Source organism: Lactuca serriola, chromosome 9, assembly GCF_051521515.1.
Source record: "Lactuca serriola cultivar US96UC23 chromosome 9, Lser_US96UC23_V15, whole genome shotgun sequence".
Classification (NCBI taxonomy): domain Eukaryota; kingdom Viridiplantae; phylum Streptophyta; class Magnoliopsida; order Asterales; family Asteraceae; genus Lactuca; species Lactuca serriola.
Window position 1 is genome coordinate 61,668,018 of NC_136416.1, and position 72,089 is coordinate 61,740,106.

General features: G+C 35.2%; 5 protein-coding genes across 7 annotated transcripts in view; 4 read left to right on the top strand and 1 right to left on the bottom strand.

Moving 5' to 3' along the window:
* Positions 1 to 3,522, top strand: part of LOC145072565 (putative disease resistance protein At4g27220) — a 5,188-nt gene extending 1,666 nt beyond the window's left edge. The window contains exons 1-4 of one of the 2 annotated variants that reach the window (XM_079019013.1): positions 1 to 2,046; positions 2,124 to 2,807; positions 2,886 to 3,282; positions 3,370 to 3,522. The exon at positions 1 to 2,046 is cut by the window's left edge and continues 1,662 nt beyond it. In XM_079019013.1, coding sequence (XP_078875139.1) covers positions 1 to 2,046; positions 2,124 to 2,807; positions 2,886 to 2,945 — 2,790 coding nt within the window. In that variant the 3' untranslated portion in view covers positions 2,946 to 3,282; positions 3,370 to 3,522. Of the gene's footprint in view, positions 2,047 to 2,123; positions 2,808 to 2,885; positions 3,283 to 3,369 lie in introns of those variants that run through there. The other variant, XM_079019014.1, reaches the window with a different exon arrangement.
* A 20,838-nt stretch (positions 3,523 to 24,360) lies between these two features.
* LOC145073401 (thioredoxin F-type, chloroplastic-like) lies at positions 24,361 to 26,279 on the top strand. The gene is made up of 3 exons (XM_079019948.1): positions 24,361 to 24,729; positions 25,715 to 25,814; positions 26,063 to 26,279. The coding sequence occupies exons 1-3, from the start codon at positions 24,422 to 24,424 to the stop codon at positions 26,195 to 26,197; spliced, it is 543 nt and encodes a 180-aa protein (XP_078876074.1). The 5' UTR covers positions 24,361 to 24,421; the 3' UTR covers positions 26,198 to 26,279.
* A 193-nt stretch (positions 26,280 to 26,472) lies between these two features.
* On the bottom strand, positions 26,473 to 27,467 carry LOC145075754 (protein MOTHER of FT and TFL1 homolog 1-like). The gene is made up of 3 exons (XM_079021880.1): positions 27,211 to 27,467; positions 27,056 to 27,096; positions 26,473 to 26,699 (listed from the first exon to the last, which is right to left on the bottom strand). The coding sequence occupies exons 1-3, from the start codon at positions 27,465 to 27,467 to the stop codon at positions 26,473 to 26,475; spliced, it is 525 nt and encodes a 174-aa protein (XP_078878006.1).
* Positions 27,468 to 40,111: 12,644 nt separating this feature from the next.
* Positions 40,112 to 42,877, top strand: LOC145073456 (protein PSK SIMULATOR 1-like). The gene is made up of 2 exons (XM_079020005.1): positions 40,112 to 40,222; positions 40,989 to 42,877. The coding sequence occupies exon 2, from the start codon at positions 41,044 to 41,046 to the stop codon at positions 42,610 to 42,612; it is 1,569 nt and encodes a 522-aa protein (XP_078876131.1). The 5' UTR covers positions 40,112 to 40,222; positions 40,989 to 41,043; the 3' UTR covers positions 42,613 to 42,877.
* A 4,075-nt stretch (positions 42,878 to 46,952) lies between these two features.
* On the top strand, positions 46,953 to 49,367 carry LOC145074636 (uncharacterized). Of its 2 annotated transcripts, none has more exons than XM_079020981.1 (7): positions 46,953 to 47,624; positions 48,012 to 48,138; positions 48,226 to 48,279; positions 48,362 to 48,453; positions 48,532 to 48,767; positions 48,858 to 49,016; positions 49,101 to 49,367. In XM_079020981.1, the coding sequence occupies exons 1-7, from the start codon at positions 47,020 to 47,022 to the stop codon at positions 49,181 to 49,183; spliced, it is 1,356 nt and encodes a 451-aa protein (XP_078877107.1). In that variant the 5' UTR covers positions 46,953 to 47,019; the 3' UTR covers positions 49,184 to 49,367. The 2 variants fall into 2 exon arrangements, with proteins under 2 accessions (XP_078877107.1, XP_078877108.1); XM_079020982.1 differs by having other exon boundaries at positions 48,027 to 48,138.
* Positions 49,368 to 72,089: the final 22,722 nt, after the last annotated feature.

The window sequence follows — 72,089 nt, forward strand, 5'->3', positions numbered from 1 at the left end:
CTAGATTCACCTAATGAAAACAAGTTCAGTAATTCTTATGCGATATCAATGGTATTGAATGATCTTGAAGAATTTCCCATTGGCATAGACTTTCCAAAGCTTCAATTATGGCGAGTGGAAGGTTCTATGGGGTTAATGCAGTTTTCAGGTAATTTCTTTGATGGGATGAAAGAGCTCAAGGTTGTACTCATGCATCATGTGTCTATCCCATCTATACCATCATCATTTCTAGCTTTAAAAAAACTCCTAGCATTGTGCCTTGAGCATTGCAAGTTAGGAGATGTGTCACAAATTAAAGAGCTGAAGAACCTAGAAATCCTTAGCTTTGTGCATTCAGATGTCGAAAAATTACCAAAGGAAATTGGAGAACTCTCGCGCTTGAGGCTTTTAGATTTGACAGATTGTAAGAATCTGACATCAATTCCATTTGGTGTGTTCTCAAATTTGTCCAACTTGGAATGCTTGTACATGATGAATAGCTTTGTCCAATGGGGGGTTGACTCTGAAGGTCAAAGTCAAGCAACCCTTGGTGAGCTGAAGCACTTGTTTCACTTGACCACTTTAGAAATGCATGTCCCAGATGTCAATCTTTTCCCTAAAGATCTACTGTTTGGAAACTTGGTAAGATTCAAAATCTTTGTAGGTATGGTTAGCCAGGTGATCAGTTACTCATACCCTAAAACCTTGACACTTGCACTCTATCATGGTCTTAATTTACATAATGGGATCTATAAGTTGCTGAAAGGAGCTCAACATCTAATCTTGGATTACTCAATTGTGAACTATCTAGAAGACTTGAATAGCATTGTCTATGACTTGAGAAAAGGTTTCAGACACTTGAAATGTTTGGAGGTGTATGGTTACACTGGGGTTGAGTCTTTGATTGACACAAACATCTTCCCAGTTTTGGAAAAGCTGAAGGTTGTTTCTGCAGCTGATCTTAGAACAATATGTTATGATCATCTCCCTGATCAATCCTTCTGTGAGTTACGTGAATTAATGTTGAGCATCTTACCAGAATTAACTTGTTTGTGGATGGATCCTCTGGGAAACGTATGCTTGCGAAATCTAAGGACTCTATACGTATCTGATTGTCACAAACTCAAACACCTTCTTTCACAATCCACAGCTGGAGATCTTTCAGAGCTTCAAAAACTATATGTTTCCTCCTGTGAAGATTTGAAAGTAATACTATCAAAAGATCAAGTTGTTTCAGTTTCATCCAGCCGAATTGCCCTATCGAAGTTAAAGTCAATAAAGCTCGAGTTTTTGCCAAGTCTTGAGAGTTTCTGCCCTGAAGGAGATGCTAATTTAGCTTCACTACAAGAACCCCTTTTCAATTCAAAGGTTGACTTTCCTTCCCTTGAAGAGTTGACTCTTCGTGAATTGCATTCTGTCAATGAGATTTGGTCTTGCCAACTTTCTGCTTCAAACTTTTGCAGCCTGAGGATCCTAATTGTATTCGGATGCGACAACCTACAGCTTGTTTTCCCTTCATATATGCAACACATGTTGCAAAATCTTGAAATCCTCTCCATAGAGTGGTGTGATTTGGTAGAAGAGGTCTGTGAACTTAACAATAACCTCCAAAATGATGATGCAAAATTAGCAACTTTGCCATCTGTTAGAGACCTCAACTTAGGAAAGTTACCATTACTGAAGCATCTATGGTGGAACATCGACCCTTATGTATATACAAGCTTAAGGAACTTGAATTCTCTACACATCTATGAATGTGATGGTTTGATCCATCTTTTCTCTGTTCATGCAATGAAGAATCTTGTTCAACTTCAACAACTGAAGGTACGTTCATGTAAGACAATGAAAACAATATTTGCCAATGAAGGAGAAGATGATGTTATTGTGATGTCTGAATTATGTTCTGTTGACCTTGAAGATCTACCAGAACTCTCAAGTTTTTCCCAAGGGAGTAGTAGTTTCTTGTTCCCATTGTTGGAGATGATTGAAATCAAGAGTTGCCCCAAAATGAAAGCATTTGTTGTTTCTCAGGTGCATCAGGAGGAGAAATCCCTCTTCACTGAAAAGGTATGTGTTAGTTCTATTTTTGGGTTTCCTTTGTTGAAAAAAGATCTAAATCCATATTTTGTAATCGGATTGTATAGGTTTCATTGCCTAATTTGCAAACATTAAACTTGGATGGATTAAACAGCTTAAATGGCATATGGGAAACCCACCTTCAAGAAAAGAGCTTTACCAAACTTCAAATCCTGGAAGTCATCAACTGTGATCAACTACAAAACCTTTTTCCAATCAATCTGCTTCCAAGATTACAGATGTTGGAAGAAATTCATGTAACAAACTGCATTTCACTTGAAGAAATCTTTACCCTTAAAAACCCAAAACCCCACCAAAATCTTTCTTCTGTTTCACTAACCAGATTGGTTAGCTTAGTTTTAGAAAATCTACCAAATTTGAGACAACTATGGTGTCCAAACATGCCTCATAGGTTTCAAAGACTTACTTCCATTGAAGTTTCTAGATGTGATCTCGTAGATTGCATCTTCACATCATCAGTAGCTAGAGGTGTACCCAGGCTCCAGAAACTGAAAGTAGATTCATGTATCTCAGTGGAAGTGATTATTGGAAATAATGAACGTGAATCAGAAGCAGATGATTTAATTCTCCCTCAGATATGTCACATCGAGCTTGAAAATCTACCAAATTTGGTTAGTTTTTGTGCCAAGGCTTCTGCGTTAAAGTGGCTCTCTTTGAAAGAACTACGGATACTCAACTGTTCTGAAATGGTTGCAACTTCAAACTCCATTGAAGCGTTCTTTGGTGAAAAGGTAACGTGCGGTGTTTTTTTTTTTTTTTTTTGGTGCATAGTCTATCGAACTATGAAGTAAACGAATTGTGCAAAACAGGTTGTTTTTCCAAGCTTGGAGAACGTGCGGATAGACAGTGTTGGAAATTATATATACTGACAATAACCAAAGGATTAATAGTGCCCTGGTTTCTTTTATCCCAATCCGAGGAAGTTAAGTTTGTGAAGCTAACAGGAGATGCCAGTTATTGGAACAATTTTGAATGCGATGGCAAGTTTGATTAAATGTTGAAAAGTTTGCCCAGCTGTTTGTTAAAAGTCCTCAATGAACTTTTTAAAGCTTATATGTTCTATCATCTATTGGTTTCTGACTGAAAGTGAAACTGGAATTGGGACTTGGTTTCTCTTCGGGATGATGGCAGATAGGAAGATGAAAGCTTGCAAGTATTGATAGTGGTATAACTTGGTTTGATACGGTTGAGGTTTATGGATCAAGGGTGAGTATAAATAAATTGCATATTATGATCGTACTTCTCTTGAAAAACTCTTTATCTAATTAAAGCCTCAATTTTATCTGTTTTCAGTTCTCATTTGGTGCCATAAATTCTGAAACACTGCTGGGAAGGTAGTCTACAACCAAGTGGTAGTTCACTTTATTTCCATTTAAAGTGATGTAAATGTTGTATACACAAAATCTGTTTCTTTTTTGATCTAATGAATTGTCTAACTTGAGTAAAGTACCACTTTACCCTTCTTTATGGTGTAGAAGTGAATGGCCATTTTACCACCACCCTTCTTTCTGATGTAGAAGTAAATGGCCATATTTTACTCCAAGTCTATTTATTATAGTTTTCATAACCAGAAGTAAAAAACAAAATGAAATCATAGTATGAATGCTAATCATATCAAATAAACAAATCAAATGAAGACCTAACGATTTTACTCTCGATCCTTCAAATCCTTGCTCCAAATCTTCTCTCCAGCATTGACATCGCCTTTCTAGTGCTTCTGGTCCTCAAAAGAGCCTAGGAACGGCTGCTCTCATTAGGTAAAAAATACGGATTTATTTATAGTTTTCATAACCGACATAAAAACGTGTTGCGTATGACATATGGACGTGTTGCGTTCTTCAACACTCTGCGATTTCTTATCCCTTAGTATCTTATCTTGGCACGTCCCGTTCTGCATTCCTCATCATTATATTTCTACTTCTTTTGTTCCAGCAAAGTCTTTTAACTACAAAATTGAATTCAAACTTAATTAGTACCATTTATCTTATTTTTAACCAAAACAAAGCTCAAAACACCCGGATATCACGTGCAATACATATATAACAATAGTAAAAGCAATACTCGTTACGGTAATGCTCACAAAGCACTCAAATCACTTTTCCAAGAAGATTGTGGCGAGGATTACATCTCTAAGTTTGAAGACTTTCATCCCTCATATCCCGAATAAAATTGAAGAACATTAAATCGAATGGTTCTTAAGAGGATTGAAAACTGAGATCCATAATTAGGTTCACACCCTTAATCTATCAACCTCTGATAAAGCAATTGAGTTTTCACAAAACGTCAAAGCCGCCATAAGGCTCTACAACCCACAAAATTTTCACGTACCGTCAAAGCCGTTATAAGGCTCTACAACAGGAAGTAGGCCGCCAATCCTCGCTTTGGTCACACAATATTGTAACCCAAAACCATGATTAATACCTGCGTCTACTAAAAGTGGGACCAGCTCATCGTAGTGATTAGAGGACACCTCTGATTGTTCACCTCTAATGTGACATGTTCCCTCCCAGTTTGATCAACGAGATCAGTCAGCTAGAGAGCGGGGCTATTCTTCTTCCGAGGAGACAAAGTAGTCTCTTGTACTGACCGAACCCTCAGTTCGGAGGTCTTCGTCAACATGTTACGAAGCTCCGGTCTGGCGGTCAACTTGATGCGGGAGAGGCATGAGTGCAGTTTGATCTTGTGGTGTATTCCTTTGTAGTGAGTAGGGCCTTTTTCTCGTTGATCAGTTCGCCTCCGCTCTATTGAAAGGTCTCCATTTCATCACATACTTTGTCACTAGTCAATTACAAATGTTAAAGCCTATCAATCCTTTCAGGCCTCCGACCTGAACCCAACCCTCAGAAAAACTTAACGTGCGTTAAGTTGCGGAAAATGAGCCGTTTTACGGAAAAAATTTCCAAGAAAAATGAGAATTTTGAAAACGCGTTTAACTCGTCTATTTTTCTAAATTTTTCACGGAAAATGAAAATTTTCCATTTTCTAAAATTACAAAGAAGTTGGAAATTTTTGGAAAACCGATAATCATTGTTTTCCATATTTTTCTAATTCCAATTTTTTTCTAAAATATAAACACTCACACCCACTCCCACCCCATTCCACCTCTACCTACCCTCACCTTAATACCCTCAACCCACCACACCCCTACCTACTTACACTCACTCCTAAGCCACCCCACCCCCACAAACAAACACACACACACACACCCCAACCCCCACAAACTAACACACACACACAAACACACACACCAATCCCCATAAACACACATACACAAACACACACATACACATACAAACACACACACACACATGAACCCCCACAAACACACACACCCACCAACAAACAAACAAACACACACACACACGAACCCCCACAAACACACACACACACACCCACCCCCACCCCACCCACACCCCCACATACACACACACCCACACCCACACCCACCCCACAAACACACACACACACCCCCCCACAAACACACATACACACATAAACTAACACCCACACCCCCCACACACACCCAACACCACTACCACAATCACCGACCTACCATCACCATCACCATCACCACCACCACTACCCCATCACCACCACCACCACCGCCACCCTATTGCCACCACCACCACCATCATCGTTGCCATCATCGACACCACCACTGCCCTCCGTCGCTGCTCCCACCACCGCCCCCGTCCCGGCGCCCACCCTTCCAATGCTACCGTTTTCTAAAAATGAAAACCAATAGAAAAATACATATCTAAACACGTTTTCTAATTTTCTAAAACTGAAAATGAAAAATAAATAAGTTTTAACTAAACGCGTTTTCTAAATTTTTCAATGAAAACCGAAAACGAAAAATAAAAAATGAAAAGGGAAAACGAAAAATAGAAAATGAAAATTGTTTTTCCATAACTAAACACAACCTTAGGATGCGTTTAGTTGCGGAAAAATGGGTCATTTCCCATAAAATTTTTCCAAGAAAAATAAGAATTTTGAAAACGCGTTTAGTCCGTCTATTTTTCTAAGTTTTTCACGAAAAATGAAAATTTTCCGTTTTCTAAAATTACAAAGAAGTTGGAAATTTTTGGAAAACCAATAATTATTGTTTTCCACATTTTTCTAATTCCAAAGTTTTTCTAAAATATAAACACACACTCACTCCCACCCAAGGTTCTAAATGGCGTGAGGCGTGACGTGGCAGTAAGGCCAAGCCTCAAGTTTAACGAGCCATGACGTTTTTCAAGGCGCGATGTAAGGAGACGATTTTGTATTAATTTAAAATTATATTAACACATAAATATAAATTTATATTAAATATAACTACTTTTTAGAAGTGTTAGATCAATAACTAATAACAAAAGGTTAACAAAAACCACAATACTTATATCTCCGATTTGAAAAGACATAACAAAGAGCAAAAAACTGTGTCTCAAACGAAACCGGTTCCTATATACCGGTCCGGTTTCCGGCTCTACAAAATCCCGTTAACCAGTTCCGACTCCATCCGGTCCGGGTTTGGACCCACTTTCATCCCTACCTACTATCATCACTACCCCATCACCAACATCACCACCGCCGTCGCAATCACCACCACCGCCGCCGCCACCACCAATGCCTGTCATCACCATCACCGCCGCCACCACCATCACCATTGCATCGACACCACCAATGCCCCACGCCGCTGCCCCCACCCCCACCCTACCACCGCTATCATTTTCTAAATATGAAACCGATAGAAATATACACAATACTAAACGTGTTTTCTAATTTTCTAAAACTAAAAATGAAAAATGAATAAGTTTTAACTAAACGCGTTTTCTAAAATTTCCAATGAAAACTAAAAATGGAAAACAAAAATTGAAAAGGGAAAACGTAAAACGAAAAATGAAAATTGTTTTAGCGTAACTAAACACAACCTTAATTCTCCAATTCAGATGGCCTTGTAGTCTTGAGTGCTAAGTTGGATGCATTGTGGAGAGATATGAAGAAGGTGAATCAAATAATCAATACAATTCAAATTGGGTTTTATAGTTGTAATGGTCCTCATTTTGCAAAATATTGCATTTTAGATGAAAATAGGAACAAAAAGGCTAAAGTGTGTTACATATATAGAGATATGTATGATGATTGGAAGCCTCAGTAACAACAATTGGAAGCCTTACAATGAATATAAAAAAGAGATGTTGGTAAAGTACAAGCAAGGAAGACAAGAGTTATACCAAAACGAGCCAATGTTGGAGCAAGTTGTGTCAGTTCCATTGTTAAGGCTTCTTCAATTTTCGGGTAAGAACCGGACCTAACTGATATCCAAAGGTCAAAAGCATTATTTTAAAAATAAATATGGCATACTTGCATTAGGCCACATGCATGATCATCCTGTTCCTTCCATACATAACAAATAAAAAAAGATCTTCTTTTCTCTTGCTTGGTGATCAACGACATGATCAAAAGCAATAGCGAAAAAAACTTCTTTGGTGATCGAGAGTAGCCACAAGAAAAAACCCTATGTTCCTTTTTCTTCCGTTATCGTTTTCTCTTCTCCTTTATATAGCCACTCACAGTGATATCTACCGACTAGGTATACGTATGGGATGGAACCGGTACTGACCGTTCTTGATTTCTCGAAAACCAAATTTTGATCGAAAGTCAATCCCGAGTACCGAATCAGATTAACCTTGACTGATATCGGTACCGGGAATACTACTGGTATTTAGTAGTAGTACCGGCACAAATGGTACCGAATCCCGAATTTTGTGATTTTGGAGTATCGAGTACCGTCCTATGTTTTTAAATTCTGTACGGTTCCATACCGGTTCCGGTATAGTACCGGTACGGGATCGGAATTTGGTACAAAGTGCTCATCCCTAATAAACCCTCTAAAGTCTCAACTCTCAAGTTCGTTTTTGTAGTGCTTCATCAACGACAAACGAAAATTGGGTTGACTATTGATGGAAGATACTCAAGCTCAAGTAAGGCCAATTATTTTATGTTTTGATGTTGTAAATGTTGATTATTCAATGTTAATCAATAATCATGATTCTTGAACCATTCATGTTGTAAGTTTTATTGTTAGATGTCTATTGTTGAATGACATTCATATTGTAAGTTTGATTATTGAATGCCTTATGTTGAAAAGAGAATTATATGATTATAATGAGACAATTAAGAGATGATAATTAGGTAATGCATAAAAATATTCTATACTTTAGACCCATAAATAGTCATGTGGGGGAAAACATTGGTCGTTTAATATTGAATTGCATAAATAGGTGTGGGATAAAGAAATATGATGACCATGACTTTCGACAATGCCTCTTGAAATGATAAATCATCAGAATTTTTCATCAAAATCATGCCCACCATGTATAAAATGTATAAAGGTGGAAAACATTTCCACGTTAGGTGAATGTGTAACACCCCATTTATATCTTTGTTGTAGATTGTAATATAAGTCGTTTATTATATAATTTGAAGTAGAAATATATTAATTTTAGCCTAAATAACAACATAAACATGTAGTAGATGTTAATACTATTTCTGTAGATATACAAAACGCTTGAATCTGACTTCGTATGAAGAAGTTATAATTCTTCGAAGTTTGCGTTCAGCCCTATACAACAAAGTGTGTCGTAAAAAATAAATCGGATATATGTTGCTTATTAGCCTTAGTTTGAGTCTAGATTCACATGAATGTTCATCCAATTCTTTCAAACTAGGGCTCTGATACCAACTTGTAACATCCCAAAAATCAGAGTAAAATTTTCATTTTTCAAGACAATCCAACGACCATAATTGTGTAAAAAACATTGTTCCAAAAGTAATAATCATAAATCAAAGTATCCCAAATCTAATATCATAAAATCAGAAGGATGTACACGATTACGCCTTTGCTTTCCCCCAAACATCTGAAGTACCTGAAACAATAAACAATAAACCGAAACTTATAAACCAAAGCTTAGTGAGTTTCCCCAAAGTACCATACACAACTATACAGATAACAACATGCATACATTAGCCTTAAGCCTGACTGGACGGCCTCTCAAGGCATGCAGCCTATTTGGACCGCTCTCGGAGCCTTCAGCATGACTGGACCGCCTCATCGGGCCTACAGTCTATCTGGACCGCTCTTCGCGCCTTCAGCCTGACTAGACCGCCTTGCAGGCCTTCCGTCTATCCGAACCGCCCTGGGTGTCTTGGCCTTCAGCACAAGCTGGACCTCCTCAACCCAACAAACCATAACATGTTGACATCTACAATAACAATCAATAATAATCAAATACAGGTAGTCCTACATGTTAAATTGCATTATTAATTTTTATACATTGTATAGTGTAGTGTCCTCTTTGTAACTTTTGAACCTATATATAGAGATGGAATATACATAAACCCTAACGGGTATTTTCACTAATTATCATGGTATCACAACTGTTAATATCTCTATCATTGTTCTTGGTCGTCGACTTCATCAAAGCCTCCTACCTTCTCTAATTTATTCAAGTTTTTTTTTTTTGCCAGTAATCATATCGTCGGTGTTTTCTAAAAGATAACCATCATCTTTATTGGTGGTCAACTTTGGTGGCTTTAAGGCTTTAGTGATACATGATCCTGCTTATTTTTAAGCATCTCCGTTGCTCTCTACAAGTCCTAGAATTACACTAGTTTTGATGCTACAATCCCTCTACCAAAGGTTAGTATCTTGACTTTTGTTTTGATCTTTTTTCAAGTATTTTTTTTCTCCGGAATCATGTCGTCCCCCGCTCAAACCTACAACTCCATGCCGGCTGCCCATCAATTGGTTTATGCCGTCACCAACGTCTACCAATAGTTTAGCTTCAAACTTACCGTGATGGCTCGAAGTACAAATTATGGCGTCACATTTTTTTGGATATTTTCAAAGGTGCTAAGGTTAGTGGCCGCATTACAGGCAAATCTAAACCAAGCCGTGATGACGATGAAGATTGGGAGATCATTGACTCACGGGTGAAATCTTGGTTCTACTCCACATGTGAACCGAACCTCCTTCAAATTGTCTCAAGTGATAATTGTATGACAAAGGATTTATGGGACAAATTAGATGAGTTTTTCTTGAATAACAAGATGCCTTGTATGTTGCAACTACAAGATGAATTTCGCAATACCAAAAAAGGTGATTCTTCCATCACTGAATATTGTCATGCTCTAAAAAATATTGCCGATGTCGACTCCACAATTAATGAAATTGAACTTGTTATGCAAATCCTCCGTCAATTTCCACCATCATATCATAGCATCGTGGAAGTAATTACTAACGCAAAACCGTTCCCTTCTTTTTTGGAAGCTAAGAATATGCTCCTCTAACATGAATCCCGTGAATAAAACACCGACTTTACACTTGACTCGGGAAATTCTACTACACCGGCTTTATATTCCGTCTCAATTCAACCCAGAAAACAAAAAAAAAAATAAGTGGAATAAAGGTCGAAATAATGGTCGGGGTACTTCCAAAAGGGGGGGGGGGGTAATTCTAGTTTTTCTACTAGTGCTAATTCTTTTACAGGTACAAACTCTCAACAACAAACACAGTTTGCAGGAATTTTAGGTCCAATCCCACTACCTACAATAATTTCCCACCTCAACAAATTCCCATTGGAGCATCACACACGAACTATTATTCCCAGCAACAAGGATTGTCGTTGTAACGCCCCGTTCTTAAATATCTATTCATGGGTTCCCGAGATCAAGAGTAAGGGCGTTTCGGTCTTTTATGGGCAATGGGTTTTATCCGAGAAGGTTTCGGACCGGTGTATGTTGATAGAATCATAGGGCTTCTCGCCACCTTCGCGTGGATATAAAGTTCATCGGTAACGGGCTTAGAATAGAGGAGTTACGGCATTTCGAAGATATTTTCGATTATAGCCCTTAATGGGAAAAGTTGATAAGGAAGGCCAAGTATGAGAATGGGACACGCTAGGTACGCCCAGCGTAGGCTGGGTTACGCCCAACGTAATTGGGTAAATAAACGTGGGTCTGTGGGGGCGTACGCCCAACGTACGTCCAGAGTCTTTAAACCCTAATTTGAGGGTGAGCCACTATATAAGGAACATAATGGCTCAAACCCTAGCCTCATTATCAGTCTCCCCAACCTCAGAGAAACCCTAGAACGCCTCTCCCTTCCTTTTTGTGAGATCTTGATCTTGGGAAGCTCATTTTGGAAGTTTAAGCTTGGAAGAGGAAAGGAGGGAGTTGTCAAAGAAGGACTTGGGAAGTTGGAGCTTTTAGATCTGGAATAACATCATCTTCTGGATCCCTTTTGAGGTATAAAGTCTCTTGCTTGACATTTATTTTGTGTGGATCTTGGTGTTATGAAGTTTTGACATCTTTCTTGTCCCAAAAGACTCATCTTGATGCATGATTCGAGTTGGTTGAGTTTAGCTGTCCTTTTAGACCTTAGGAGAGGTCTTGCGTAAGAATAAAAAAGGTCCCAAGGGATTTGATTGTCTCATATGTGATATAGATGGGCCTTAATGGATTAAGACATTGAGTTAAGAGCTTTATGGACGTCCCAAGTGATAAAGTTTGAGACTTTTTGGATCCAAGGCATGTTTGGTCGATGGATCTGAAGTTTGGGCTTAAGAGCTTAATCCATTAAGGACTTATTAAGACTTTGAGTTCAGCGGGTTTACGCCCCGCGTAAAGTGATGTACGCCCAGCGTACTCACCATTCTGCTTGTACGCTTAGCATACATGGGAGGTACGCCCCACGTACTCTGTCTGCATGGATCATGAGTTTTTGGGCCGTGGTTTGGGGCATGTTTGGGTATTTGGGCCTTAGTGGGCCATCAGAAATCATATTTTATGGACCAAAGATTATATGGTGGGCTTAGGTTGCGGCCCATTAAGAGATTGGTCCCAATGTAGCAAACTGGGCCATTGGTGGGTCACTAGTGGGCTTGAGAAGCTTACCTAGTGTTGGGCCCTTCATATTCTAGTGTTGGGCCTTAGTCTTGGACCAGATTGAGTCAAGGGTGAATTGGTCAATTTACCCTTAGAAGGATATTGTGCTTGGACTAATGATTGTTTTGCTCCTTTGGATAGTTTGGGATTTTTGGTGAGACGGTGATTCGGGAATCTGCTTCTTCAGTTCAGAGTTTCGGCAGTTGCGAGGTGAGTTATCCTCACTATATCAACAGGGTCTAAGGCACCAAGTCCGGCCCTTTATCGGATTGTGATCCGGGTATCGTTGCGTGTTATTACTTTATTATGTTTGCATCCTGGTAGTTAGGATGGTATTGTGTTAGATACCTGGTTAAGGTCAGTATCCTGTTATATAGGATGATGCTATGCTAGTGACCGGTTAGGTCGGTATCCTGGTTAGGATGATGTTATGTTATGTGATCTGCTAGATCGGCTTGATTGAATGTGAATTGTTATATGATTGAATGTTTATGTGCACATGGTTGTTGGACTGGGGTTGGGTTGAGGCGGGCTCTGCTTTGTGCTGTAGGCCAACATACCCAGGGCGGACCGGTTGTCCCGAAGGCCCAGCGAGCGGTCCGGATATGCTGTAGGCCCTAAGAGGGTGGACCAGACGTGCCGAGGCTCGGTGAGTGGACTAGGCCGACTGAAGGCCCAGTGCGGGCGGACCAGTCATACTGTAGACTCAGAGAGTGGACCAGGTGGATTGAAGGCCCGGTGCGGGCGGACCAATCACACTATAGACTCGATGTATATGGCTAGACTCGGAGGGTGGACCAGGTGGACTGAAGGCTGGTGTGGCAGACCAGTCACACAGTAGACCCGAAGTGCATGGTTGTTCTGTGTTCTGTTATGATATGGCATGTTGTGCGTGTATGGTATAAGTGGTTGGTATTTTGGGGGTATCTCACTAATCTTTCGGGCTTACAGTTGTGGTTTAATGTTTTTCATGTTCTTCAGGAGACCGTGGCAAGGCAAAGGCGTGATCGTACCGCTCCTCATGATTTTGTTTTATGATGTGACTCTGGGAAGACTCTGATGATAATTGTATTGAAAACCTTTTTGTAATAACTTAATGAAACGGGTTTGTTTTTGAAAAGTTTAAATTGGTTGAAATTTTATGGTCGTTACAGTCGCCGACCCAACAACAACTTGGCTCAATTACTACTTTCAGCCCAACACGCCCAATGCTCCCTTCATTTGGCGCTACTTCATTTGGGCTTCACCCATGTGCGAACCAACTTCCCTATATTGCACATCCTACTCAACAGCCCTAAGTGGGTTCTTTTTTAAAATTTTCGTAGACCAGGCCCCACGGCCAAAGTGGTCCACAACAGCAACACAATAATTTTGTTGGTGGATTTGTTCCGACTAATCAACAAACACCTCAATTTACCGATCTCAGCTCCATTTTTCAAGCAATGTTTGTTCAACCGCCACAACTATTACATGACCATTTTCTGTTCTTGTCTCTCTGAGTCTTATCCAATTGAGGATTTTGGAGTACCACCCAAATACTTCGATTTGAAAGTGATAATCACAATTCTCAGAATTTCCCAGCCTTTCTATACCCAAATTTCTAACACGAGTGTGTTGTCAAAATTATCAAACAAACTTGATCCTAAGTTGAAAAAAGAAATTACCACAAAATTGCAAAGCACGTGACATGAAGATTCAACAAAAAAAACATAGAAGCTACGAGGATTCAACAAAAATCGCAATGCAGTACCCAACTGCAAAAGCATACCAACTTTAAAAATCTAATCGTCGTTCTTTTTCTTATGTTGATTCCTTTGTAAAAACTAGATGACCCTCTCTTTAAAACCTAAATCGATCTAGTTCAAATTCATTTAAACAAGATTTCAGTAAAGTAAAGTATCTGCTATATGGAATAATTAAGCGTATAGAACCTCAAGGGAAAAAAGGATTTGAGGTGTCGTATATTTAGTTGACGGGATCGAGATGTAACAAAAATTAATACTCTAGACACAGATGTAGATAAATAAGATGAAAGAATTCAGTACATGAACATAGTATACATACATACAAGAGAATGAAGAGATCCATCAAGAAAGATGGTGGATGAGAATGTCTCTATGCTTATTTTGCATACATACGAGAGAGGATAAGAGAAGGCAAGAGGGTATTTTGGTTTTTGGAAACGTTAAGGTGGTGTTTATTTTTTGTTTACAAATTTTCTTGGCCTCTTTTGTTTGTGCTATTAACCTTCACAAACTATTTTTTTAGAAGATTGTTGTAACACTCGTGTTTCTAGCCTATGCATTTATATTGAGTTGATAGTCTAGGTTAACCTTTGTAACTCATTTTGAAGAAATGAAAAAGAATTATGTGAATATTATGTGAATTATGTGTTTTATGCTTAATTATTAGGGCTTAATTAATTAAGAATGAAAATAAGCGTCAAAATTAAAGTGTGAGATAAACCCGATATCTTTACATAAATTTGTAGCGGTCGAAACAAGGATTTCGGGGATATAAAGAATACCAAAATCCGATCAGAAGCTTCATCCTATAAATAGAAGGCTGCGAGCCTTCTCAGATATTTTTAAGAAATTGCCATATTTAGCCATTTTCTTCATATTTTCTTCACCTTAACCTTCCGCGAAGCCCCGATATCGATTGTAAAGCCCGAAATACTCCACGAAGTGCCCGTGAAGCCCGGAAAATTTATCTTTTCGGTTTCGAAGCCCGACTTTTGCAGAGCCCGGTTTCTCAATAAAACTCTCGGTTTTATTAGAAACGATCGTTTTAGGAAACGAAATGTTGCCCGATTTTCATCAAAACATGTGAGTGTGTAGTTACTTTCAATTTACACATAGATATGAAGTATTTGCCTTGAAATACGTGTTATGTGTAAATATATTAATTGTTTAATTAAGGTGACTGTTAAATTGATGTTTTATACAAGTTTTAAATTGTATATGCTTTTTATCTAGAAAATACGTTGGGTAGAACATGGGTAGATGAAATAGTTGATGTGTGTTAAAAATGTGAGAGGCATCGATGTTGTTGTTGTTGTCATATAGCGGAGTATAGATGAGGACCACGGACTTTCTAGACAGTCCAGTGGAACACTAGCAGGTTCGCAACTTGTAGGTGTTGATGAATTAAATGTTCATTGTCATACTCCACCCCCCTCATGGTTGCCTTAAGGACATGTATGGCTGAGGAAACCCCTTAGCAGTAGTGTCCATCCCGATGATAATCCTTAGGCTAGGTCCTTTGTGATAGGTGTTTAGGGACGTAAAGTGAGGACAATGGGAATGAGTAATCAGGGTTATTGTTGATTGGTGAACTTAATAATTATATTATTATTGTGGGTTGAAAACCCTATATGCTCACCAGGCTACCAAGCCTGACCCACTCAGTTTTAATGATTACAGGTAGTGGACCCCGAGCATAGTCGGAGGATGATGAGAGATTTTTGGATTATAGGCCAGTAGACCCCGATAATTGTTTAAAGGCTTATAATGTCTTGTTTATGCTTTTGATCTGTATCGGAACATGACATCCCGAGGTTTTGATATATATATGGAAAATATATACCTTCTTAATGAAGGATTTTGATAAAATTTTATCATATGTTGTTTGGGGACCAATTCTGTAACATCTTTTAAAAAGATTTCTCTGATTTTATTTTAAAAAGCATAAATTAAATCGGTCTTTTCTGGCCGAGAAATTAGGGGATGTCACAGTTGGTATCAGAGCATTAGTTTAAGCGAACTAAGAAATTGTAGAATTTCTAGACTTGAACTTAGAATGCTAAGTGATGATTGTGAGATGAGTGTTTACCATATTTTAGACACGAGCACTAGTTTATTTTAGGGAAGATGCCTAAAATGCCCTTATGTGCTAAATGTTATGTGTTTGCCATGTGTGCCATTATTTGTTCGGATCTATGGTCTGTTGCCGACCGGATCTGGAAACTTTATGTGTGTAGGATTCTAAACGTGTGATTACGAGATTAGAACTAACATGTCAACGTTTTGGAGTGATAAGGGAATTGACATGTCTAACAAGGATAAAGACCTAAATTCACCTTATTTGATATATAGAGTGTAATGGCAAGAACTCAGAGTGGATCTGGAAATGCAAACAAAACCCAACAACCTCAACCCCAAGTGGTGGAACAGGTGCCTATAGTAGGAGTTGCACCCGAACCCATCACCATGGCTGGAGTACGAACTATGATTCAGACCATGTTGGCTGAACAGAGGGAGGAATTGAGGCAAATGTTGCTGAACGACAGGGATGAACCTTCAGTTCCTGTTGAACAACATGAACTAAATGACGATCGATCTGAAGAAGGGAACAACAATAGATCGGTTGGTCATAGTAAACCGCTTGTGGTTGGGAGGAATAACCACAAGGGTAGAATGGAGAGAAATGGGTGCAAGTATAAGGACTTTATGACTTGCAAGCCATCAAACTTCAATGGAAAAGAAGATCCTGTCAGAGTAATGGACTGGATCTCGGAAATGGAGTTGGCTTTCATGACTTGTGATTGCCGAGGCAAATTACAAACTACCTTTGCAGTACGTCAGTTCAGGGGTAGTGCTGCTCGTTGGTGGAGCACTTTGGGGAAAACCCTAAGCCCTAATGAGCCACTGCAATTAACTTGGGCAGAGTTCTTAGTGCACTTCAAGCGCAAGTATTGCTCGGCCCAAAACGTACTTGAGTTAGAAAACCAATTTCTAACGTTGCAGAAGGGGAGTATGAACGCTGACGAATATACAAATAACTTCACAGACAAAATGGAGTTTGCTTTGCGTATTGTCCCAGATGAGTTGGCAAAAATAGACAGGTATGCAAAGGGACTTCCATGGGAGTACGCGGTGCCAGTACATCAGGCACTTACTTTGGAGGCAGCTATCTGGGCTGCCAAGTCTGTTGAAGATATGATAAAAGGGAGAGCCGCCGGCAAGGTTGAAGTTGGCGAAAAGAGAAAGTTTGAAGGAACTTCAAGTTCCAATAAAAAGAACAAATTCTCGAAGACTGGTTCGAGAAAGTTTGGAGGAGGAAGCGAAGCCAAGTGGTGTGACAAGTGTAGGAAGAAACATGCTGGGAAGTGCAGCGTGGAAGTCACTTGTTACAAATGTGGAAAGCCAGGGCATTATGTCAATGAATGCACCTTCAATAAGAACGTATGTTTTGGGTGCAACGAAGAAGGGCATATTTTGAAGGACTGCCCGAAGAAGAAGGACGCAGCAAAACCCAATCTACCACCAAAGCCGAAGGCGAGAGCCTTTCAGATGACACTCGAAGCTGCGAAAGAAGAAGCTGATGTTGCTTCAGGTACCTTTCTCGTAAACGAATTGCCTGTCCAAATTTTGTTTGATTCTGGAGCCAATTACTCTTTTATATCGCATGAATTTGGTAGAAAGCTAGTTTTGCCTGTAGATATGCTAGTTAATGCTATAATAGTCAAGATTGCTAGTGGCAAGTTTGTACCTGTTAGCCATCGTATAAAAACATCCTCATTGACTTGGATGGGAATAAGTTCCAAGAGGAATTATTGCCTATCGAGTTAAATGGATTCGACATAGTTTTAGGAATGGATTGGCTTAGCGCCAACGATGCAGAAATACTATGTAGAAAGAAGATAGTAAAAGTAAACACGCCAGGGAAAGAGTCGTTTATGGTGTATGGAGACAAACGCAGAGTAAATTCTGGAATCATTTCCCTAATGAAAGCCAAAAAGTGTTTGGCCAAGGGATGTACATCATATCTAGCGTTCGTAATCGATGCCAAGATGGAAAAGAAGGAGGTGTAGAATATTCCGGTGGTGTGTAATTATCCGGAAGTCTTTCCGGATTGCCTCCTGATCGACAAGTAGAATTTCGTATCGACTTGTTACCAGGAACGACGCCGATAGCAAAAGCACCTTATCGATTAGCGCCAACCGAAATGAAAGAACTTATGACACAACTTCAGGAGTTAATGGACAAAGGTTTCATTCGACCTAGTTCATCGCCCTGGGGAGCCCCTGTGTTATTTGTAAAGAAGAAAGACGGGAGCATGAGAATGTACATCAATTACAGAGAGCTGAACAAAGTGACGATAAAGAACAAGTACCCGTTGCCAAGGATCGATGACTTGTTCGACCAGTTTCAGGGTTCGAGCTATTTCTCGAAGATCGATCTTAGGTCGGGATACCATCAACTAAAGGTGAGAGAGCAGGATATCGAAAAGACTGCGTTTAGAACGAGATAGACACTATGCATTTTTGGTTATGTCGTTCGGACTAACCAATGCCCCAGCAACTTTCATGGATTTGATGAATAGGGTTTGTAAACCATTCTTAGATAAATCCGTGATAGTATTCATAGATGATATCTTGATTTATTCGAAAAGCAAGAAGGAACATGAAAATCATCTACGTGAAGTGCTAGAAGTCCTGAAAAAGGAGAAGCTGTATGCAAAGTTCTCCAAATGTGAATTTTGGATTCAAGAAGTCCAATTTTTAGGTCATGTGGTTAACCAAGAAGGAATAATGGTTGACCCAACAAAGATTGAAGCTGTGATGAAGTGGGAGCAACCAAAAAGTCCTATGGAGATTCGAAGCTTTTTAGGATTAGCTGGATATTACCGAAGGTTTATCCAAGGCTTTTCTTCGATTGCTACTCCATTAACAGCTTTGACCCACAAAGGAGCCACTTATGCTTTGAATGAGAAGCATAAGGAAGCCTTTGAGAAGTTGAAGAAGAGATTGTGTGAAGCACCGATTCTTTCATTGCCTGAAGGAGTTGTTGACTTCGCAGTTTATAGCGATGCATCTGGAGTTGGGTTAGGTTGTGTTCTGACCCAAAGAGATAAAGTGATCGCGTATGCATCGAGGCAATTGAAGGAACATGAAAAGAACTACCCCACTCATGATCTGGAGTTGGCAGCGGTAGTATTTGCCTTAAAGATATGGAGGCATTATCTTTATGGCACAAAGTGTAAACTTTTCACTGATCATAAGAGTCTCCAATATCTCTTTAATCAAAAGGAATTGAACATGAGGCAACAACGCTGGCTAGAGTTACTCAAGGACTACGACTGTGAAATACTTTACCACCCTGGTAAAGCAAATGTTGTTGCTGATGCTTTCAGTCGAAAGGTAAACCTTGAAAAGAAAAGTCCAAGAGCATTGAGAATTGAAGTTGTCTCGACAATTGTGGAAAGTATAAAGAAAACTCAAGAGGAAGCTTTAGAGAAAAATGACCGAAAGGAAGAACGTTTGGGCAAAACGTTAGTGTTCGGTACAAACAACCAAGGGTTGAAGGTATTCCAAGATAGGATTTGGATACCTAAGACGGGCAGAGTGAGAGATCTTCTGGTGGAAGAAGCTCACAAGACCATGTACTCGATTCATCCCGGTAGTAAAAAAATGTATAGGGATCTAAAACCCAATTATTGGTTGCCGACGATGAAGCTCGATGTTGCTAAGTATGTGGCCGAGTGTGTAACTTGTGCTAGGGTTAAGGCACAACATCAGAAACCGTATGAGAATTTAGAACCTTTACCCGTACCCATGGGTAAATGGGAAGACATCACCATGGATTTTGTGACTAAACTAACCAGAACAAGGAACGGTCACGACATGATTTGGGTGGTCGTTGATCGCTTCACTAAGAGTGCGCATTGCATAGCAGCCAAAGAGAAATGGTCTATGGATAAACTTGCGAATTCTTACGTGAAGGAAATTGTGAGGCTTCACGGTGTTCCGTTAACGATTGTGTCCGATCGTGAAAACCGTTTTACCTCGAGATTTTGGAGGAGTCTACAAGAGGAATTGGGTACCAAGTTGTGTTTGAGTACAACTTACCATCCGCAAACTGATGGTCAGAGCGAACGAACGATTCAAACATTGGAGGATATGCTGAGAGCATGTACCCTAGAATTCCAAGGTAACTGGGATGAACACTTACCTTTAGTAGAATTCTCCTATAATAATAGTTTCCACTCAATCATTAGGATGGCACCTTATCATGCCTTGTATGGGGAAAAGTGTCGAACGCCATCATGTTGGCTGGAAGCTGGGGAAAAGTAGTTTATGGGACCTGAAATAGTCCATGAGACTGCTGAAAAGTTGAAAGTGATAAGGGAAAGGATGTTAGCTGCTCAAGATCGACAAAAGAGTTATGCTGACAAGAAAAGACAACCGATAACCTTTGAAGTTGGAGATTCGGTTTTAATTAAAGTCTCACCGTGGAAGGGACTTATAAGATTTGGTAAGAGAGGGAAGTTGAGTCCAAGGTTTATTGGACCATTTAAAGTTCTTCAGAGGATTGGGAATCAAGCTTACAAGCTAGAGTTACCGGAAGAACTAGAGGGTATTCATAACACCTTTCATGTGTATTACTTGAGAAAGTTCACGGGAGATGTGTCCGACATAATTCCGATTTCTGAGTTAAGGTTGGATGAGGACAAGAGGTTGATCGAAGAACCTGAGGCAATCGTTGACCGTAAGACTATGAAGTTACGACGCAAGATGGTCGATTTAGTGCTTGTGCACTGGAAACATACGAATGGACCAAATTTCACTTGGGAAACGGAGAGTGACATGATGAGTCGCTACTCGTAGTTGTTTGGTGATATGTGATTCCGGGGACGAAATCATCCTAAGGGGGAGAGAATTGTAACACTCGTGTTTCTAGCCTAGGCATTTATATTGATTTGATAGTTTAGGTTAACCTTTGTATCTAATTTTGAAGAAATGAAAAAGAATTATGTGAATTATGTGTTTTATGCTTAATTATTAGGGCTTAATTAATTAAGAATAAAAATAAGCGTCAAAATTAAAGTGTGAGATAAGCCCGATATCTTTACATAAAGTTGTAGTGGTCGAAACAAGGATTTCGGGGATATAAAGAATACCAAAATCCGAGTTATAATGAAGAAGTTATGACCTGTCGAAGTTTCGCGACAAAACCGGCACGGTGCTGAATGTCGTAAAAAGTGAGTTTTCGATAAACTACTTTTTAGCCTTAGTAATCTAAACGAAAGTCATAGTATTCGTTAAACCGAGAAGTTCGATAAAAAGAACGCCCAAATCTGACTTCGTATGAGGAAATTATGATTTTTCGAAGTTTCAGCTTAGCAGTAGACAGCTAAAAACTCGAATTTTAGATCGAGCGATTTTTAGCCGACACAACCTAAACGAGAATTGAAGGTCTCGTCATTAGGAGCACAACGGTAAAAAGTCTGACGAAAACGGACGTCGGATGAAGAAGTTATGAATTTTTAACGGATTTCCTGTCCCGGTCTGTTAAAAATAATAATATAAAATTTAAAATCACAATTAGCCGACGAAGTCTAAACGGAAGTTGTAGAGCTTTATTTTACCTACGCGTGCATATAAAGAACGTCAAAAACGGAGCTCGTATGCGAAAGTTATGGATTTTAGAAGTTTTGGCGCGAAAATCGAGAAAATTCGCATAGTCACGAGTGGCCACGTCACCCTCGCCGAAAAAGTGCCACGTGTCATGCTGAGTCACCAGGCTGCTGAGTCACCAACCTAATGAGTCACCGAGCTGCTGAGTCATCCGAAGCCGTGACACATCCGAGGAGCGACGCGTGTGCAGCCTAGCTCCGAGCCTCGCATAGCCTAGCTCCGAACCTCGCATGTGCACCAGTAGGCCGCGGTCCAATCAGAAGCTGCCAGCGAGCCCTCGTAGGTGCGACCCATGTGCGAGCCATGCGCAGCCTCGTGCGAGCCACCCCTTGCGAAGCCTCTCAGCCGTCGGATCAGAAGACTCTCAGCCCTTGGATCAGAAGCTTCACCCTATAAATAGAAGGCTGCGAGCCTTCTCGGATATTTTTAAGAAATTGCCATATTTAGCCCATTTCTTCATATTTTCTTTACCTTAACCTTCCGCAAAGCCCCGGTATCGATTGTAAAGCCCGGAATACTCCACGAAGTGTCTGTGAAGCCCGAAAAATTTATCTTTTCGGTTTCGAAGCCCAACTTTTGCAGAGCCCAGTTTCTCAATAAAACTCCCGGTTTTATTAGAAACAATCGTTTTAGGAAACAAATTGCTGCCCGATTTTCATCAAAACATGTGAGTGTGTAGTTACTTTCAATTTACACATAGATATGAAGTATTTACCTTGAAATACGTGTTATGTGTAAATATATTAATTGTTTAATTGAGGTGACTGTTGAATTGATGTTTTATACAAGTTTTAAACTGTATATGCTTTTTATCTACAAAATATGTTGGGTAGAACATGGGTAGATGAAATAGTTGATGTGTGTTAAAAAGGTGAGAGGCCTCGATGTTGTTGTTGTTGTTGTTGTAGTCATCTAGCGGAGTATAGATGATGACCACGGACTTTCTAGACAGTCCAGTGGAACACTACCAGGTTCACAACTTATAGGTGTTGATGAATTAAATGTTCATTGTCGTACTTCATCCCCCTCATGGTTGCCTTAAGGACATGTATGGCTGAGGAAACCCCTTAGCAGTAGTGTCCATCCCGATGATAATCCTTAGGCTAGGTCCCTTGTGATAGGTGTTTAGGGACGTAAAGTGAGGACAACGGGAATGAGTAATCAGGGTTATTGTTGATTGGTGAACTTAATAATTATATTATTATTGTGGGTTGAAAACCCTATATGCTCACCAGGCTCCTAAGACTGACCCACTCAGTTTTTATGATTACACGTAGTGGACCCCGAGCATAGTCAGAGGACGACGAGAGATTTTTGGATTATAGGCCAGTAGTTGTAAATAACTGTTTAAAGGCTTATAATGTCTTGTTTATGCTTTTGATCTGTATCGGAACATGACATCCCGAGGTTTTTATATATATGGAAAATATATACCTTCTTAATGAAGGATTTTGATAAACTTTTATCATATGTTGTTTGGGGACCAATTCCGCAACATCTTTTAAAAAGATTTCTCTAATTTTATTTTAAAAAACATAAATTAAATCGGTCTTTTCTGGCCGAGAAATTAGGGGATGTCACAATTGCTCTGGTATTTAAAACTTTATATTATTACTGAATTATGTTTACTTAATGGCAAATTAAGTAATGTGACCACAATTCGATATGTATTCGAAGAAAATAACAAAAAAAAATGTTTTTAGTAGACATAACTACTTGGTCCTGACATTCCGAACCAAAAAAACACTTTTTTAACAAAAATTTCCGGAAGTCCGAGCCAACATTCTGGATTCCGGATAACAAACCTTAAAAGAGATTGTAATAGAATTGATTAATAAAATTGTGTTTATAATCGAGAGATAAGAACTATGTAATTGACATAGTTACACAATGGTCCTTTGACTATAGAAGATTTGCTAAATGGGTTTAATATTGGATTGCAATTTTGAATTTCGAAAAAAAAAATTTGGAATTTCAAGAACAAGTCTGAAATCGGACGAACAATTCTAGAATTTCGAGAAAAATTTGTTTTTTTACTTAAATAGAACAAAAAGTTAAACAATATAGTAAATGTGAACTATATATGATATTATTGGTTAAAATCAGACATTTTGTTTAAAACAGTGAAATTAAACACATCGATATAGATATTTCGGATATTAGTAGAATTATATTTTTTTTTCAAAAAAAATGGAAAAAACCAAAAAAATAACTTTAAAATTTGAAGATCAAATCCAGAATGGAGTATTCGGGAGTAAGTGTTCATTTAAACACTTCGAAATATATATTTCAGATATAATTATGAAGATTTATTTGATAAAAAATAGCTTTGAAAATATAAACAATACGAGGACAATCGGAAGAAAGTGGTTATTATTATTATTATTTGAAAAACTCGTTTATAATTATTAGATTATTCAATTTTCCTTATTTAGTTAATACCATAATTAGCAATAGATTGACTGGTAATATAATTATTGACTTTTCGTGGTACCGTTTTTTTAAAGAAATTAAATATTCTTCTATTTTTTTTTTCTATTATCTTTCTATAAACTTAAAATTGTGCTTCATATTTAAATAAAATTAATAAACTTTTATTATATTTGTTATCATCTAAAAATAATAAAAAGATGGTTAGAAAGAAAAAAAATACTAATATTTAATATTTAATTTCATATATATTTTTATTATGGTAATTTATGTATCAACTGTTCTTATAACTGATTTCATATGAGTTAACCGTCTAGTACTTTGATTATTCAATAATTCAATTATCAATAATCACTATTTATTTTGACTAAAAAGTCTCCTTGCTCCATGGTAGCCACAAGAAATTAACTACCGAAACTACCCTCAGATATTCGAATCAAATCCATCGAACTCAAGGGCAACTCCGTACTTTTACACAAGATATCGTACCATCAAGCCTTCTCCATCACATCTCCTTCCAAGCATTCAGATACTCCGAGATAACCGCCCTCCATCGCTACAATGGCGTTACAAATTCATCATGTTTGCCGGCCGATTCTGCCGCCGCCGTCAACTGGATCACGGTCGTCATGGCCGACTAAACAGTTTACCATCGGCAGAGACGTTCACCGATCGGTTGCTTCAACCAAGTCGATCGCTAGTAAAACCAGAAAAAACTTGAGGTCTTCGGTGAGGGTGAGATCGAGCTTGGAGATGTCCGGTCCAACGGTCGTTGTAGGTCAGGTTACCGAGGTTGATAAGGATACATTTTGGCCAATCGTTAATGCCGCTGGTGATAAGACCGTTGTTCTGGATATGTACACTCAATGGTAATTAATTAGCTCAATTATATCTCCTGCATTTGCTGTTATTTAATTCCGTGATTGATTTTGTGAAGAGGTCAAATAGGATATATTTCTCTTTTGTGAAATGGAAACCCTAGACTTGGCTCCGTGGAGTGTTTGGTTATGGAATAAATCATCAGAATCAACAATTTACAAGTATCACAAATGAAATTGGAAGTTAATGTTTTAATGAATTAGGAAACAAATGTGATTCGTAGGTGAGTTCAAGATGATATCATATACCTTCTTTCAAACAGTAGGTTATGTTAAACTTCACTGCTAAGGTTCCATAGTCCACATATTTGTGTGAATAGCCGAATAGTGCTGATTATACATGCTGTATGGTTAGAGATCATTAAATACTCCCTCAATTGAATTCCTAAGCACTTGAGAAGCTTATGAACTCTTTTCTAGATTTTCCTTCTGTGTGTTGAGGTTTACTTTGCTCCATGGATCTTGTATCACTTTCTTGTAATTAAACCGTTTACAATTCAGCTGGATTTTTAGTTTGTACTAATAAACATAATCGGAATACTTACTTAAAGGCCAACAAATCTAAAAACATCGATTAATACTTGTTCATTGAAGTTCATCCAAGTGTCAAGCATGTTCCCTATCAAAAGCTTACATTCTGCAAGATCTCTGTAGAACATTGAGTGTCTCTCAGTTCATGTACACATTCTAAGGTACTCCCTTCACCCCCCCAAAAAAAAAGTCAACCTTTGACTTCTGAATATATATTGAGTTGGATCTAACATTGAAAATTAACAAACTGGGAAAATCTTTATCTGCCATCTTCTATTTGACATTGAATCTGTGCTTACTTTTCTTAAGAAAAATTAAACTTTGGTACACCCAAGTTATTGTTTTTGTTACCAACTTGAATATTTTAAACTCCTTGCTTGTTAACAATTTCATGTAAAAGTATCTATTTGTTTATTGATATTGTTATAACATATCATTGTAATAGGTGTGGTCCTTGCAAAATTATAGCTCCAAAATTCCAAGAATTGGCTGAGAAGTATCTTGATGTTGTCTTTCTAAAGCTTGACTGCAATCAAGAAAATAAGGTATATATGCTTATCATTTTTAATTATATCTGGATGTTTAATTTGTTAATCTTTTTATTCACGAAACATCTTTGCATAATAGGCAAGCGGAACTGATTTTTTTTTTCTTTTCCCAAACTTTACATTCAAACAATACGATCACAAGCTTGAATTTTTATAATCATACCAATTACATTAAATTTATCTAATTATGTTGGTTAATTTGATTAAAATTGGACAAAAAAGTTGAAATTTTGAAAATTTGGCAGCCATTGGCAAAGGAGCTAGGCATAAAGGTGGTACCTACCTTCAAGATTCTTAAACATGGTAAGATTCTAAAAGAAGTCACTGGAGCTAAGTTTGATAGTGTAGTTGCTGCAATGGAGGATGTTAGATCCAGTTAAGTTAAACCCTGTGTGTATAGTGTATACCTTAAGCGTTCATATGTTTAAAATTAATCTAAATCCTAAACTCATTTTCCTTCAAGGTCCTTTTCTAATTTCTATTAATCATTTATTATCGACAACCAAACATAACACTTTTTTATTTAATACGGAAATATCATCATTACATATGCATCATAACCGACATAACATAGCAACATTAATTCAACAACACACTTCAAACATATAGGACACTTCAAACATAAAATAACATAGATTGAAATAAGACGAATTGATCACGCATTTGCATTCCTTCCATTAGCTTGCCTTCGAACATTAAAATACGACAATCCAACCGGTTTTCCCATGTTGTGCATGTTGGCAAAACCCTCAACATTGAAGTGAAAACGAGATTCAATTGCGTCTATATCATCGAGTCGAGCTTGTTGTTGGTATAAAAAAAGTATGTAACGGTGGACACCAATTTGAGGGTTGGGTCCCACATATGGCACAATTTCAGTTCCTATTACATACACAATTTATTGTAAGTGGCAACAACATCAATGTGTTAAAAGGGATGTAAAATCTAATCAACCAATCCATACCCTAGGGTATATAGATAGATTGCTTCTATATATGACCTCCAACGATAAAAAGAAAATATTGTAGTTGCCTAAGTGTATCAACTACCCATGAAACTTCAGTCCACAATGAAATTTAAATTGTGGTGTGATTAAAAAAAGAAAAAAAAAACTGATAAACACCAAAGTTGCATGTAAAGAGGAGCAAGACTAAAAAAACGATAGAAAGAAATATATGATGGACACTACGAAAAATGCATAAACACGAAGAAAATTCATTTCGGAACAACTTGTTTACCTTGCGCACATGACGCCCCACCAGGAATGTTGGTCACAATCCTAAAACAGAAACCACGTGTCAGGAAACAAAAAATGAAACACTGCAACATTTGAAAAAAAAAAAAATCATAGTTTGACCGAAGAAAAATGGCAAAAAAATGAAAAACAACTAACCATGATACGAGTTGGCTAAGGTGTGGTGCATTTGGGTTTGGCACATCTGGATCGATCATAACCAAGGTGTAGAGCTCATTAGGTTGACCACCAATGACAACTCTTGGAGCATTTTGAACAACAAAGGTCTTGAGTTCACAACTATTGATCAACGCATCGGCTCCAAAGTACACTGCCATAGGGATTGTAGGTATAAATGGTTCCATCACATCTTTAAGAGCATTTCTGAGAGCATCAAGATATGCGATTGCATTCATTTTTTGGTTTTGTTTGTATTTTGTATGTCTAATATGCTCTTAACGAGTCTCGTTATATAGAGATGCTAGGGGAATGAAGATGATAACTCATGTGAGTAATCATCACATGAAAATGTACAAAAAAACATTGCAAGTCACACCTTGTAAACCTTGTAAAAGCAAGTCTTAACGCAACAAGTAAAGCATTAAGTTGCCCGGTTATGGGCAAGGGAACCATGTAATACACATTGCATTAGCTATTTTTAGATATGTGATCATGTTTATGCCACATTTTTGTGGATGTATATTGATTGATAATAGTGATCTTGGAAAAAGGTTCTAACTTTAACTTGTGAATTCAAACATACTTTTTGATTTTTATGTCTAAACTTGTATCTATAATGATATAACTGTTGAAACGAACTTCAGAAATAAGATAGGTTGTTACTAGAAAATTATAATGTATATCATAAAGCAGTTCTAGAAAATTAATAATTTTAAAGTAACAAACTATCTTATAATTTTTATTAACATTCGTATAATGTAACGAGACAATAGTATTTATTGGGGTAGACAAACATATAACACTAAATAAGATGAAGAAAATATATATTAATACATTTATGGTTCCAAAGTGTATAAGGAGTTGTATTGTAGTAGTTGAGTTCAATATAACAGATAATGCAAAAATATATATGAAAAACCGACGTAATGAATTATAAAGTAATGTAAAAAGATGTAAATATTATTTCCATATTTGATTTATAATTTTTTTTATAATCATTATTCTTATAGAAGGATAGACTATCTAAAGTTGAAATATATGATACTAGGTTACAACTAAGGCTGTTAATCGGGTCAACCCGATCGAGTTTCGGGTTAATCGGGTTTTCACAAAAAATAATTTAACCCGACACCCGACCCTATTAAGGTATGGGTTGGTCGGGTTTCGGGTTTATAGGGTCGGGTTAGTCGGGTTAATAGACTAAACACTTAATTTAAACATAATATATATGGTTTTTTCAAGAGTACAATCTGATATAAACTCAAACCATTTTTTTACTCTTTTCTTAACATCAAGAATGCATATAAATTGAAATAAATTAAAAATAGAAGATCATGGACCTCATGGTTATTACAACATATGAGAAAGCATGCATGCCACAATACCTAAAAGAGTTTTTCCATTATAAATATTAAATATATGAACTTTTAATCTCTAGTTAACGATCAACATCATGTAGTCTATTCATGTTTATAGTTAGTTTAAAGTAGAAATAACCATCAAATAAAAGCTTTACTTTCTCAGCTGCTCCAGTACTTTTGAGATTTTATATCTTTTTGGACTTCAACTTCACCAATGGGAGTTACTTGGCCCTCGTATGCTTCTAGAGTCACAAAAATTTACATTTTCAAAGGGTTTGTAGTCTTTTTGTACTGTTCAAGTAGAGAGCGGTGGAATATGTAAAGGTTGTGAATTACTAACCGGGTTATTCGGGTTGACCCGAAACCCGATTTTTTTGTAAAAATCAACCCTAAACCCGATCCTAAATACAAATCGGGTTTGTCGGGTCAACCCGAATAACCCGATTTAAAATTCTAACCCTATTGAACCCGATCCTAATAAACTTATTCTGGTTAGGATCGGGTCGGGTTAATCGGGTCCGGGTTTTTTTGACACCCCTAGTTACAACCTGTGGAAACCACGGGTAATAACGAAAAATAATATAATAATAAAAATAATAAAGAAAAATCAAATATTTATAAAATTTTAATAAATTAATAAGATATAAGTTTGCTTAGATTTTATATTTATTATTTAAAATTATATATATATATATATATATATATATATATATATATATATATATATATATATAATATCCGATAAATGTTATGTATGTTTAGATATTTAATAAAGCTATGATTTTATAAAATGAATATAAATTTGAGTATAGTGTAAAAAATGACAATGAATCTAAACATGCATGAATAAATATATTTTACTACGTTTATAAAATATTTTGAACGAAAATAATAATGTTGATAAACAAATTTGTATAATAAACAATGTAATTTTAGTTATAATTTAAGTGAAAAAAATATTGAAAAAATTATATTGTAACAAATATAACAATAATAAAGAAATGTATTATTGTAACATGTGTCAATAACACTTGTAGTATTAAATTAACATCAAATAAAAATCAAACAAAAAAAACATACATTGCAATAATAATGTATATATAAATGTATATTAAACCCCACAACATAATTCCACAAACACAACACTACAACTTCACATGTTTATTATACACTGTGCTTCTAAATGTATTTTTTGTCTAGACAGTGATAATCATGGATTCAAAAAAATTTCCTTCAACAACTTCTTCTATATTAAGAACCAAGTACAAACCTATGTGACCCATTTCATCTATTTTGTAGTCAACCATAACTGGAAGTATTGAAGATGAGCCGAATTTGACTATAGTATTGGGCATGGTCTAATTTTGGAAAATAAATTCATATACCTCAATACAAATTCAAACATTGTGGTTGGCACATATAAATCAACATTTATTAAATAAAACCATAAGAATAAAAATATTCATTCAAGAAAAAAAAAAAACTTTATATGTAAACTTATTTGTAGTTGTGTTCTGTCTGCATATTACATCTGAAGTTCTAGTATTGTTGAGAACTTGACAACTTGGTTAGTCCTAAATAATATTTTATAAAGTTAAATATATAATTAAATATGATGCTTCTTCTCGAGTCATACAGATCTAACCTGAGACGTTGAGTAACCAAAACAAAGTTACAAAATAAGAATAGGAGCGAGGAAAGAGCGTTGATATTCACTTTGTTCTTACCTAGAACAGGTGGCTGGAAGACTTCAAGGGTGGTAGATGATAGAGGAGATGAGAATCTTCATGATAAAATAAAGTCAAACAAAAAAATATCATAGATGAAAGTTTAAACATAAAATCTTCAAACCTGACAACATAATAGGATGTTTATGATACATCATTATACTTTAACTTAATCAAGTAATTATAAATAATCTTACTAGTTTCTTTCAAGCATTTCATCAAGCATTTGGTGTACATCTTTAAACCTGCCAACTTTGAACATCAAATACAATCTACTCAACCCCAAATTAGTACCAGAGAATAGCTAAAGAAAAAAACTAAAGCTACTTTTATGTTGAACTTCATCAACTTTTTCCTTATGGTTTATGATTCTGTTGCCTTTAATGACCAAAAAACTGTTGAACTTCAAAAACTAATAGAAATCGTTATCTAAAGCTAAATTATACATACATACATATGGTTAATCACCAATAACATACACATCACGTTATGACTGAAATTTTAAGTAAAACTGTCAAACAAAATGTTAGATACATTAATTTCGCAATCAACTAACAGATGATCATAGATATAATGTCTTGAAATTCGAATGGGCATTTGAAACATGAGGAAGAAGAATTGTAGTTGTTGAGCTTAAATTGATGTGTAGAGCACAACATGTTGAATTGTTGGTACAGAAGAATGATATCAATGAGTACAATTACAAATGAATACAGTGGTCAATGGAGGTATATATCAAGCCGATACCCATCGAAATTAAAAATTGAAAGGATCGGATTCCTGATTTTGTGCTCATCAATTGAATTCAAATATAGGATGATGATATTTTTGGAATACAATAAAGCGGTAATGAAGCAATATTTGTTAAAGTTTTCTGGTGAAGGGCACAATGTTTCTATGCGAAGGACGTGCAACAGACGAAGAATTATTTTAGGATGAAATTGATGCATGATAATGGTAAGTATTTGAATATGGTATGTATAGCATATTATGTTAAAATACCATATGAGTTACATATATGTCGATATAAACGGATTAAAGGCAAAATGGCAACGTAGGAGGGCAAAAATGGAATTTAACATTGCAGGGAAATGGAAGATGTAAGTGACACGTGGCAGTTTGGTTTCTTTTATTAAGAGCTAGATTCGAATCTAGCATAACTCCTTTTGGAGTGCTTAATTCTCCACGTGAGCATCCAAAATACCAGTTTATGATTTTTCAATATTTAATAATCGTTAGCTATATATATATATATATATATATATATATATATATATATATATATATATATATATATATATATATATATATATATATATATATATATATATATATCCTTTGAAACCAATACTAAGATTATTAATTTGTTAATTTAATTATAATATTAAATTTCAAACATAAATCAAAATTTCAAATAAAATTTAAAAAATATATATATCTAAAGATTATGATTTAAAATAGCTATTTTTTCTTAAATATAATGTTAAAAATAAAACGTAAATCATTAACAAAAATGTTAATCAAGATTGTTTTTATAATAATAAATTATTTTAAATATTAAACATAACTGGAAATGTTAAATTCATACACAGCCTACATACAAATAACTTAAGTGATATGATTATAAAAGATGTTTATTTTAACTTATTAACAATTTATAGTTGAAAATAGGGTAAAATATAGAAAAACATTATCATTTATCTACCAACATTTAGATAACCCTTACATTTTGTTTATATACAGAAAAACCGTTGTATATTCGGTTACCTTTTAGATTTACTCAAATGTCTATTTTTTTTAAAGAACTACCGATTGTTTTGTGAAATGATATTTATCTTGTTCGTTTTTAGGTTTTCATGAAAAAAAACGATGTCAGTTATATTTGCTTAAGTAAATGACCATTGAATAAATGATCTATTTCTCACGTTTTAACTTAGATAAGAGGCGGTATCACTTATCTTTGTTTTCATGTTAACATAAAAACAAAAAAGATAAATGTAATATCACAAAAGAACCGTTAATTTCTATAAAAACATGATATTTAGGTTAATGTGAAAGGTAAATATAAATGTAAGGTTTTTCTATATATAAATTAAATATAAGAGTTTTCTAAATACTGGTAGATAAATGGTTGTGTTTTTTCTGCATTTTGCCCTTAAAAATAACCATAAATAAAAAATACTTTCCAAAAAACTATATATTGAAAAGTAAATTTACTTTTATTTCCATATGCAACCCATAATGTATGATATTGAAATGATATGGTTTTGATATATATCTATCTTATGATATATTTAATGTAATTAGAATGTTTTTTTTAATAAATAGTGTAAGAATCATTAAGTGAAAGTTAATAAGGTATATAGTTATTTTAATAACATATATTTGGAAATATTTTAATTACAGTGTTTTATTTTTCACAACACACAACATTCACCTAGTTAATAGCCATATATATATAATGATAGAAGGACACATTATCTCATGCTTTAAACTATAACATTTAGCATTTAAGAATAACAATCTTTGAAAATTAGGAATAAGAGAAAAAAATAGGAATAAGAGAAAAGGAACCAAAGTGTCTTTATTGGATTGGTGCCCTCCGCCAAATATAGCAAAACGTTGAGGGTTGAAGCCTCGTTAAAAAAGTGTGCAGATTTATGAGTTGAGTAAGAGGTATCTGCGTTAGTTGTTAGAAAAAAATGAGCAAATGTGAGAAAAAAAATCTTTGTGACACACTTTAAATGCGTTTAGAGAAATCCTAGTCCTCTCTAATTAAACTAAGTGTGTACCTTAACTATTCATATATTTTAAATTACTCTAAACCATGAACTCATTTTCACATAACTTTTCTATTAAATATTGATTCTAGACAACCAAACAAAAAGATATGTATTTAATACATAGATATTATCATTAAACCACATAATAACTGATATACCATAACAAACGAAATCAGACTTTGTATATAAAATAAAATAGAATAAAATATGACGAATTAAATTCTCTAGCATTCCCTTCGTTTAGCTTGGCTTCGAACATTAAAATAAGCAATCCCAATCAGGTTTCCTAAGTTGTGCTTGTTTGCAAAACCATCAACGTTGAAGCAAATACGAGAATGTCAAAGTTGGATAGGAGCTTATGTGAAAATGTCACATTTGGCTTGGATATTTGCGAAAAATGTCATATTTTAGTAGTAATCCTTGCGAAAATGTCACTTTTTGGCAAGAGCTTCTACGAAAATATCATTTTGGCAGGCGATCCTACCAAACAGTCAAATTTTTGGTAAGAGTTTTTACACAAATTTGATTTTTTTGCTCAAAAACTTGCAAAAATCATGCATTTTCAAAACAATATCTCTTGTTAAATGTACCAAATAAAAACATCTTTTATCCTATAAGCAAAAATGGTATATTTTATCCTTCCACATTTCTTTCGGAGAGAATTTTGGTGGTACTTGAAAGCTGAAACATGAAAAATAAGTAGTTTATTTTTTGGGTTTAAGTACTTGGGTCACTAGGCCCGTCCTATTTCATAGGGAAATGGCCAAATACATAGGAATGCTTGCAAAAATGCAATCTATTTTCATCATGTTTTCAGCTATTACTTTTAACATCCTAAGAACGGAATATCATATAATCTATATTATATCATTATATCATATCGTATCATATCATATCATACTATATTATAAAGAAAATATTTTTCCTTTCACCACATTCATTTGAAACTCCCATGCATTTTTCCTTTCACCACATTCATTCGAAACTCCCATGACTTTTCAATTTCTTTCAAATAATAATTATAAGTTGGTTAATAAGGTTAAATAAATATCAAACCTAAAATGTAATCATATATAAACTAAATTTCAATATTAAAATAATATATTTACTTCTACTTATAAATTTATGTTTTTTAACTTTTAACATATTATACTTAATTTATTAGTTTTAATATATTATTGGTTGTAAACCGTTATCATTTAAAAGATACAATTTTGAAACAATTTGTATAAAATATTTAAATTATTAATTTGAACATAACATTATAGGGCCAACTTAAATATAAATTTTAGTTTAACTTAAACAACCCAAAAAATATTTTGTAAATAGTTAAAAGTGATTAATTGTAGTGTCTTTCTAATAATGATTATAAATTTGTTAATAAGGTTAAATAAATATGAAACCTAAAATGTAATAATAAATATACTAAATTTTAATTTTAAAATAATATCTTTACTTCTACTTATAAAGTTATTTCTTTAACTTTTAACGTATTATACTAAATTTATTAGATTATGTTGTTGTATGTAACCTATTAACAGTTTAAAGCTACAACTTTTAAACAGTTTGGACAAAATACTTAAATTGTTAATTTAAATATAACATTACAATGTCAACTTAAATATCAATTTCAGTTCCACTTAAAAAACCAAAGAATATTTTGTAAATAGTTAAAAGTGATAAATTGTAGTGATAAATGCAAAAACTAAATTGTAATCTAAATTTAACTAAAATATTTCCTAAAGATATTTTTATAATCGTTAAAAAATTTCAAATAAGTAGCTTAAAATAACTTATAATAACAATAGTTAAAAATAACTCTATATAAATGATTGTATTGTTGCCTTTAAAATAAAAAAAACAATGTTTGGTGTTTTAAATAATTATAATGATAGAAATTAAAACATTAAGTAATAAATTAAAAAAAATTAATTAACAATATCAACAACTATAAATAACATTAAACCATATATTATATTTAATTTTATTTATGTGCAACTCGCGGATAAAAGTCATTCAAACGATTAAAATTATGCAATTATAATAGATGTATATATTATCATATAATTCAAAATAATCAATATATTATATCAATTTAGTATACGAATTATTATATCAAATTTAACAACAACATTATTGCTATATTTAAAAAACCTTATATATTTGTAAAGACTTCAACTATATAGGTGTTTCTGCGCAACACACATGTATTCGTCTAGTATCTTATAAAGCTAGCATTTTTCCTTGAACCTGATGCATTTGAAACTTCCAAGACTATTCAACTTATATAATTTAATTTATGATTAATTGAAATGTTGTGATTTGTAACTTCCAAAACTCTTTAAATCATGTTATTTAATTGACAGGTTAAATAAAATATTTAGCCTATATAAAAAACATTGTAGCTTGCATATTACATGTATGTCAACACAAATGATAGATTATATTTGTAGAGTTTGAAGAGTTATATGAGTTGTTCCATGAATGTAAGAGAGCAATTGCAACTTTTCCAAATGTAAATGCAAGTAAATGCAAATTTGGTGCATGTAAAGTTTTATATATTAGCTAAGCTTCAAATTTGGGTATGTGTGTACAGGTATACTTGAGATAATTTTTTTAATTTTATGTTATATGGATCATTTTATAATCACAAGATGATGAAGTGCAACTGATAATTACTTCTCATGAGCTTTTGGTAAATCAACATAATCTATTTTTCTTTCCAAGTGAATATTATTCAACATGTATTTTATGATATTAGTTATATACTATGTTAATTCGTATCGTTTATTTTGTCGTAAATAACATCAATGGAACTTTTGATAATTGATTTTGATAAAAGGATATTACAATTATTATTCCAAATTGTTGGTGATAATGACGAATTAGAAGGAATGATTTTTAATATAATATGACTTTATTGTTGAAAATCAATTATTATTTATATGTTATAAAAATACATTCATTATGTTCTCGCAAATTTTATATGCATGTATCCATTTTTTAAATGTTTTTATAGTAATAAAAATAAGTACTCTGCTATATCTTATTATATTAGTCAATCTCTTTTTTCCTATTCGTTCTTCACTGTAAAGTTAAAGTAAAAATAAAGAAAATATTAATACTTTTATAAGAAAATATAAGTGATAAAAATATACTTCACGTGTAACACTCCCCACTCCCTAACCCACTCTTAACATGTTTTTTTTTTTAAATTAATATTGGTCTTAATACTTAACAATTATTATAACTTTAAATTTCAAATCACTATTTTACTTGGACCCTTCCAATATTTCATAGTTTTAACGACAAAAGTAAAAATACAATACTAAAATACGATAACAATGGAGAACAAATTATCTGAGAGCTTCAACAGTGTCATCAGGAATGCAAGGAAAAAGCCAATCATCACCATGTTAGAGGAGATTAGATTGTATGTTATGCAGAGAATATACAATTTAAAGATTAAAGGTAGTTCATGGCCTGATTACAAGCCTTGCCCAACAATTACACTCCTACTGAATCAATTAAAAAAAAGCTCAAAGGTACTTTCTAATCTTTACACTCATAATTGTATGTAGTTACTTATGTTATGTCTGCAATAGGTATTGGCAGGTTTTACCAAGTGGTCTAAACCAATTTGAAACAAGAAACATGGTTGAGTCTTATGTTGTTGACTTAGACAAGAAGACTTGTACTTGTAGAGTGTGGCAACTTAATGGGTATGGATGTGTGCATTCAGTTACAACTATATCATTTATGAATAGAGATGTTGGTGGTTATGTGGATATAATGTTCTATGGAGCAGTCTACAAGAATACTTATAAGTATCTAATTCATGGGATGAATGGTAGCAATATGTGGCCACCTATTGACTTCATAACACCTCTTACACCAATGAAGAGAAGAATGCCAGGTAGACCAAAGGTTAACAGAAGTACATTACAAGTTAAACCCAAATGAAAATATCATGCGGTGTGTGTAAAAATATCAGAAAAGCTCCCAAGGCACATTGTGTCTAAGGCAGGGAAAAAAAAATATCATGCGGTGTGTGTAAAAATGTTGGGCATAACAAGGTCACATGTCCTCAAGCTAAAAGACCTCAAGTGCAAAAACCTGAAGTTGGTAGGAGGCCAAAACTAAATGTGAAAAAAGGAAAACAGGTGTCAATGAAAATGGTGAAGGATCAGGAGGTGTTGGTGCAGGAAGCAGTGGATCAAAATCAATGTATGAAGGGAAAAATGGTGAAGGAGCACAAGGTGTTGGTGCAGGAAGCAGTGGATCAAAATCAGTTCATGAAGGGCAAAATGGTGAAGGAGCACAAGGTGTTGGTGCAGGAAGCAGTGGATCAAAATCAGTGCATGAAGGGCAAAATGGACAAATAAAAGTGGGTAAATGTAAAAGAAAGAATCATCAAGATGAAACTTGCTAAGAGGGTGAAAGGCAAAGATGGGAAAGGAGATACCGGTGCAAACCCATTCGAGCTTAATTATTAGGATCTGATTTCATTTAAGTTGTTATGTTTTAACTTGGTTGTGTTTGGTTGGACTTTATTGTTAAGTTTGGAATTGAGTTGTAGTAGGTTGTTAAGTTTGGATTTGAACTGAATTTGTTATTTGAGAAACATATGTGTTTAAGAAATTTGGTTGTTTGAGAAACATGTGTTTATTTGTACTACTTATGTTGTTTGAGAAATTTGGTGTGTTTAAGAAAGATATGTACTTCTTTTCGTGATCGTGCATGGTGCATGTTAACTAAGGGAACATTGGGTCAGTAGTTCCAGGAAGGAATGTTTACTTGGTTAGATTACAAAGGAACATGTGGTCCTAGTAAAATCAGGATCAACATACAAAACAAAACAAAGTACATTACAAGTTAAATAACAAATGGTCCAATAATTTGCTTGTTCATGATTTGTTCATACAAAACACATCAAAGTACATTACTAGTTAAACATACAAACCAAAACAAAGTACATTACAAGTTCAACCCAAATGACCTTCATTACAACTTGTACATGATTAAACACAAAAAAAATATCTAACTACATATTAGGTAAACCTTCAACTTAAAATCTCAGATTGAAGCTTTTTTCGACCTAAACAACCCAGTTATGATCACACCTTCATTGTTGCATTGCATTTCATCAATTCAAGCTATAAAACCTAAACAAGCATCCTGATTCCAAACTATTTGCTTGAATTAATACATCTTTAAAAAACTAGGGTTAACATCAGAAATTGAATAAATGGTGAATTACCTTTTTAGGACATGCACAAAAGGGCCTTCCTAGGTTATTGGTAGTACGTGATGTTCTTATTATAGCCTCAGCTCCACATCCACATTCCATATTCTTCATTATGTATCTTCACAGTGGAGAGAATTTTAAGAAGAAAACAATGTGCTAGAATGAAACAAATTGGTATATAAGAAAGGGTAGTACGTGTAAAAGACTATATTACCCCCACTGTGCAAGGCACGTGCGGTCACTAACATCCCCACTTTTTCCTTCTTTCCATTACTATTGCCCTTTCAACGGATTTTTTTAATGAAAATTAACAAGTAAATAAGATCATAAGCAATGAACAAAGAACATCACCCAAGCTCACAAAATGCTTATCATTTAGACAGGTCTTTCATTAATCATTGGATTTCACTTACAAAATGTCTATCATTTAGAGAGATCTTTTACATATTACGCCAAAAAAAAAAAAACAGAAAATCTACATACTAATAAGCTTCTTAAACACAAACCACCATTACTTCAAATCCACCATCACCCAAGCTTAAGAACGAAATGGATCACAACCACCATTAACAAGAACATCCTCACCATCATGCCACCCATGGCAACTCCAACGACTTCAAACTTCTGATCATGGTCATCCAACTTGTGCTGGAGACTGATGTGGTCGATCCTGCAAACGATATACTCCTGTCCAAGTTGCTCCTTCAACCGTTTCATTTCAGTTTGGTTTTCTGTAATCTTCTGACCACAATCACAGAAGATTAAATGGAGCACATTGTAGTTGATGTCTTCACAAGAATTTAAAGAGTCAGGTGAAGGTGGTGGAGCCGACATTGTTGCTTTTTAAGGGTTCTTCCAGATGATTGTTTGTCCGAATTTGGTAAACAAGTTTGAGAGTTGTTTTACTTCAAACCACACATGGGTGTGTCCCCTTATAATTCAAGACGTTTGTATGGGACTCAATCGAATCGACAGTGTAAGGTTGTTAGGGTGTTGGTGGAAATTAAAGACGATCATTACTCTTTGCATGTGTCAGCTTCTATGTCATCAACTCAACTCGGTATTGACTCAATGTGTTAACTCACATGTATACATGGCAAGTGACGATGCAGGTTAACCTGCTAAAATGGGTAAGATGACTTTCCCAATCGGTAAAACACAAGTTTATGCCCTTAAAATGCAAAAAATAGTGACGAAGGACCATTTAAACCATTATACGTAACTTTGTTGGGCTAGTGACAATAATCCTATATTTTAATACATGATATTTTAAAAATACATTAATATCTAAATAATAAAATATACTACAATACAATTTTGTTAGATATTTTTTCTCTAAAATATAATATATAATAAAATTATTACATACATAATAATAAAAATAAATAAAGCTTTGTAAATGTTATATAGTCGATATGAATTTTATATTTGATAGATAAATATTACTTATATTTAGCAAATAAATTATCCAGTTAAAAATAATAAAAAATATATATTTTTAATAAAAAAATATTATTAAATATTAAAATTAAATATATAAAATATAAAAATAAAATAATTAAATAAATAATAGTGGTCGATAGAAAATAAAAAAAAATTAAAAAACAAAATAACTCATACTCACTCTAACATGTTTGCACCATGTAATAGAGGGGTCTGAAGGAACATTTAATTAAACTAGAAGGACTAAAAAGAAAACTTTCTATCACATTAATTTCCTATTTTTAAGTTCACTCGGTTTCTTCTTAACCTTCCATGTGGTCACTGCAGCTTCTTCCCCCTTTCCTCCTCAACTGAAGAACACACATTCTCTCTTCTCTACACTTCGAAATTTGTGCTTAAGATTCTACATCTTTTCTACTCATAGAATCGGTGAGTTTTCTTTTTCATTCTCGTATGAAGATTCCGTTGATTCTCTTTTCTTATTTGCATGTTTTATCGCAGCTGTCATTGCATTAGTAAAAAACGGTGGGGCTAGGGTTTGGTTTACACGTTCATTTAATAGTTGTAATTTGACATTTTCTTGTTTCAGTAGTGTATGGGAGTATTAAATGATAGGTTTGGAATTGGAATGGGGATTTGTATACCAGCTTGACTGGTTTTGAGCTCGGAAGCTTGGAAATTGGAATGAGGAATAAAGTTCTGTTTGGTTGAATTTCATTTCCATTTTTTCCGTTTCATACTCATTTGATTGGGATTCACAAACAGTAAATTACGTAGTCTTTGAGACATTGGAGTTCCAAATGGATCTTTTTAGATAAGATTTTAGATTTTTGCTCAACTTTGATTCTAAATCATGAAATTGGATATGGTTACTTCAAATCCCAATTCAAGGTCATGCAACTGGAGTACCTAAGCCTATCATTGGATTGGTTTGATTAGGGTTGATTTTTGCTACTGATTAGCCAAATTCGATTATGGTTGATTTTGGGTTTAATCCAGCAAGACTTTGTTCCTTTATAGTTACTTTTGGTTGAACTTTTTATAATGCTATACTTCCTCTCATGCATGCATCTAAAGGTTACCTTTTAAATCTGTTCATACTGAATTTGCTATACTTCCTATATACGCTACACAACAACAAAATTAATCTTGAGATTACTTTTTTGATTGTTTCTATCTTTACATTTTGAATCAGAATCTAGCAACTACTATCAAGCTTGACTCCAAGATCTTTACTTTAAACATTCTCGATGGTTTCCGAATCATGGTTTCATAGCATCTGGAAACCTTCAAAGAACCACAACCATGGTCCAGAAAAGGCACGAATTGGAGTGTTGGTGTTTGAAGTAGCAAGTGTAATGTCCAAGCTTGTTCATCAATGGAACTCCCTTACAGATAAACAAGTCATGAAGTTAAGAGAAGAGATCAGCAACTCAGTAGGCATCAAAAAGCTCATATCAGAAGACGATGATCATGTAGTAGACTTAATCTGCACCGAAATGCTTCACAACTTAGAAAACATTGCAAAAGTTGTAACAAGACTCTCAAAGAAATGCAAAGATCCCCTTCTAATTTGCTTTGAACGTGCATACGATGATTTGATCAAACATGGTGTTGATCAATACCAATGGCAAGTTTCTTGGAAGAAGATGAACACAAAAGTGAAAAAGATGGAAACTTTCATCATGGTTAATGCAAATCTATATCAAGAAATGGAAACCCTAACTGAGCTTGAACAAATGTTGAAGAGAATGAAGAACAACGAAGATCATGACACCATAATTGTAGCTGAATACACAAAGAAGGTGACATTGAAGCAGAAACAAGTGAGGCGTTTGAAAGAGATCTCATTATGGAACAGGACATACGACTATGTTGTCCTCCTTCTTGCAAGATCTATTTTCACCATTTTTGCTAGAATTGGACACGTATTTGGAATCACTCATGTCTTACCTCAAATTGAAGAAAGTATGGTGATAGATTCTTCACGCAATCAATCCGTATCTGGGTTTCTTGAATCTTCAGTTACAATGTTCAATTCAGGTCCCTTGGGTAACATTAATGCCAAATCCGGCCCGATTTCAAAATTCTACTCGGGCCCACTTGGTAAACAAAGAAACACAAGTTATTTTTCAGGAACAATCGCGAATCCAACATCATCAAAATCAGGTCCTTTGACTCGAGCTGCTAAATCCGGGCTAAAATGGTGGAATAATTCATCAAAGATCCATGGAAAAAGCATCACCCCTAATCTTTCAAGTACTAATTCAAAGACCCACAATCAAGTTTCAAGATTTTCTAGCAAAAAGCAAAAACCCCAAATTGCCCCTCCTCCTCCAGAAACCCTTGGTGCTGTTGCTTTAGCTTTACACTATGCGAATGTGATTATAGTACTTGAGAAATTAGTAGCATCACCTCATTTGATTGGGCATGATGCAAGAGATGATTTATACAACATGTTGCCTAAAACAGTGAGAAATGGTTTAAGGGGAAGGTTAAAACCATATGCAAAAAGTATGGGTTCTTGTGTTTATGATAATGATCTTGCAGAAGAATGGAGTGAGGCTATGTTGGGAATTTTGGATTGGTTATCACCACTTGCTCATAATATGATAAGATGGCAAAGTGAAAGAAGTTTTGAGCATCAAAATTTGCTTTCTAGAACCAATGTTCTTTTAGTGCAAACTGTTTACTATGCAAATCAAGAAAAGATTGAAGCTATGATTGTTGAGCTTTTGGTGGGGCTTAATTATATATGGAGGTTTAGTAGGGAAGTTAATGCAAAAAGTTTGGAGTGTGAGAATGGTGTTGATGACTGATGATTAGGGTACACTCTTTACAATACAAGTTCATAATTTTCTGTTTGAAAGCCATATATATGTGTTATTGGCTTCTTGTTAGGTGGTCGTAATAGGGTAGATTTATATATATACACTTAACTGTGAAATTATAAGGTTTTTACTATAGATATAAGATGTTTGAGAACTGAGGTTGATGTGGTTTTGGACATCTAATAATATTCTGTCTTGAACTAAATGTATAGAGGTATGATCTATAATAGTATTGTGTAACCCTTTTCTATAATCTCCATGTACTTGATGATGATATATCAAATTTAGTGGATATGTTAAATAATAAGATTTTTATAACAAAATACATTATTAAAAAGTTGTTGACAAGACATCAATCTAAACATAAGTTGTTATAATTCATGGTTAAAATGACACCACTAAACATAAGTTGTATTTTATGTTACCTCATTTGCTCATCAACACTTTCCTATGACCCTACAACATCGCATGATTAAATCTTTGTCACTAATTGATTGGTTGATTAATCAAATTTATCAGATATATTAAATAGTAAGATTTTTTTAACAAAATACATTATTAAAAAGTTATTGACAGGACATAAATCTAAATATAACTTGTTGTAATTCATGGTTAAAATGACACCACTAACAAAGATTCTGCAAGTAACTTCCTTCATAGGGGGCTTAGGGCCACACTTATAATGTAAAGTTGCTTGTTATGGGGCTTCTGTCAATCCGTTATGATTTCTAATAAAAATAATATGGTGTATGTTTATAATATGTTTTTATTTATTGGGTGGATATTCACTCAACTTTTTGCAATGAAGAAATCTAACTTTGGATTTGGGTTTACTGGCGGAGACATCAGGGGGTGTCGGGTTTAATTAAAAAGGTCAATTTTACAACAAAAATATGTTGATATTGTTAATGCTCTATCTATGGTTTCTACAACAAAAATATTAATTCAAAAGTTGAGAACTGATGGTTGGCAATTGCTTTTGGACCAAGTGATTTGTTTTTTTGTGAGAAAAATAGAATTCATGTCCCTAACATGAATGAAACGTATAGATATTTAATTCACCAACGTCGTGACAAAGACAATATAACCACAGAGCATCACTAACGAGTTGAACTATTCATTACTACAATTGATAGTAAGTTGCAAGAGTTGAACTCAAGATTTAATGAGTCTGCAACAAAGCTTCTCCGTCCCAGTATTATGCTAGATCCAAGAAAATCCTTAAATGTTGAGGACATATGTAAATTAGCAACATCATATTATCCTATGGGCTTTACAGTGCACGAAAGAAATTTGTTGAAAATTGAGTTACAACGTTATAAACTAACAGAAAAATTCTTCTACAATTAATGAGTTGTGTAGAGGCCTACATGAAACAGAAAAGTCAGATAGTTATCATTTGTTTGATAAATTGATTCGTCTTATATTGACTCTCCATGTTTCTATAGCGACATCTGAAAGAGCATTTTCAACAATGAAAATTAAGAAAACACGACTCCAAAATACCATGAATAATGATTTTCTTATAAGTCGTTTGGTTGTTAACATATATATATATATATATATATATATATATATATATATATATATATATATATATATATATATATATATATATAGAGAGAGAGAGAGAGAGAGAGAGATTGTTGATATTATAGATGATTTCTATTCCATTAAACAAATATAAGCACAACTTAAAATGCATAACGTACTATTTCTTATGTTTATATATATATTTTTTAATTTTCTAAAATGAACCATTTGTATCTATGTTATAATTACTTATTTTAATATTTGGAGGTTAATGGATGAATATGAGTTGATGCTTATAGTTAGTCGAAAATGTTTGAAGTTTAAGGTTAATAGAGACAAATTTTTAATTCTTTGTGATTTTGTCTTTTAAATTTTTAGACCTATTAATTATTCGGGTATAACATTATATTTTAATATATTATTATGATTTGAGATTCTTAAATTTTGATTTCGCTACTGTTTGTGTCATTTGGCAAGTTCGTAACACTTGTAGTTATGATCCTTCCTTGTTTAGAAAAGATGTGATGTTTTATAATACTATTGTGTTTTTTCCAGTGTTTTCATATAGAAACAAAAAAAAAATCATATATTTTGCTGTAATTTATATTTTGTTTCACTAGCTCATTGACGGTGTTTATTTTTAATAAAATTTGGCTATTAAAAAAATGTATAAGTACTAGATACTCTCTTATTCAAAAAACTTTATTATGATTTATTATTTAACTTTTTGTTATTTTAAGATTTTGTTACTATTAAAAAATTCATGTAATAAAGTTTTAATAGTAAAAATTTTAAATAAAAGAAATTAAATAATTTAATTGTAATGAAAAAAATATTTGAATAAGAGGCACATGGCCATATTTTTAAATTTGGTGGTCGCTTTTAGATCATTAGATGTTGAATGGTGTTGAAGTGCTAATGTAATGGTAGTTTGTGTAGTTGTATGTTGATAAGTAATATGCTATTCAAAAGTAAGGCTTCAACATAATATTTAGAGAGTAGTCTTTAAAACTTGTTCAAAAACTAGAGATTAGTTATTCAAGGGCTTAATGATCATTACCTTATACGGACCATTAAAGTGGTCTAGTGGTAATTACTTGAGATTTAAATACTCCAACATAGAGAGTGAGCTAGATCCGGAAATTGAAATAGGCTAGAGCTCCCTGTCCTTTTTTCTAAGGCTTTTTTGATCGAACTAGGAATCATACATTAGCTGAATGACTCGACAACCAGGTTTTTCACTAACATGCACATAAGCTATCTATATTTTATATAACATTTCATCTCGTTTCATTGCCTCTGCATCCCAAAAAGATAGACTTCCTACTGGATGTCATACTAACCTGCAAGCTGTCAGCCTAGAGGGGAGGGCTCATAAGTCAACTAGCAGAGGGTGAAGGTGTACACTGCTGGTAAACCCTCTCACTTTCTTCTCTAGGATCGAAGCTATAAGTCTCAAATAATAAGAAAATTACAAAATAGTAAATATATTTTACATTGTTACATTATTAACTGGACACATACAAGATCGACCATGATGGTGGGCAATCCAGACGGTTGTTCAGATTCTGTGTCTCTAAAATGCCAAAAATTCCTAAATTATATGGTATAATTATATAAAGAAAAAACAAACTTATTTATTTAAAAATGTTATGAGAAATATTTTTCTTTAAATTAGTTGTTTTTGTATTGTTTTTACCATATTTGTGTTTTTTAATAATAATATTGAATTTTATAACGATGTATCAATTTTCGATTTAATTTTTATTATATTTATGACTCTAGATGCCCATTTTTTTTCTATCTGGACCCATTACATATTTGGACCGGCTGCAAACACGTATTGTAATATTCTTTTCATTTTACTATAGCTTGGTTCTTTTTGTGGATGTAGCTTGGTCACATCCTCCATCAACGACAAACATTTGGTAAATAACTTCCTCCTATGTGGTGTAGGGCTACACTTACACTATATAGTCACTACTTTATCGCGATGTAGGGCATTTGTGGACCCATCATTGCTTAATGAAACTTTTTGTGTTTCATTTATTTGAGAACATATGATTTGCATCTATCACTACGACAGAGGGTGGTCGTAACTACAAGTGTTTTGAACTTGCTAAGTTTTTATTAGTGGAAATAACAAAATATTTTACATTTATTAGGTGATCGTATAGGGTGGTCAAAATATTAAAGTGTGATATAGTTTGAGTAACGTATTATTTTCGGTTGGATCATTGATATTAATGATCTAAAAGTCTCTTAGTTGATATTAAGATGCACAACTTAAAATCCGTTTTACCTTGATTAACAAAATAAATGAAGCTTAAACTAACGTACAAAGATGACTAGGTCATAATAGATGATCCAAGGTCGGTTAATTGAATCATCATGATCATCAACTTGTTTATCTTGATCGTAACTTTTATGCAAATAAAATGATAGATTTCATGACTTTTAAAATTCTTAAAATATTACCAGTTTTTACTAGGTTAAAACACAATTATTTTTTTATTTATATTATTTGTATCCGAACAACCCTTGTAGTAGTAAAGTCCACCATTCTGGACGAAAGACCATAGAAGGGTAAAATGAGTGATTTCTAACTTTAAGGCACTCATTCGTAACTTAAACAAAGATTTGAGGGGTTGAAATGAAATTAGTACAAAGATTAGGGTACAGCCCAACACTTTGACGGGTTCCTTACAGAGACGTGACGGAAAATCCTTAACGGCACGAAACAGCTGAGCCAACAACCTAAGTAACGCTTAACGGCTCGTTAACGTCGTCTGTCTATTTTCTCCTCCCCTCGTCGGAGAAATCAGAAACCCTAACCCCAATTACTCTCTCTTTCTCCCTTCAATGGCTCAATCAACAAATGCTGAATCGCCTCCGATCGGCGAAGGGAGTAATAACATCAACAACGGAGATTCCACGGCCATCGTCGCCACGGCAAATTCTCCCGCCACGCCTGCCGCCGTGAATTCTCCGGGGACCGGAGAAGACCTGACGAAATCTGGTGAAATCACTCCGAATGGAAGGCGGAGCAAGAAACCGAAACACGAATCCAGCGCAGGTGGAGATCACCGGAAGGAGCGGGAGGAGTGGAGTGATACTGCTATCGCGATCCTCCTTGACTCATACACGGACAAATACATGGCGTTGAATCGGAGTAATTTGCGAGGGAAAGATTGGGAAGTGGTGGCTGAATTGGTTGCCGAAGGTTGTGATAAACATTCGCGTAAGAGTATCGAGCAGTGCAAGAACAAAATTGATAATTTGAAGAAGAGGTATAAGCTCGAGACGCAGAGAATGGAGAGTAATGGTGGTAGCGTTAGTAGCTGGATTTGGTTCAAAAAAATGGAACGAGTGTTTGGAAATGCGACGATCACCAAGAGCGGAGCAGCATCCGACGATGATAAGTCCATCGGAGTTTCCTCCGCTCAGAGGCCAAGACGATCTGCCAGGTTTCTACTAAAAAATCCCCTTGTTCCTTCACAATTCTTATTCCAGTTCATCACATCTTTAATCTGGTAATACTTATTATGATTTGTTCACCAAGGATTGTATTACTACATGCTTATATGCCCTCGCATGAATTACAAAACCATGAAAAGATTGAAACAAATTCTGATTAATACATTGGATAAAGTTCAAAGCTTTTTTAGGATAGTTACATAGAAACAAGAACAAGAACAGGCTAAAGATCACAATCAAATGCATTATCATATATCAATCCCTTTAAAACGATTGCTAAGTTGACAAACCATATGGAAACAAACATGTAATCATTATGCAAAATACATCAAACCTTCTTCTGTGTTCTTATATATATATGATCCACATGTTTAAAGGCTTACCCCCAACAGCATTCCTGTTCTGGACAACATAAAAACAACCACAAACACCAAATGGAAAAGAGTGGTCTTTAAAGTCAGTGGCACCTCATTAGCTGGAAGTGGTCAAAGCATTGACCCAAAGGTCCAAATTCATTTAACTATTTAACTTTTCTTAAAATACATTTCCATATACAATCTACATTCTAAACTCAAATCTTTCCACTTTTAGGTTGCTTTACAAATTGCAGAAGAAGTAGCAACAGCATCTCGTTGTGGTGTCGAGGTAATTAACTTTAACCTATCTCTCTTTTCTTCCTTTTTTTAAATTCTTTTTTCATTAATATATTTACAACTTCTAATTCTAGGTTGCTATTATCATCGGAGGGCGTAACTTCTTTTGTGGGGATTCTTGGGTGTCAGCAACTGATTTAGATAGGCCAACAGCTTATCAAATTGGGTAATTATTTATTTCTCTTCATTTAATTTCTCTATTTCTTTTATAAATTCCAATCCTGTGCTTCATGATTTTTTACAGCATGATGGCAACAGTTATGAATTCAATTTTACTTCAATCAGCATTAGAGAAATTGAATATTCAAACGCGCGTACAAAGTGCTTTTGTGATGCCAGAAATAGCTGAACCATATAACCGCTTACGTGCCATGCGCCACCTGGACAAGGGTAGAGTTGTCATTTTTGGCGGTGTTGGGGCGGGCACTGGGAACCCACTTTTTACAACTGATACAGCAGCAGCTTTACGAGCCTCTGAAAGTAAGATTAATACTTATTTTGAGTTTTTTTTATTATTTAAATAAAAAAATAATGGAGTTTGAGATAAAATTATTTTGTTTTGTTGACTAGTCAACGCAGATGCGGTTATTAAAGGTACAAATGTAAATGGTATATGCGATAAAAACAATGTAGCATTGGATCATATTTCCTTTCGTGATGCGGTTTCTAGAGATTGCTCTTCAATGGATTTAATGGCGATTCAATTTTGTGAAGAGAATGCGATTCCTGGTTAGTTTATTGAATAAATCATTAAAAAAAAAAAGATAAAGATTGTTTTTTTTTTACCTAGATGAATCTTTTTTATATTTATAGTTGTGATATTTAACATGCTGGAGCCTGGGAATGTTTCAAAGGCGTTGACTGGAGAACAAGTTGGGACGTTGATAGAAGGGTAATAAGGTAAATTTATATAGGGTGGTTAAAAATGTTAGTTTCTACCGTTGATAGTTTTAGTAAATTTTTCTAGATTATAATGGTGGTGACCTGACACCAAGGACATGAGGTTATTGATCTTGTACATTATTATTGCTATCGGATTATAATAAGAGAAATTGTAGGAATGGTTTTAGGAGGGTTTAATTTTAGTAAAACTAAAACCCTAGTGTTGTTAGTTTGTTTGTAGTACAAAATTTGGGCGACTTTTTTAATGGAACGAGTTTGGGGGAAGTGTACATTTGTTTGTTGTGTCAGGTATGATCGAATCTCGATCTGCTCATTATTATATAATAAGATTTAAAAAATGCTTAAAGCGTACTGCAATTTAGAAAATTTCACTTAAATTAAGGAATTTACATACAAATCTTTAGACGCAATGATAGAAAACAACGTGGAGTTATAATTACGAAAAGCATGTTACTATAATAATAATAGTAATAATCTTTATAGAGTTGATGTCTTGTTGCAATATACCACAACTACGTTAATTTCTTTTGGATGACACTGAAGCTGTTGAACTTGGGACCATATAAAGACGGGGCCATCTATGATGATCTATCGACCGTGCTTTATAAGACCTTTGCACACCCACCCACCAACATCATGTGTCAAATATCTATTCCACGTAATTTCACCAACCCTACCATTATACTCAACCTAACCGGCTACCTATCCATGGAGATATTAATCATACAAGACAACTCAGGGAAAACATAAACACACTCATCTTCCACTTCATACACTACATCTTTAATCCTTCAACTCGACATTAGTTATACAGCAAAAAGCTCACTGTATGAACTATTAAAATGGTACTAGTATTATACTTTGAAAAGAAAAAAAAAAGGTTTAAGATAATAGCACAATTAAAACTCCAAAAACGTTTATACACAAACAAAAGATGTCCAATCAATCTCGAAATATACGCAAGACATAATTTGACTATATACAAAGGCCATAAAATAACGTCAAAACTTATCTCTCATCAATCCTCAAGTGCTCTATCTTCGAATGGCAAGTTGGCTTCTGCCAAGAAACGCCCCAATATAACACACTTCATTGGAAAACAAAGTGAAATACAAACGGATTTAATATACGAGAAATTAAATATTTTCTTCTTAATAATCTTCCTCTATTGAAATTGTGACAAACTCATATTTTGATCAAATTATTTATATTTCAAAACACCTATCATCATTTTACATTGGTAGAATGATAAGTAGAAAAAAAAAATTATGAGTATATTTCACAAGGATATTTTTTTTGAAACAGTAAATCTAACTTACTCTTAAAACTCACACATGTTCACAACGGGACTTAAACCCTCAACCTCAAGGAGGAAGAGCAACAACGGATATCTTTAGGCTAGAAACTCTTTGGTTGTGTGTGTGTGTGTGTATATATATATATATATATATATATATATATATATATATATATATATATATATATATATATATATATATATATATAAGGAATTTTTTTCTGCATATTTTTTTGGCGAACAAAACAAATAAATCACTAAATGAATAAAAAATAGTTCCTCCGTCCCAAAATAATAGTCCACAGACAAAAAACACACAGTTTAAGAAAACATTAATTATCATTAACTTTATTAAATGAAATGACAGTCTTACCCTTATGTTGCATTTAATTCTATGGTGGTTGCATTTAATTTTATGGTAATTTAACTAATAATGAGGGGCAGTATGGTAAAAGACATATTTATTTTTAGAAGTAGGCAATTATTTTGGGACAAACCAAAAAGGAAACATGGACTATTAATATGGAACGGAGGGAGTAACTTTTTTTTGTAGGAATGTGAGAAGTTTTTTTCTGTATATTTTTTGGCGAACAAAACAAATCAATCACTAAATGAATAAAAAATAACATGATTCACAACTAAAAATAACATCTTGATGATTCATTTTTATGATGATTTTTTTTATATTCACTAAAATTACCATGAAAGTGAATTTCTTCTAGATTTACTTTAAAAATGAATCATAAAGATATTTTTTAGGAATTTTTTCTTGTAAAAATTGACACTGTAGAACAACAAAGTTTTGGCTTCGTCCCGGATTGTTTAATAAAGTTTTTTTTTGCTTAATTAGTCTCTCAACTAAAATTCCTGAAAAAAATATCTTGATGATTCATTTTTATGATGATTTCATTGATATTCACTAAAATTACCATGAAAGTGAATTTTTTCTAGATTTACTTTAAAAATGAAACATAAAGATGTTTTTTGGGAAATTTTTTCTTAGAAAAATTGACACTGTAGAACAATGAAGTTTTGGCTTTGTCCCGGATTGGTCACTCAAGTTTTTTTTTTCTTAATTAGTCTCTCAACTTTCAAATCACTTGTTTTTTGGATCGATTTTAGTCGGTTGTCCGGTTACGAAGCTTACTTGGCAATCCGACGTGTGAGAAAAGCTAAACCATTATTGTAGCTACTCAGCCACGTCACAACCCAGTCATCACCTGCCTAACAAATGATACCATCATATAGCACACTCTCGGTTACATTGTTTCCTTCATTCGACCATTAAAGCCAAGTTTTTCAACTTAAGAAATATTATGATGGCTTTCTCATCCTCCACCAGTCGAACGTTGAGGCTACAAGGTTCCAACGATTGCAACGTGAGCAACCCTCCTGAATATGACTATGAGAAACCCTCATTGCAACGAACATTGTGGCGCATTGGAAATCAGTTTACTTGAGTAACAGACTAATATTTTTTGATTAACAATTATGTCATGTCCTTGATTAAATGATTAACAGACCAAGCTTATGAAATGCGACTTCTTTGAGTGGATAGATGATGAGTTGGAATATAGTTACTACAAAACATTGATTTACTCAATGAAGCAAAATTTGGACAATGGAGAGGATCACTCTGAATTGCGTAAGTACAGGACTAAAGTGGTAGAGTTGGAGTTTCTCTTATCAAAGGAGAATGGTGAGGTTGAGAGCCTGCAGAAGCTCCTAGGTCAGTCAAACAAGGTAGCTACTAGGTTGAAGCTTGTGATTATGGTTCTTGTGGTGGTTGTGTTGTAACATCCCAAATTTTCAGAAAAAAAAAATCATTTTTAGTTCATTCCAAAATATCCAATATTCATGTCAAACAACCAAGAGTGTATCATAGTAAAATAACATCACAGTACAAAATCCCAAAATCACACAGTGCGGATGTTGGGTCACTCAATTGTATTAGATTTGATGATGCAAAATATATACTTAATAGTTATAGTTTATATGTCCACTGTAGACAGTCAGTCTTGTCTAAGTAAGTGTAAATAGTATAACTTAGACAAGCTGATCTAACAGAGCTAGTTTAGTTAGTTAATCTGAAGATATGTTGATGGAAGTTCATATGTCGAAGACCGAAGAACATCCCCTGATGACTGGAAGACCCTGAAGACTCTATCAGCACCAAAGACATGAGCACACCATCTACTAAAGATTGACGAGTGTGTCCAGACGCTTATGGTTACACATTTGATGACTAGGGATGAGAGTGGGTACAAACCCGGACTAGTAGACCCGGACCCGGAAAACCCAAGAACTGATTAACAGGATTTTATAGGACCAGAAATTGGACCAGTATATAGGAACCGGTTCCGGTTTGGTTCCGGGTAAGGTACCCGGTAAAGTAGGTCTAGAACCGGAAAACCTGAAAACATTAAAGTTGGTCGTGTGGAACCGGGTAAAGTTGGTCTAGAACCGAAAAACCCAGAAAACCGGAATTTTTTGGTAATTACTTAGTTGTTGAACTTTGAAAATTTTCAACTTTGATATCCCAACTTTAGGGGACTGTAAGTTATTGGATATCAAACCAAAAATGACAAAATTATAGTCCAAAATCATATACAAACTCTAAACTACACGTTACAAAAAATCTCATGATAATCCGACATCAAACGAATTAGATATGCATTTTTAAAATATCACAAAATATAAAAATAAAGTTGAAAAACAGAAAATTCACAACATTGATATCTCAACTTTTGGGGACTGTAAGTCCATGAATATGAAACCAAAAATGACAAAAATATAGTTTAAAATCATGTACAAACTCTAAACCACACGTTTCAAAAAACCTCATGATAATTCGACTTTAAAAGAATTAGATATGCATATTTTAAAATTTCACAAAATATAAAAATAAAGCTGAGAAACAGAAAATTCATAGCTTTGATATCCCGACTTTGGGGAAATATAAGTCAATGAATATGAAACGAAAAATGACAAAATTATAGTCTAAAATCATGTATAATCTCTAGACTACATTTTGTTAAAAACTGCATGCTATTCTGACTTCAAACAAAATAGATATGTATGTTCTAAAACATTCACATGATACAAAAAGACATTTGAAAAACATAAAATGTCCAGCTTTGATATCTCGACTTTGAGGGACTATAAGTCAATGAATATTAACTCAGAAGTTATGAAATTATAGTCTAAAATTATGTACAAACTATAAACTATACTCTGGAAAAAAACTTCATGCCAACCCGACTTCAAACGGATGAGATATGCATGTTTTAAACTTTTCATAGAAACCGGTTTCGTCCCTAAAATCAGTTCCGGTTCCTAACACGGTTTCGGTTTTTAAACCCAGTTTACTCGGACCCGAAACCCGAATTACCCGGAACCCAAATAAAGTCATTCTTTAAATCCGAGACCCAGACCGGTTCTACATATTCCGGTTCTAACGATTCTGGTTTCGATCTGGTTTTCCGGTTCTAAATCTCAACCCTACCGACAACACACTAATCTGATGATACGTTGATGATACTCACTGATGGTAATTTGCTATCTGCTGAAGCTGAAGCTGATCAGCTTGACCCTAACGTTGATGACTAAAGTTGAAGTTGATGTCCCAGACGTTGAAGTTGATGCTCTGATCAGCTTCTGAAATGTTGGTGTTGATATCCGAATCTGGAGAAGATCTGATATGATACATACCTTATTTACTTATTTAGTTTATATTTAGATTAGATACAATCCCTTGATTAAAAGGATTCACTAGATTAGATTATCATATATACAACTTTAGGGTTAACCCTAATGTTGAGTGTCTTGTAAACGGCTTGGTGTCGTAACCTACTTCTTGACAGCCTATTTTCTTAGTGAAAACAAACTGTTTCTTGGTGAAAGAGAAAATTTGGAGAATCTCTTGTGTTATTTACTTTTCATGTTCTTCATTGTTCTTTTTTGTTCTTTCTTGTTTATATTTGATCTATGAATCTACAAAGGGTTTGGGACTTTCAATTGGTATCAGAGCGGTTTAGAACATTCGTTCTAAGATCTGTTAAAGATTCAGAAGTTCAAGTATTTCACAGAAACTCAAAAATCAGAAAGAGGAGAAGAAAAAGATATCTTATACTATCATCCAGACATGAAGACAACTTCAGAAACAAAGAGAAAAGACTATGGTATGTTTTCTTATCTTTGTTATTATCTAACTGTATCAGGTATGCTTGGTCCTTATAATGTCTCTCATATGAGAGAACTATTTTTAAATGGGAGGATAAACAAAAAAAAGTTTTTAATTAAGAAGAAAAGAACAAAAGTAAAATAAATGAATGTGCAATCGATATGAGTCCTTTATCTTTTTTTCGTGAACTAATGTTTGATCCAAAGGCTCCCTTATCCATTTTCTTCATGGCTGAATTGGATCTGAAAGACAAAATCATAAATCAGAACCAAGATGATATAGAAGTGTTGAAGAAGAAGTTGGTTGAAAAGGAGAAGGATATGTCAGATCTAAAGGAGAAGTTAAAAGAAAAAGATGACAATAAGAAAAGCTTTTCATCTATTAGCGTTCAAACAGAAGATGCACCTGAAGAAAGTTCATCATCAAGAAACCCATGTTTTCACCTTGATGAACATCAGTGTGGCTCTTGCACTGACAAGTCTCATGCTGATAAGCTTCACGTTAAGAAATCGCAAGCTGGTCATACTCCCTCAGCTTCATCTCACACTGGGACGACTTCAGTTCACGCTGACAAACTTCAAGTTGAGAAAGTTCGCACTACCAAGAAGTTTTGCTCTATCAAGTCTTCCGACACTGATAAGATTGTTTACACTGCAAACACTTTTGGAACTATCAAGCCATCTAAAGCTGTGAAAACTCCATCTCACACCATCAAGACTCAAGTTCCATCTTCAAATATCAGAAGAACTGAAGTTGAGTTTTCTAATGTTTGTTCTTGGTTTAATAATACTTCTTACAGGGGCAAAAACAAAAAGATAAAGACAAAGAAGATCTATTTTGAAAAGAAAGAATCTCTAGAACCTAAGAAGATAAAGAAAGTGTGGGTTATCAAAGGCACATCTACATACTCTGATGTGAAGGAAACTAAACAAAAAAAGAAAAGGGCTATGAAACCTCAAGCTAGTTGTTTTACATCTTATCAGAAATCTTCAGAATAAGTGAGGTATGTTCTAAAACCCATTCTTAAATGGGTTTGTAAGTGATTTTGTTAAATCTGAGAAAATTGAGAGACTCTAAAATTCTCAAAGATTATATTTTTGATGTCTCTCATTAAGCAAAATGCATGAAAAGGTATGTCTATTTTTTGTTTTTGTTTCTAGTTAGATTTAGTTCGTTTAAAGTGTTTATTTTATTTTTATAGTTATATTTTAAAAATAAATAATTTTTTTAAGGAATGAGAAAAAGGGACTTGAGTTTTCTAGTATCAGTCACATGTAATTTGTGCAATTCAAAGAAGCAGATGTATCGTTCCTACAACAGTATGGTTTCATGTTGTGGTTGTAAGATAAAAAAGGGGATGGTATAAGGTGTGTCAGTAAGTTAGCAAGGGCATTTCTATTATTAAGGGTCCTCATTACTTTATTAAGAAAAGTTGAAACATGTATAGGTAAGGCTAGCCTAGTCTATGTTGAATACACATTGAATAGGACCTCCTTCAAGTCTTCAAGTGTGTTTGTCGCATGTGCATGGAACATGATCCATGATTTATAGGGCTTGTTTGGTCATGTATTGATGACAAAAATTTTGGCAGGATCATACATGTTGCTTCAGTAGCTCTCGCTGAATAAAGATGACAAAAATTTTGTAACGTCCCAAAAATACGAGACAAAAATTTCTTTTTTTTTAAAACATATACTTAGCAAACATTAGAAATAAAACGTTCACCGATCATATCATTTCATAAAATTTATCGCATGTCTTGAAAAAAATTTTATAAAACATAATAATGTCAGAGTACAAATTCCCAGGAGGACCTCATAGTGCGGAATACAAGGAATGTGTGTGATGGGCCGCTACCGCGCCAACTCCTTCCCCTTCGAAGAAGAGGTACTTGAAACCAAAACTGAAAACTGTAAGCACGAAGCTTAGTGAGTTCCCCCAGTTGGGTTATGAGCATTCTAACACTCCTAAGTGTACATGCAACCCTAAATACCTTGTATCTATGTTTTCTCTATTATACATGCAAATAAGAACTTCCAAGGTATTATCCTAATCTAGCATACAAAACAATGAATGTAACAAGATAGAATACATACCTCTTTGATGTAGAAAGTCTTCATGAAGCTTGAGTGCCTAGTGCCCCAAGTGTGACACCTCAAATGGTTCACACAACACCAAATACACTTGGAATAACTTGAGAGAATTCTACACTTCATGAAAATCGGCTAGCCCTTTCTAGAATGATACTAGTCGCCAATTTTGTCAAGAATAAGATCTTTATATAGTGTTACAATTAGGGTAAACCCTAATTGTCATGACTTTCCATTTCCTTGGATCCATGGGTTCAAATACACCATGGAGCATCCATGGACCATCCTATGGGTTTTAGCCCAACTTGATTATCCATGGAGCATTAGCCCACTATACAAGTATGGATGATTTACACAATCAACCCATATATTTAACTAGTCTTCTTTTGATCACTTAATTAATCCTAGATTAATTCTTGATCAATACTAATTAAATAATCTTATTATTCTTATTATTAATATACTAGAACTTATAATATATTAATAACCATAAGTGTCTTATTTCTCTCATTATAGTCTATCCAAATGCATGATGCCATGCAACCCAAATGGACTATGTCGGGTCGGGTTAAGTCTTACCAATTATAGTTATGGACTTAGACATTAATCCAACAGTCTCCCACTTGGATAAGTCTAAAACTAATATTGCGTATGACTTCAGGAACCGACTGGCAATCGTAGCTCTCAAAAGCTTCTGTCGAACTCTAACCTTGTCGATGAACTCTAACCTTTGTCAATGACTTGTCCATTAGATAAGGGATCATATATTCCTCCATTCTAGATATCATATGAACTGAGACATGGATTATAATCATTCTCTCTGTCCATTTGTTGTTTCCCGATTTCCGATTTATGACGACTGACTAATTGAACAAATCAAATCAGTCCTGGCCCGGCCGAGCACTTCCATTTGTCATCATCAAATCATCGAGGGGCCCACAGATATCGCTTTTATCCCGAAGGTAAAAGGAATGGATAAACTTCGACTCATATGGCTTGTTCTACTACTTGTTGAATCATACACAAAGGCACGTTTTATAGCACCGAGTTACCAAATGCGTTTTCGTGCAATCAATGTACAACCAACTCATAGTAACAACTCATATCTCTAGGTTTGAAGAATATAAGATATTATCGTCTCATGATCACTCGTGATAAAATCCATGAAGTGATTCCAATGAGCGCGGGTTGAATCCAATACTCAGAACTTATGAGCACTCATGAGTGTTGTAGCCCTTTGTCCAACACCTTAAACCTCTACAAGCCAACCCATGACAGTCTTAATTCATATCTAATTCCAACATTTGACCGACTGTGGATGGTTTGAATAACTTAGTCATCCCGGAAGAATAACCTAGTTTATTCTGGAAGTCAAAACATGCAAAATGAAACACAATAATAATTGAATCCAATTTGGTATCAAAACCTATGAACATAAATAAAACACCTTTTATTTATCACCATATGATTACACATTATTCATTGTATACTGTTTCAGCTATCAACTTTATTCTTGAATTTAAAACAATAGTTGTCCCATGCTCCAAGCATGTACACTATGTTTTCTAAACACTAGTCATGTCATACACCAAGTATGCATACTATGTTTGTCTATGATCTTTACTTTGTGAACTGGATCCATTGAACATAACTTCAATGATTCTCTTTTCACACTCCCAAATCCTTACTGCAAATACAAGAATTCCAAATTCATGTCATTTACTGAAATCTGTTAGATTCTAAACTTATATGCATTGATCCTCTTGTAATGATTATGCACAAAGTCAGAAAGACTTGACAACAATCATTACAGAGTATTCCAAAGGCGATCAACTCCTTGGAAACATCCTTCTTGCATTAAGTTTCCTAATCTTAAACAGATTGAAAAATCTAACTTTGAAACATTTCCAGATTCCATTTTGACTATCACTTCTGAACAAGAGTTGCCTCCTTACAGATTATCTCAATATGGTCCTTCCAGAATTATCACTATACTTCCAACTGTCCTTGAGCAACCAATCTTTGGTAAACCTTAGATTGTCCTCGACAATTGTTTAATCCTTTTAGTCATATCCAGTTCTAAACCTTTTCCCTTCTTAATGCCCCAGGCATTTGGAAAATTATAGAAAGGATGAATATAGCACATGTAATCGATCCTATATCTGAAGCATATGAGAATCGATTCATGATGTCTCACATAAAGACTAAACCAGTCTTTTGCTATAACATTTCCATTTCAATTTGCCAAGTTCTCATAATTCAGATTATGAAAAGGGATGCCGTAATCATAATCGAATTTTAGAACGCAAATAATGGACTCATATACAAAATTTCCTTATGTTGAGCCATTCCAACATGAAATTCATATATATATATATATATATATATATATATATATATATATATCCTTGACTAAATGATTAAAACCTCACGATCTAAGCTTATAGATTTGAGATGAAGTATAATTTCCTCTCCCTTAATTATAGCAAAACAACTCTTTCCCAATTGAAACTTTTGTTTTCTATAATTAACATTGCTAGCTTGCAATACTTATCATAATTATCATGCTCCCACTAACATGATGATTATTCGCATAACACTTATGCTCCCACTAGCTTTGACATGTACCCAGAAATCAGCTGACTTTCTTACCAAAGTTCAGATTTCTGATACTAGATTGTTTTGATAAAACTTTATCAAAATCATACACCTTCCCTTAGATAGCACACTTGTGTGTCTAAACAATTATGAAGAGGGATGCCGTAATCATAATGGTTAGACCTTTTTGCCACTTCTCACAAGTCCAGGTTAGTGTGCCGGTAAACCATGCACGCTCCACTAACGACTTTAAGAATGCAAATATCACAATTGCTATCTAGCTAAAATCTACTTAGTGAAAGTGTTTCCTCACCATCATTTTCATGAATCGGAGAGAAACCTTATGACACTTAGATTTAATGGTGTATGTGTTCTTATCCATGTGAATTGTCAAAACCATAGACACAAGACAGGATAATGACAAATCCAAACTCATATGGATTGAACTCAATCTTAAATTCTTTCCACCTGGCAGCTCAAGGGCCTGCCATTGCTTCCAAGTTGTTGTGCAACCAATTGAGAACTCTAAGAACTCATATGCAAAGCCAAATTTAACTGGAATGGGCACAGAATATGTCAACACGATAGGTTATAAACCTCAAGTTATGCGCTAGTGAAGAACTTTAGGTTTTATTCTTGATTAGTTCTTGAGACTTTCAAGACTTTTAAGATTCCCACTGTCCTCTTGACATATAAGACTTTCTTGTCAGTTATTCAAGAGATAGTGTGGATTCTAATCAAGACAAACACTTCACACAATTGGCCTAAGTTGGTCTTTGTTTTATCCAAAACATCACAACTTACCAATTTCAAATGTACAAGAGTAGAAATCTTTTACTCTTACATTTGACAAGTGTTTTAAACCTTCTTTAAGACATGTCACTCAAATTACAATCTTAGAGTATGACTCTAAGACTTGTATTGGAACGAAGTATGACTCATCTTCTTGATTTAGCCACTTCACCAATTCATAGTTCCTCTTCTTAGCTATAAGAAAGCACTTAGAGGATGAATTGTGATAAGGTCTCTAAATCATTAAGATGATCATAAAAACTGATATGAAAGTACTCTCCCATATTTTCAGATTTGAGAAACTTCTATCCTTCTGCCTAATTTGATTCTTCTTATTCGCTCTGCCTTACATTGGAACCTTTTCCAATGTCTCAGAATTACACTTAAGCTTGTAAGTATAATCATATTTACTGAGCTTTAGTAAACTATAATGAATAGTCTTATCGATCTTTTGTGGCGGACTTGACCAGTGCACAAGAATGTGTACTCGATCCCTTTGTCCTTCACTTGACTCACACATCCATGTGAACAAGTAATTAGTCTTAATTTTCCAATACTTGAAAGTTCTCATTCATCATGCTATACAACTTGCATGATTCCAAGTTCCGGTCCAATTGAAACTTGGGTGATGAGAATCTTTCCTTATTTGGTAAATTTAGACATTACCACAAATGAAAGAATCAATTTCATATTTCCACTCTTGCTATTAATGGAATCATATAAGCAACAATTTTTCCTCAAATGCCATTGTAAGGATATTTTAAAATAAATAAAATCAAAAATTTTCTTTTATTTTAAAACTATGTGGAAAAACTTATCCTTACAATCCATATGAAAACTTGTTGTTATCTATTCCTAAGCAATATCTCATAACTCCTAAGAAGTAGCTCAAGAATCCGATCTTCAAACTATGCGATAGAAATCCATCTATGCCATCAAATTCAGCATATTCTTTCTTTAAGTTTCTTCACTTTTCTTTGATTCTTAAAACATCACCATGTGACCCAGTCACATCATGTATCAAGAATCTCATAATAGAAACTTAGCAGAGTTAGATAGTGGACTTTACCTGAAGTAGAGTCAAACTTATTGACTTCAACATCCTTAGATAAATTTGGCAGATTCGTAACCAATGTCCCTTTCTTTGGCAATATAAACATATGGACCCTTTGATAATGGTACACGGGACTATCACAGACTTAGCTTTTCTCTTTACCATTTGGTCAACCGAGTTCACTATGGCCGATCCCTTTCCATTGGGAAGAGAGAGCTTTACTAGATATCCAATGTCATCATTGTCAATGTCCATAAAGTTTTAGGAAGTTGATCTTATCAAATAGATAAGATCATTAAGGGTCTTGTCATAGTCTGTTTCATAGGTGTTCCAAAAGAACTCACTATGTGACTTAGAAAGTAGTTGAACTACCAACTTTCTCAAGACTTTGACACCCAACTCTCCCGGCTTGTCAATATGTGACTACATCTCCAAGATGTGACACACCTAGACCTTGCCTTGCCAATAGGGCTTGAGTGACCTTGAACTTGTGGGTTAGGGAGAATAATTGAAGGAGGTGAAAGAAGTATGATTTCCATGGGACATCATCTTCATTTAAGAAAGCTTGTTTCAAGAGATTTGGGAAGATCATAAATGTCTAAACCAGACATCTTTTGGGAGATATTCAAGATAGTTGATCTTAAGTCCTTAATATGACACCCAATATGAAATATTAAGGCTAGGACCCAACAAACTATTTTATAACTTAGAAGAGGTATGTCGTAATCCAAGCTATAAAATATTTGAAGGTAGGTGAATGACGATTCACCAATTTCAACCAAGATAAACGAAATGTATTATTAGGTTTTAATTGGTTTTTGAAACTCCTAGATTTTTAAGATTCATTGAACTGTTCAATGGCATGTTTCAATCTCGAGTGTGCCGTTCAGGTTTTGTGACTGGGATGTCGAGGATCACAAAACAAGGTGTGAAGTAACCATGCAAATTACTTGGTACCCTTAAGTGTTTACCCCTCAATCGATGTGCCGGTTAACCACACACGCTCCATCGATACTATGATAAACATTAAGTTACCCTTTGCCTACCTTGTTAAATACGAGTTAGTGTGCCGGTTAACCACACACGCTCCACTAACCGACTTAAACAAAGTGCAAAGTGTAATTTCATGGATTAGCACCTTATTCACATTTTTCTAAGTAACTAAGATTGGGTATTTATAAAAGGTTTAGTTACTTAGTATTTATCATTAATACTTTTAATGAAGGGAGAATTATAGTCCTGTCAAATTCGTTCGGCTAACGACCCTCCACCAGTCAAGCAAGCAGTGGGTGAGAGTGGACACCCATTAAGTTGTCATTTTATAGGCAATAACCTTATACCCACCTTATAGACCGGCTTCGTGAATGAGGCGTACTAGCAGTAAGACTGACTTTACTCTTATACATATATATATATATATATATATATATATATATATATATATATATATATATATTATTAACTTATAATATTATAAAGTATAAGGGTTGAATTTTAACTTTTAAAATTCTAAGGGTAAACTTGGAATTAAAGTATTCATAAGAGAAAACTTTAGAAATTCCAAAACTTGAGGGCAAGTTTTGAAACTATTCAAAACTAATTAATTCCATAACTTATGTGTTTAAAGTAGTTTTAATCCAAAAACTCTTCAAGTTCCATAACTTGAGGACAAGTTATGGAAGACTTTAAACTAATAAAAGAATTAACTTTTGTTTATTTTATAACTTATGGAATTAATTAAGGTTACACTTTTTTTATTTATTATTTAATGAAGAGACTCTTCATTTTTGTAACCTTTGCCAACTATTATGAGTTTTATGAAACTTAAATGTGACTTTTCATATAACTTGAGGACAAGTTACAAAAACACATTTTAGAATCAACTCTTAGATTAATTTGGATTGAAAACAACTATTTCACTCAACTTTCTATTAATCTAAGCAACTCATAAGAACAAGATAATTCAAATCAAACTTTTTCATGTAATTAGTCTAAACCTTAAACTAATACAAAACATGAATCTATTGACAATTATCTTTGAAATTGGATTAGCATGAACATTACCACATCAAAACAAGTTTATAAGTTCAAAAACATCTTAGGGTAGTGTTCCTAGTCCAATTCCAGCCAAAAAAGTCGAATTTATGTTGTCTGGGGGTCCAACTCGTCGAGTGCATGAACCAACTCGGCGAGTTGGATCGATTTAATCACTTTTTAGGCATGGACTCGCCGAGTCTCCTGATGGACTCGCCGAGTCTGATGATCAGACAGCAACAATTTTGATTTTTTAAGCAGTTTTGCAAGTATAACAAGAAAACAAGCCTAGGCTCTGATACCACTGTTGGGTTATGAGCATTCTAACACTCCTAAGTGTACATGCAACCCTAAATACCTTGTATCTATGTTTTCTCTATTATACATGCAAATAAGAACTTCCAAGGTATTATCCTAATCTAGCATACAAAACAATGAATGTAACAAGATAGAATACATACCTCTTTGATGTAGAAAGTCTTCATGAAGCTTGAGTGCCTAGTGCCCCAAGTGTGACACCTCAAATGGTTCACACAACACCAAATACACTTGGAATAACTTGAGAGAATTCTACACTTCATGAAAATCGGCTAGCCCTTTCTAGAATGATACTAGTCGCCAATTTTGTCAAGAATAAGATCTTTATATAGTGTTACAATTAGGGTAAACCCTAATTGTCATGACTTTCCATTTCCTTGGATCCATGGGTTCAAATACACCATGGAGCATCCATGGACCATCCTATGGGTTTTAGCCCAACTTGATTATCCATGGAGCATTAGCCCACTATACAAGTATGGATGATTTACACAATCAACCCATATATTTAATTAGTCTTCTTTTGATCACTTAATTAATCCTAGATTCATTCTTGATCAATACTAATTAAATAATCTTATTATTCTTATTATTAATATACTAGAACTTATAATATAGTAATAACCATAAGTGTCTTATTTCTCTCATTATAGTCTATCCAAATGCATGATGCCATGCAACCCAAATGGACCATGCCGGGTCGGGTCAAGTCTTACCAATTATAGTTATGGACTTAGACATTAATCCAGCACCCCCAACATACCACATACCATACAATCACATAACATACATATTTTGTCAGGCATATCTGGGTGCCCGACCTACCCCTTCGGTCCTCTCGACCGGATATTGTCTAGTATTTCTGGGAGTTGGCCTCCCCTTCGGTCCTCTCGACCGGATACTGACCAGTATATCTGGGAGCTTGCCTCCCCTTCGGTCCTCTCGACCGGATACTGACCAGCATATCTGGGAGCTGGCCTCCCCTTCGGTCCTCTCGACCGGATACTGGGGACTATTTCACCCCCTACTACTACCACATAACACATATATCACATAATCCATCTAGCATGGCTGGGCATGACCGCCCCTTCGGCCCTGTCAACCGGTATTCTGGGGAACTATCTCCCCCTACTGTCACTAGCACATAGCATCATATCATACTAGCATAATAACATATCACAGGTAGTAGCAACCCTAGATGAATATCACAGAGACAAACATCTATCATACAATTCCTACTGGGGAGCCGGCATTGTGGCCGTAGACCCACCGCTACTGGAAGGTAACTCACCTCAAAGTAGCTGCTGATCTGCGTGGGAACTGACTGTCTTCTGCTACTGCTGCCCCAGAAATCCTCCGGCTATAATCCCCACAAAACACTCAGTCAAATACTGCTAATCGACCTCAGGGTAAAATGACTATTTACCCCTAACCAAGCCAAGAGTCAAAGTCAAAGTCAACTTCCAGTTGACCAGACTCGTCGAGTTGGCCTGCCAACTCACCGAGTCCCTATCCCTTTGTCTGACCATAATCCCGTCTCTACTCGTCGAGTTAGGCATTGACTCGACGAGTTTTCCTTCTAAACCAAAGTCCAATAGTCCTTCATCCTACTCGTCGAGTTCATCTTCATCCAAAGAACACTCCATGCTGAGACTCGCCGAGTTGTATGAACAACTCGTCGGGTCTGTTCTTAAGGCAAGAAGATTGCCTTGGACTCGCCGAGTCAGGGCATTGACTCGCCGAGTTCCTTCATGGGTGAGTCTGGCTTCCGACTCACTGGGTCACACCCCATGACTCACTACTCCACTCCGCAAACACGAAAAGGGGGAAAACTCAGGGACTCGCGACTCGACTCGCCGAGTCTTTCACATGCAAATACTATATACTCGATTTTGCTCGAATCCAGCTCATGCCATACATAGATCTGGGTTTCTAGGGCTTGATTAACACGTAAAGTTTCCAACTTTACGTGTAAATAAACACCAATGAAGGTTTTAGGGCTCAAAATGCACTAAAAGAGTAAATCTAGGGCTTTCATGCAATATGGCTCCATAAAGGCAGTAGATCCGAGCTCCTGGAGCTCAATCATGCCTAGATCTAAGGGTTAATCAACTTATTACAAACCCTAATTCATAATCAAGCTTGGAAATGGCTCAAGAAGGACTTTAATGGAGCTATAAAGGACTATAAGCATGAAAACAGAGGGAAACTGAGTTATACCTCAAGGAAATCACTGAAATAACACCAAGATGTCTGGCCTCCTTCTTCTCTTCTTGATCTACTCTTCTTTCCTCTCAAAATCTTCTAGAAAACACACCAAATCACTTCAATTTCACAAGGAACAAGGGTTGGACGATATATGGAGCTCTGAGGGTGAAGGGGGAGAGTTTGGGGCGCATAAGGTTGGTTTAAATAGGGTGCAAACCCTTGGAATTTAGGGTTTCATCAGACAGCGGGGACTCACCGAGTCCAGAATATGGACTCGCCGAGTCGCCAACTTAAACGTGTTCCTTATCCCGTCTCTACTCGGCGAGTCGGGCCTACAACTCTGTAACGACCCAATTTTCACGTCCAAAAATTTTGTTTGTAAAACATTACTTAGGAATCATTAATAATTAAAACATTGTATAATTAAACCATTTCACATTGAAAACCAAATTGAAATCCTCAACATTTAAACAACCAAATTATCAGAGTGTCAATCCCAGAATAAACTCATAACTGCGGAAACAAAAGTGTGTGTGATATGCTGCTACCGGGCCTACTCCTTCCCCTTGGCTGAAGAGGTACCTGAAACAACAACTGAAAAACGTAAGCACAAAGCTTAGTGAGTTCCCCCACTGTACCACATACCATAATAATCACATAACATACTTCTATCGTCAGGCATATCTGGGTGCCCGACCTACCCCTTCGGTCCTCTCGACCGGATATTGCCTAGCATACCTGGGTGTTGGCCTCCCCTTCGGTCCTCTCGACCGGATACTGCCTAGCATATCTGGGTGCTGGCCTCCCCTTCGGTCCTCTCGACCGGATATTGGAGACTACTTCTCCCTTCTACTACTACCACATAATATGTACCACAGTATAAGAATCTATCTGGCATGGCTGGGTATAACTACCCCTTCGGCCCTATCGACCGGATATCTTAGGGACTATCTCCCCTACTACCACTAACACATAGCATCACATCATACTAACACATAAGCATGGAACAGGTAGTAGTAACCCTAGATGATTATCGCGGAGACAATCATCCACATACAATTCCTACTGGTGGGCCAGCATTGTGGCCGTAGACCCACCGCTACTGGAAGGTAACTCACCTCGAAGTAGTTGTTGATCTGTTAGAGAACTGACTGCCTAATGCTACTCCAGAAATCCTCCGGCTGCAATTCCCACAACATACTCAATCAATCACTGCTAACTGTCCATTAGGTAAAATGACCATTTTATGCCTGATCATGTCATAAGTCAACGTCAGAGTCACTTTCAGTTGACCCGACTCGCCGAGTTGGCTCTCCAACTCGTCGAGTCCCTATCCAATCGAATGTCCTGTATCCCGTCCCTACTCGTCGAGTTAGGCGTTGACCCGACGAGTTCTTCTTCTAAACTGTGGTTCAAGTCCTTCATCCTACTCGCCGAGTTGTATGAACAACTCGCCGAGTTCATCTTCATTCGAAGAACACTATGCGGAGACTCGCCGAGTTGTATGAACAACTCGTCGAGTTCATCTTCATCCGATGAACACTTATGTTGCGACTCGCCGAGTTGTATGAACAACTCGCCGAGTCTGTTCTTGATCTAAGGAGATTGCCTTGAACTCGCCGAGTCAGGGCATGGACTCGCCGAGTTCCTCCATGGATGAGTTTGGCTTCCAACTCACTGAGTCACACCCCGTGACTCACTACACACACTCGACACAACGAAAAGGGGACAACTCGGAGACTCGCGAGCAGACTCGCCGAGTCGTCGCCATGCAATCACTATATACGCGATTTTGCTCGATTCTAGTCCATGTCATTCACAGATCTGGGTTCCTAGAGCATGAATGACACGTAAAGTTTCCAACCTTACATGTAGATACTCACCAATGAGGGATTTAGGGCTCAAAATGCCTCAAAAGGGTAGATCTAGGATGAACAAGCAACATGGGTCCATAAAGGTAATAGATCTGAGCTCCTGGAGCTCAATCTTGCCTAGATCTAAAGGCCAATCAACTTATTACGACTTATATTGCACATACAAGCTTGGGGAAGGGCTCAAGAAAGACTTAATGGAGCAATAAGCATAAAAACAGAGGGAAAACGGGTTATACCTCAAAGAAATCACTGAGAGGACACTAAGATGCTTGGCTTCCTTCCCTTCCTCTTGATCTACTCCACTTCCTTCTCAAATCCTTCAAGAATACACAAGAATGCTTCAAACTCTCAAGGAAATAAGCTTTGGGAGCTCTGAGGTGAATGGGGGCTGGCTTGGGGCGAACATGAGGTTTAAATAGGGTGCAAACCCCTGAAACTTAGGGTTTCATCCAACAACAGTGACTCGCCGAGTCCAGGATATGGACTCGCCGAGTCGCCAACTTAAACATGTCCCGGGTCCCGTATCTACTCGGCGAGTCGGACCTATGACTCGCCGAGTCCAAGGCTAAAAAAAAGAGAATACTCAAATAAGATTTACGTACCAGGAACCAGGTGCTACAAACTCGCCGAGTCCAAGGCTAAAAATGCAAAACACTTAGATAAATTTCTCATACCAGGAACCAGGTGCTACAAATGTATGGACCTACAACAAAGATATAATTAATCACTATTGAGTCAAAAGTTTGTATGTATCGTTAAATCTGAGGAGAGAGAGAATAGAACTTGCTATCAAGCTTACTCTCCCAATACACACATGCTTTTGTGTGCTTCCGCTGATTACGAAGCATCTAAGGATAGGTTTTACTTGTTGACCTATCACATTATGATGTTGCTTTATTCTTATCTTATTTTAAAAAAAATGCATCGGTGGTGTTGTCGTACTCCTCATGCATTGCCCTCGCCAATTGTCACTCTCCTCTCGTCGTCCAACCACCCTCCGTCATGTATAACTATTTTTTTATCGTTTGACCTGTTCTTCACAAGCTTGTATGCGTCTTACTTCATTCTGCGTGTTCGCTTTTTTTCTTTTTCTCTTTTTGCATGTTTGGTTTCAAATAGCATATATTGATCGATCTTTTGTAACTCTGGATTTCTTGTGGATTCGCAGGATCATCAACTAACCAGTACTTCCGATCAGTTCTTCCTCGAGAAGAATCCACTTGTGTTTAGATATACATCGAAGCTATGAACAGAAAAGTATTCATCATGGCAGTCGCTTTAGGGTTTTTTATCTAGATCATATCATTATCATGTGCAATCTCCGACGAAGCATGATGTACTTGGCAGTGTATGAAGAAGGCGGTGCATCGACGGTCAACCAATCAACAAGATGTCAATCGACTACACGTCAGGGCCAAAGTAAATACATGGAAGATCGCACTTTCTGTACTCTTGACATTTGGATTCCTTTTTCACATCAATGGCTCTAGAGATACTCCAGTTGGCATTGTTGTAGTTTTTGATGGACATAATGGTGTTGAAGCTTGTTAGATGGCCTCAAATATGTTATTGAAGTATTGCATACATCATGCATTCTCTTTTTTGTCCAACGGATCAACATCAATGGGAATGTTACCAAATATGGGAGAACTAGAACATGACTATGCTAATTCTCATAATGGAAGGAATATGGTTACATTTTCAACCGTTTTTTTATGAGGATGGAGCTTTCTAGTTGGAAATTCTAAAGGAATCATTTGTGGGAGTAATTGTTGATAATGATTAAGCATTTAGTGAGGAGGCTTCTAGATACAATTTCACTTCTGGATCCACTGCAACAGTTGTATTAGTGGCTGATGGTCAAATTCTTGATGCCAACGTTGGAGATTCAAAGGCTTTCCTTTGCTCTTAGACATTCCAGTCACCTTTGGAAGCCAAAGCTACTTAATTGAGATTGTACAAGAAGAAAACACAAGATGGTGTCTCAATGCGCCTAAAAGACTTTGATTTGACTTTGTCAGACCCCTGAACCAGGACAGCGGAAACGCCGGGGGGCGGATGATGTCATTGTATAGTATCACAACAATTGGATATGAATGAAACATAGCAACCAAATAGCATACATTGAGATAACACACTTACATTGTTTACATATTGTATTTGTTCATGAAATTACACAAAAGTGACATAAAGTATGAAATTCCAAAATGCAACAAATCCGGTTCTTAGGTACCTGCTTACTGGTTCCCTGAGAGTACAAGTCATTTTGAAAATCGTCAACATTGAATGTTGGTGAGTTCATAAGCATATTTGTCTGAAAGCGGTGAGTGGCTTGGCAATCTTGGAGAAAATCTGTATGAATCTCCGGTAGTAACCTGCGAGGCCTAAGAACTGCCTGATCTCCGTTGGGGTTCTTAGGGTTGCCCAACCTTCAATTGCTTTGATCTTGGAAGGGTCCACATGTATCCCCTCTTTATTGACCATGTGTCCCAGAAAATCCACTTTGCGAATCCAAAACTCGCACTTGGAGAATTTTGCGTACAGTTTCTCCACTCTAAGTATTTCCAAAACCTGCCGCAGATGCTGGTTGTGCTCTTCCTTGCTTCGTGAAAAAACCAGTATGTCGTCGATAAAAACTATCACGAAGTTGTCAAGGAAAGGTCGGCAGACTTGGTTCATCAGGTCTATAAATGTCGCGGGTGCATTTGTCAGACCAAAGGGAATTACCACGAATTCATAATGCCTGTAACGAGTTCGGAAGGCGGTTTTGGGAATATCTTCTTCTCGGACCAGTAGCTGGTGATAGCCTGACCTTAAATCTATCTTGGAAAAGTAACTTGATCCTTGCAAATTACAAGTACTAAATCTGACATTTTCATAGAAATGAACATAATTTACAATTGTAAATATGGCATTCTCGTGAAAATGAACTTAAATTAGAAGTGCACATATGAAGATCTCAAGAAAATGAAAGAATGGGATGGGAAAAAAAACATAAATTACATGTATAAATTTTGAAACTTTTATTAAAAATGCACAAAAATTACAAAAGCAATCTGATATTCTCATGGGAATGATAAAAAGGGACAAATATAATTTAATAGGGGCTAAGTTTTCATGATTAACAACTATTTTTCCCATCCGTACGTATGGGAAAAATTGATGTACAGAGGATTAATTAAATCCTTTGCAGGTATGCTCTTTTATTCCCTTCGAATATTTATAGATTAACCTTGTTTCACCCCTTTGTTATGTGTGTGTTTGTGTTTATCTTGTTCATCCCCTCAATCAATTATTGGGTCGAGTAAAAAGATGAAGAACAACTTTCAGATCTCCCCAGTCGGTTATCGTTTCATAAAAGAAAATTCAATAACACATGGCTCTTTGTTTTTATAGAAAAGAGTCAGAAGTGACAATTTTATGAAAGATGAGTTTGAATCGGAGAATTAACTAAATTAAGTGAGCATGACCGGCCATTTTTGTCATGGAATATGGTGGGAATGACCATTTTTTAAAGATTCTTATATAGAGATTAGGAGAAAATGGTGACTATTTTGTCGATTAAAATTTAGTGGTTATTGTGGGACACGAACTTATAAGACCCACTAGTCACTTATTTTCCCTTTCATTCTCTCACAAAAACGACTTGGAGCTTTGAGAATATAAGAATATAATATGAACTTGTTTGTTATGTGTGTAGTAATGGTATTTGTTTGCATTCATGAAACTTCTTTTGAGATATTTATTGTTTTGAAAAAATCTATGCATAGTCTTTGAAATGGTTTTGGAGCATCTTATATGTGCATTCATAATAGGATTGGGTTGACTTAAATAGAGACATGACATTTAGGATTCCTTGTTTTATGGAATATCCAACTATAGGGTTATGAGCAGGATTTTAGAAAGCTCTCATGTGTACAAGCGAGGTTCGTTACCCCTTATAGGGCATTGTGTGATGGTTCGCATTGCCTAGTTTGTGAATGGAAAAAAGTTGAGGGTTCGTATTTTGTGCTCACTACTTATGAATCTGATTTTAGATGCCATAATTATTTTGGAGTTTAGGTTTATGAGATTTACTTCGGATGGAATAGATGCATATATTATTATTATTATTATTATTATTATTATTATTATTATTATTATTTGTTTGTAGAACTATCTCGTGTTAACATGAGTTTTTTGTTATGTTTTTTTGACAAATATTGAACGTGATGCTTTGTGTATACTTTTCATGAGTTCATAAATTATTTGGTTTATTGAAAGATTAAACATTTAATTTGAGTTTATTTTTTAATACTCCTTACATTTTGGTTTATTGAAAGATTAAACATTGTATTTGAGATTATGGGTCATTTAACCATTTGCTTTGGATTATGGAATTATTAATTTCTTTTGTAATAGATTATGAGTTATTAAACCCTTAATGTTGGATTTTAGAACAACTATATATT

Excerpts from the sequence above, each read along its gene's own strand:
- LOC145073401 (XM_079019948.1), top strand. The coding sequence starts at position 24,422 with ATGGCGTTACAAATTCATCATGTTTGCCGGCCGATTCTGCCGCCGCCG. Across the intron at positions 24,730-25,714 it reads CTGGATATGTACACTCAATG|GTGTGGTCCTTGCAAAATTA; the intron begins GTAATTAATTAG and ends TCATTGTAATAG. Across the intron at positions 25,815-26,062 it reads ACTGCAATCAAGAAAATAAG|CCATTGGCAAAGGAGCTAGG; the intron begins GTATATATGCTT and ends AAAATTTGGCAG.
- LOC145075754 (XM_079021880.1), bottom strand. The coding sequence starts at position 27,467 with ATGAATGCAATCGCATATCTTGATGCTCTCAGAAATGCTCTTAAAGAT. Across the intron at positions 27,097-27,210 it reads CTTAGCCAACTCGTATCATG|GATTGTGACCAACATTCCTG; the intron begins GTTAGTTGTTTT and ends TTTCTGTTTTAG. Across the intron at positions 26,700-27,055 it reads TGGGGCGTCATGTGCGCAAG|GAACTGAAATTGTGCCATAT; the intron begins GTAAACAAGTTG and ends TGTATGTAATAG.
- LOC145073456 (XM_079020005.1), top strand. The coding sequence starts at position 41,044 with ATGGTTTCCGAATCATGGTTTCATAGCATCTGGAAACCTTCAAAGAAC.
- LOC145074636 (XM_079020981.1), top strand. The coding sequence starts at position 47,020 with ATGGCTCAATCAACAAATGCTGAATCGCCTCCGATCGGCGAAGGGAGT. Across the intron at positions 47,625-48,011 it reads AGGCCAAGACGATCTGCCAG|GCTTACCCCCAACAGCATTC; the intron begins GTTTCTACTAAA and ends ACATGTTTAAAG. Across the intron at positions 48,280-48,361 it reads CATCTCGTTGTGGTGTCGAG|GTTGCTATTATCATCGGAGG; the intron begins GTAATTAACTTT and ends TTCTAATTCTAG.